Source organism: Toxorhynchites rutilus, chromosome 2 (assembly GCF_029784135.1).
Source record: "Toxorhynchites rutilus septentrionalis strain SRP chromosome 2, ASM2978413v1, whole genome shotgun sequence".
Classification (NCBI taxonomy): domain Eukaryota; kingdom Metazoa; phylum Arthropoda; class Insecta; order Diptera; family Culicidae; genus Toxorhynchites; species Toxorhynchites rutilus.
In genome coordinates, this window is record NC_073745.1 from 167,393,117 (window position 1) to 167,465,205 (window position 72,089).

The 72,089-nt window shown below is 42.8% G+C and overlaps 2 protein-coding genes across 2 annotated transcripts; one reads left to right on the top strand and one right to left on the bottom strand.

Annotated features, from left to right (window-relative positions):
- Window positions 1-15,371: 15,371 nt before the first annotated feature.
- LOC129768689 (uncharacterized protein K02A2.6-like) lies at window positions 15,372-28,991 on the top strand. The gene is made up of 4 exons (XM_055770479.1): window positions 15,372-15,527; window positions 15,618-15,777; window positions 15,854-16,046; window positions 16,169-28,991. Exon 4 carries the CDS (start codon window positions 23,299-23,301, stop codon window positions 27,259-27,261), a length of 3,963 nt encoding a protein of 1,320 aa, XP_055626454.1. The 5' UTR covers window positions 15,372-15,527; window positions 15,618-15,777; window positions 15,854-16,046; window positions 16,169-23,298; the 3' UTR covers window positions 27,262-28,991.
- Window positions 28,992-49,498: 20,507 nt separating this feature from the next.
- On the bottom strand, window positions 49,499-53,252 carry LOC129770225 (V-type proton ATPase subunit D 1). The gene is made up of 5 exons (XM_055772922.1): window positions 53,093-53,252; window positions 52,917-53,034; window positions 52,501-52,864; window positions 49,854-49,948; window positions 49,499-49,775 (listed from the first exon to the last, which is right to left on the bottom strand). Exons 1-5 carry the CDS (start codon window positions 53,131-53,133, stop codon window positions 49,653-49,655), a joined length of 741 nt encoding a protein of 246 aa, XP_055628897.1. The 5' UTR covers window positions 53,134-53,252; the 3' UTR covers window positions 49,499-49,652.
- Between the last annotated feature and the right edge of the window lie 18,837 nt (window positions 53,253-72,089).

Sequence of the window (72,089 nt, forward strand, 5' to 3'; positions counted from 1 at the left end):
AAGAATCCGGCGAAAAATGAAGCGAACAAACAAATATGTTTCGCGTATCGCACGAGCTTTTGTATTCGAAAAAGTTTAACCATTTCCGTCTCAACAATTTGTTGGTCGGAAAATGGTGGAAAGTTGTCCGATTTTCTTCAAAATTTTTCAGCTCCGGCATCGCGGGACGTTGCACTTCGACATATTGCTGGAGTAAACAAACACTGTTCAGTATGGAATCGATAAAAAATCACATCAAACCTTACCTGCAGTGCAAATGCGGTACACTATCGTGATTATCGTCGGCTCGACCAACGATTTGGTCACTTTTTACGATTTTTTGAACTTTTCAAAACAAGAAATATTGCAAAAACTTCCGAACATCGAACAAATTGAGGATTGTTTATTACTATCTTCTTTGTGTGCGCGCTCCGTGTGTATACACAGGTAATATCACTTACCTTCTATTCTACGTACTTTGGCAGTAGTAGCCAGGAAGATAAGAAGTTCACATATCAGGCATAACAGTCAGTTACTCAAATGGTACAAAATTGAATGTGTCAACGAATAACGTTGAAAGAGGATATACAGATAATAATTACATATTTCCAAAAAATATTTTTCGCGTTACATTCATCATTTGAAAAATAAACAGAACATGTCACGAACCAAAATGTTTCATTTTTGTTATTTCTTCTTATATCAGAATTAGTATTCTAATTTTTACTATGTTTGGATTTTAGAGCATCTTCATGGTAGTTTATCTCTTGTTAGCAATTGTAATTCCTTTTTCCACAATTAGGGTGCTGAACACTTCATTCGTCTAAAACTAGGACGGAAGCAGAAAACTTTTTGTCTCAATTTAGGTCATATGGATTCTATTCAATTTATTTTTCAAGTGCATTTTACGCGGAAAAAAAACTTGCTAATTTTTTCTCATGCGCTGTAAAATGTTTTCCGCCAAAGGAAAAAACGATTTTGTAACTCTGACTTTGTTCATTTACGTTTTTGGTCGATGTAACGAGAAGTAAAATAAGATTGAAATAAAGTTTAGAACACCTCAACAATACTGAAATTTCAGTTTCTGCTAAAATTTCAGTTGGGCCCCTATGATTTTGAACGCTAGCATTGATTTAAGAAAAAATACTAATTTGTTCATTTCATCTGCTTATTTTTACTTTTAATAACAACACTGTGTCACTTAAAAATGACAAACGAGTTCTCAATCGGACAAACTCTTTTCGTGTGACATTTGAGGGTTCCGCTCTTCCAAACTACGTTGCAATAGGTGCACTTCGTTTACCTGTTCGGTTGTTTGTACCCCGGGTAATGAAATGCAACAAATGTATGCAACTCGGTCACACGGCCGCCTATTGTTGCAATAAACAACGTTGCGCAGATTGTGGAGAGAGTCATGATGGGACTTCTTGCGCAAAAGAGCGCAAGTGTCTTCATTGCGACGAGGCTCCACATGATCTTTCTCAATGCCCGGTGTACATACAACGAGGGGAAAAACTCAAGCGTTCCTTAAAGGAACGTTCCAAGCGGACTTATGCAGAAATGCTTAAGAGTTCCGCTTCAACGACTCAGGACAATTATGAGAACACTTGTAATACTAACCTCGAGCCAACCGCGAGTAATCGGTTACATATTACTAACATAGTTGTAAGACAAAAATTGTCAAAATATTGGACTCCCGGCCCCGTCAGGCTAACGCCACATGTGCCTTAATAAAAAATATATTTTGGGAAAAAAAAAATCCCTACTCCATTCTGCAGAACGACGAGCCTGTTGCTGACGCTCCCAATGCAGGAAGTTCCGGTACATCGCAGGATGGGTAGGAAAAGAAAAATTACTTCTTTTCCATCACTCCCCAGAAAGAATACCGAAACTTCCCAAGTTGGAATGAAACCTCGTATCGAACGTGCTGAGAATAGACCGAAGCAAGTACCTCCTGGTTTAAGCGGTTCTTCTACGCACCAGGGGTCCTCAGCACTTCCCGGAGCAGAGCTCAACACGTCTGTTCCTTTTTCGCGGTCGAGGCAACAGCCACAATCTGGCTTGCTTGCGCTTTCTGACGTGGTGGACAATATTTTAAATGCTTTAAATATAAATGACCCTCTTAAAAGCATAGTATTATGTTTGCTCCCGATTGTGAGAACATTTTTGAAAGAAAAATGTGTTTTTTTAGCAGCGTTCATTTCCCTCGATGCCTGATTCAGTGCAAGAGGTCAAGGATTTGACCACTGTAATACAGTGGAATTGCAGAAGCATCATCCCTAAACTAGATCAATTTAAATTTTTAATTCATAGTTCTAACTGTGATGTATTTTCCCTCTGTGAAACATGGCTTTCTTCAGCCGACGAGCTGAATTTCCACGATTTCAACATTATTCGCCTCGATCGAAATGACTCGTTTGGTGGCGTACTATTGGGATCAAAAAATGTCACTCCTTCTATAGAGTCACTCTCCCATCGATGACAGGCATTGAAGTTGTCGCTTGCCAGACACAAATCAATGGCAAAGACCTCTGCATTGCCTCGATATATATTCCTCCAAGAACTATGGTTGGCCGCCATCAGTTTTTTGATATCATCGAGGCACTGCCGGAGCCGCGGCTAATCTTAGGTGACCTCAACTCCCATGGAACAGCATGGGGTTCACTCTACGATGACAACCGTGCCACTTTGATTTATGATCTGTGCGACAACTTCAAATTGACAGTTTTGAATACTGGGGAAGCAACTAGAATAGCCAACCCTCCTGCACGGGCAAGTATGCTAGACATATCACTTTGCTCTTCTTCGTTATCCCTGGATTGCACGTGGAAGGTAATCCAAGATCCCCACGGTAGTGACCAACTGCCAATAATTTTATCGATCGCCAATGAATCAGGTTCTCGTGAGTCAGTCGATATTGCTTATGACCTCACGAAAAATATTGACTGGGGAAAATTTGCAGAAATAATATATGAAGCACTTGTTTCAAAGCATGAACTTCCTCCACTCGAAGAGTATAACTTTATATCGAGTTTGATTTACGAAAGCGCACTTCAAGCTCAAAAGAAACGTGTTCCTGCTACCACTTTCCGACGTCGTCCTCCATGGAGTGACGACGTCGGAAAGGAGTGTTCAAAGGTCTACCTTGAAAAATCATCCGCTTTCAAAAAATTCAGGAAAACTGGATCAGTGGAATGGTTTCGAAAGTACCAAGCTCTAGAAGCCAAACTAAAAGGTCTGATTAAAGCAAGAAGCGTGGATATTGGGGAAAGTTCGTTAATGGTTTGTCAAGGAGACCGCTATGAGCACTCTTTGGAATACGGCTAGGAGAATGCGTGGATGGAACCATACAAATGAAAGTGAGGAATACTCTGACCGTTGGATTTTCAAATTTGCAAGGTTTGTCCCGATTCCGTTCCTGCACAAAGAGTCGTACGCGACATTCCGCTCCAATGCGACTTTGAGAATTTTTCGATGGTAGAATTCTCAATTGCCCTCCTCTCATGTAACAATTCAGCTCCGGGGTCGGACAAGATTAAATTCAACTTGTTGAAGAATCTTCCCGACTTAGCGAAACAGCGTTTGCTGAACTTGTTCAACAAGTTTCTGGAGCTGAATATTGTCCCACATAACTGGAGACAAGTGAGAGTGATAGCCATACGAAAACCCAACAAGCCGGCTTGCGATCACAACTCGTATAGGCCGATTGCAATGTAATCCTGTATTCGTAAATTGTTAGAGAAAATGATTCTACTTCGTTTGGACAAGTGGGTTGAAGCGAACAATTTTCTGTCCAATAGGCAGTTTGGCTTCCGCCGAGGTAAAGGGACAAATGATTGTCTCGCGCTGCTCTCTTCTGAAATCCAAATCGCATTTGCTCGCAAAGAACAAATGGCTTCCATTTTCCTCGATATCAAAGGGGCATTTGATTCAGTCTCCATGGAAATTCTCTCAGAGAAACTTCATAATCGTGGACTTTCACCAATTCTGAATAATTTCCTGTACAATTTACTGTCAGAAAAGCACATGTTTTTCAATCATGGCAGCTTGAAATCTTCTCGATACAGTTTTATGGGCCTACCACAAGGCTCCTGCCTAAGCCCCCTCTTGTACAGTTTTTACGTCAATGATATAGATGATTGTCTAACTAGAGACTGCACGCTGAGCCAACTTGCAGACGATGGAGTTATTTCCATCACGGGTACTAATCCCGTCGTTCTGCAAAAGTCGTTGCAAGATACCCTGAACAATCTGTTCACGTGGCCTTGAGGGCCACGGAGATATCGAATTCTAATGGGTATCGAATTCTCTACGGAGAAAACTGAAATGATCGTTTTTTCTAGGAAGCACGAACCCGCCGAATTCCAGCTTCACCTATCCGGCAAAACGATCAAGCACTCGATGTTTTTCAAATACCTTGGAGTATATTTTGACACTAAATGTACCTGGGGAATACACATTGCGTATTTGAAACAGAAATGCCAGCAAAGAATCAATTTTCTCCAAACAATAACCGGAACATGGTGGGGTGCCCATCCAGGAGACCTCATTCAGTTATACAAAACAACGATATTATCAGTGTTAGAATATGGCAGTTTTTGCTTCCGATCAGCTGCCAGGATTCATATTCTCAAGCTGGAGAGAATACAATATCGTTGCCTGCGTATAGCAATGGGGTGTTTGCATTCGACACATACGATGAGTCTCGAAGTTTTGGCAGGAGTACCCCCGCTTACTCTTCGGTTCACAGAATTATCCTACAGATTTCTCATCCGTTGCAAGATCATGAATCCATTGGTGGTTGATAACTTCGAAAATCTACTCCAACTGATTCCTCTGTCAAGTTTTATGTCTTTATACCATGAGTACCTTACCCACGACGTGCACCCTTCACCAGGCATCTCCAACCAAGTTTGCTTCCCATATTTTTGCAATTCCTCTGTCATTTTTGATCTGTCCATGCGAAAAAAAATCCATGGAATTCCAAATCATCTACGCTCATATTCTATTCCGCCGATATTTTCGGCAGAATATGGGGGCATAGTTAGATCTGATAAAATGTTCTTTACTGACGGTTCATTCATAAACGGGTCCACTGGCTTCGGCATCTTCAATGAAAATTCCAGTGCCTCTTTCAAACTCAAAGATCCTTGTTCCGTGTATGTCGCTGAACTGGGTGCGATATACTACGCACTGGGGATCATTGAAACATTGCCCATCGACCATTATTTAATTTTTTCAGACAGTCTCAGCTCAATAGAGGCAATCCGCTCAATGAAGGTTGATAAACGCTCATCTTATTTCCTAACAAGAATAAGACAACTATTGAGTGTTTTGGTCGAAAAATATTCAAGATTACCTTAGCATGGGTTCCCTCTCATTGTTCGATTCCGGGGAATGAGAAAGCGGACTCGCTAGCTAAGGTGGGCGCTTTAGAAGGCACTCTTTTTAAAAGGCAAATTGCTTATAATGAATTTTTCCACATTCCTCGTCAGTACACGCTCGTAAGTTGGCAGCGCATGTGGAGTGGAGATGAGTTCGGTCGTTGGTTACACACGATTATCCCTAAGGTCTCGACGAGTGCATCCTCAGCACTTCCCGGAGCAGAGCTCAACACGTCTGTTCCTTTTTCGCGGTCGAGGCAACAGCCACAATCTGGCTTGCTTGCGCTTTCTGACCTGGTGGACAATATTTTAAATGCTTTAAATATAAATGACCCTCTTAAAAGCATAGTATTATGTTTGCTCCCGATTGTGAGAACATTTTTGAAAGAAAAATGTGTTTTTTTAGCAGCGTTCATTTCCCTCGATGCCTGATTCAGTGCAAGAGGTCAAGGATTTGACCACTGTAATACAGTGGAATTGCAGAAGCATCATCCCTAAACTAGATCAATTTAAATTTTTAATTCATAGTTCTAACTGTGATGTATTTTCCCTCTGTGAAACATGGCTTTCTTCAGCCGACGAGCTGAATTTCCACGATTTCAACATTATTCGCCTCGATCGAAATGACTCGTTTGGTGGCGTACTATTGGGATCAAAAAATGTCACTCCTTCTATAGAGTCACTCTCCCATCGATGACAGGCATTGAAGTTGTCGCTTGCCAGACACAAATCAATGGCAAAGACCTCTGCATTGCCTCGATATATATTCCTCCAAGAACTATGGTTGGCCGCCATCAGTTTTTTGATATCATCGAGGCACTGCCGGAGCCGCGGCTAATCTTAGGTGACCTCAACTCCCATGGAACAGCATGGGGTTCACTCTACGATGACAACCGTGCCACTTTGATTTATGATCTGTGCGACAACTTCAAATTGACAGTTTTGAATACTGGGGAAGCAACTAGAATAGCCAACCCTCCTGCACGGGCAAGTATGCTAGACATATCACTTTGCTCTTCTTCGTTATCCCTGGATTGCACGTGGAAGTTTATCAATGAAGGTTGATAAACGCTCATCTTATTTCCTAACAAGAATAAGACAACTATTGAGTGTTTTGGTCGAAAAATTATTCAAGATTACCTTAGCATGGGTTCCCTCTCATTGTTCGATTCCGGGGAATGAGAAAGCGGACTCGCTAGCTAAGGTGGGCGCTTTAGAAGGCACTCTTTTTAAAAGGCAAATTGCTTATAATGAATTTTTCCACATTCCTCGTCAGTACACGCTCGTAAGTTGGCAGCGCATGTGGAGTGGAGATGAGTTCGGTCGTTGGTTACACACGATTATCCCTAAGGTCTCGACGAGTGCATGGTTCAAGGGATTGAATGTAGGTCGTGATTTCATCCGCGTGATATCTCGGCTTATGTCCAATCACTACAACCTAAACGCGCATCTCTATCGCATTGGGCTCGCAGCAAACAATCTTTGTGATTGTGGCGATGGCTACCACGACATCGAGCATGTTGTCTGGTCGTGTATCCGGTTCCATACTGCTCGCTCTCAGCTCTCTAGAGCACTGAGAGCACAAGGCAGACAATCGGAGATCCCCGTCCGGGATATCTTAGGTAGCCGTGATTCTGATCTTCTGCTTCATCTATACCTGTTCCTCAGAAACGCCGATGTCAACGTTTAAAGATGTTTCCTTCGTTGTGTCCCCGTTTTATATCCCTCCTATCCGATCGATAAACGAACACACTCTTTACAGATACACGGACCAAAGATTGTGCAGTCCACTGATCATTCAACAAGAGCCAAAGGTTGTACCGCTCATGACAACTCTACATGAACTGATGATTGCGCCGGTTAGTGACCATTCTATCCTGGATTCCTCGAGTCGAGAAAGACGCACCACGCTAGATATGAGGTACAGACTAGGGGGGCGTTGCTGATTAAGGGTCAGCTGCATCCCAATAGGAAGTATCCCGTGTCGGGCACACGTACAGAGCGTTGGAGACAGCAACATCCGAATTACTTGTAATACTAACCTCGAGCCAACCGCGAGTAATCGGTTACATATTACTAACATAGATAATAAGAAAAATTGTCAAAGTATTGAACTCCCGGCCCCGTGAGGCTAACGCCATATGAGCCTTGATAAAAATATATATTTTGGAAAAAAAACAACACTTTTCCTATGTAGTGGACTATTATAAGAAAAGTAACATACATAAACAAAATATGTGACGTCACAGATTTAAAAATCTTCCCACCTTTCATTTTCCATCTCGATATAGCTGTACTTGCGCTGTAAGAGTACAGCGTTGTACAGCGAAATGAAAAATAGAAGGTGGGAAGATTCACGGGCTTTGGTTGTGTTGAACTTTGATTGTGTTAGTAGCCAGGAAGATGGGAAGTTCACATACCAGGCATACCAGTCAGTTACTCTAATGGTATAAAATCGAATGTGTCAACGAATAACGTTGAAAGAGGATATACAGAAGCTAATTACAGATTTCCAAATCATATTTTTCGCATTATGAAAAAAAAACAGAACATATCACGTACTAAAATGTTTAATTTTTTTTTATTTCAGAAATAGTATTCTAATGTCTACTATGTTTAGATTCTAGAGCAACTTCATGGAAGTTTGACTTTTGTCAGCAATTATTATTACAGGTCGGACTAGATTATATATAGTCGACAATTTTTTTTCAACAATTATTTTCAAATCCTATACATAATCGAATCTCAAGAAAACAATTTTTTCATTAATGTATGAATGTCAAACATTAATAGAAAAATAGCTTTTTTGTGATTCGATTGTGTATTGGATTCGAAAATTAACGTTGAATATGAAATTGCGACTATATATAATCGAGTCCGACCTGTACTGTATTGTCACAATTAGGGTGCTGAGAACTTCAGTCGTCTAAAACTAAGACGCAAGCGACTAAGACTTTTCGTCTCAATCTAAGTCATACGGAGTCAATTAAATTTATTTTTCAAGTTCATTTTACATGAAAAAAACTTGCAACCTTTTTTCCATGCACTGTCAAATGTTTATCCGTCAAAGGAACAAAAGATTATGTGACTCTGACTTTGTTCGTTTACGTTTTTGGTCGACGTAACGAGAAGTAAAATTGAATTGAAATTATGTTTAGAACACTTATATATGTCTGAAATTTCAGTTCCTGTTAAAATGTCGGGCCCTTATGATTGTGAACGCTAGTATTGATTTAGGAAAAAAAACTAGTTCGTTCATTTCATTTGCTTATTTTTACTTTTAATAACAACACTTTTCCTATGTAGTGGACTATTATAAGAAAAGTAACATACATAAACAAAATCTGTGACGTCACAGATTTAAAAAATCTTCCCACCTTTCATTTTCCATCTCGGTTGTACAGGTACTATCGTACCATGACAGACATACTTTGGTTGTACATTGTACCGTATGTTAAACTGACAATCACAATTTTTTTTCAATTTCCAACACATATTTAAATGAATTTTTTTTTTATTTAACGTCTAAACTATCATACACAACGAGCAAATTTGCAGTCTGAGTTATTTACTCAAGAAAAAGTCAGTGAAAAGAATGTTTGCCAAGTGTATCGACCTATTTTACTGCTGTACATGGCTAAAGTTGTACTGTGCGCAGCGCTATAGACGGTTAGTGGTGGGTAGCTTGAACAACCCGAATCAAAGCACTTGGTAAACGTTCTTTTCATTGACTTTCTCTTGAGTTAATAACTCGAATTTTATAATTTGTAACACAGGGCTTGCTACGCCCAGCTGCCCGCATGTACTCCTTTTTTTCCCTCCCAGGGTCGGCTCAATTCTAGCCAAATTAGGTTTCTCGGAAAAGGGAAAACACCACGTTATAGATTCCTAAAGAGACGGTCTTTTTATTCGGTTTATTGCTGCCCTAATTCCCTAGCTCCTACTACTGTTACAGGTACTCACTGGTGTAGTGTGTCGTGTCAGGGCCCGCCGCTGGTTCTGCCGCGCTCCTGCGTTGCCTCGGCTTTCGGCGTAGATTCTGACCGCCGCTGATACTCCCTCGTTCCTACGTTGGTTCTCCTGTTTGGCGGAGATTCGGATCGTCGCCGCCTTGTCCTCTCGTTCGTCGTTCAGGGTGCCGGTACGGATCCTCGGCCACGCCACACCGCGCTCTGGGGTTTTCACAATAATGCCAACCCTCACGACATAACCTCTTCGACACCACGGTGCGCCACTGTACGCGACCGCCACAAACCGCTAGTTTAGTTTTATTTATTTATTTATTTATTTATTTCATATAGCTCATAAACTTAAGGCTGCTGCCTTTTATGTTCTAGGTTTCAATTGGTAAAACAAAGTGCGTCGTATAATATTTGTTTCTTGGTATTGATTGTTTAAAATACGATTCTTTCTAATTATCTAAAGTGCTCATTGCAGTTTCTCTTGAATTTAATGGCAGAAGTGACGGTCTGTATATTGTGAGGTAATTGATTCCAGTAGGCAATTCCCCTGATAAAAAACGAATTTGAATAATGAGATGTCCTACATCTGTAGATGGAAAACTTCCTACCTCGCTGTGTTCTTAATGGTTTCATGATTTCGAGTAGATATGACGGACTCTGTTTTTTGAGTAGATTAAATATCAAATTAACAGCTCTCAATTTTCCAAAATTTATTAATGGGCATCCCAATAATGTATGTTGTAAATGTGAAACGTGGGAATAACGATTGATGTTATAAATATAACGAACGCAACAGTTCAATGCCACCTTCAGCCTACCTAAGGCATATGCAGAGGCCTGTGGAATAACGAAATCACATGAGATAAAGTGAGGGTATATTAGGCTTTTGAACAGTAGCAATTTAGTAGCAGGTCTGAGAAAAAAGGTCTTCATTTTCAACGATCGTAAAGAAGCATAGATCTTACCACACTGCTTCAATATATAGGTGTCCCATTCTAAATCCTGTTGAATTATGACTCCAAGGCTAGTGACTGTATCGTGATATGGCAAGAGATTTCCATTCAAGTAAACCGGGGGTTTACTGGAAATTTGATTTTGGGGTCGTGAAATGTATATAGCCTGTGATTTATCTGCATTCAACAGAAGTTTATTAGTTTCTGCCCACTTTGCGATCAGTGATAAGTTCCTATTTATTAATAACGAAGCATCTTGGTTCGATAAGCCGGAACAATCAAAATAAATTTGAACATCATCTGCGAAAAGATGAACTCTGCAATTATTTAGATTGTTCGGAAGATCATTGATGTAGAGTGAGAAAAGCAAGGGTCCTAGCACAGACCCCTGTGGCACTCCGGATGTTACTGGTAATAGCTGTGAAAAAATGCTGTTACTTAGAACGGTTTGGAAACGATTCGACAAGTATGAGTTAATTAGCTGAACAGCATTACGATCGAAGCCAAATTGCAAACTCAGTTTTTGAAGCAAATTCTTATGCGACACTCTATCAAATGCTTTCGAAAAATCCAGCATAATGAGCACAACAGTACCAGAACCATCCAAAATTAAGCCTATGTCGTCACAGATTTTCATCATGGCCGTTTTAGTACTGTGCCCACTGCGGTAACCGGATTGAAATTTATAGATAAGATCGTTCTCAGTCACAAATGAATTAATTTGCGCTTTGACAATTGATTCAAAAGCCTTCGATATTGAACTTAAAATGCTTATTGGCCTTAAATTATTGAGACTAGCTCCTTGAGGTTTCTTTTTGAATGGAATAACCTTCGAGGTTTTCCAAATATCCGGATAGGTCTTTGTTTTTATAATTTGGTTGTACAAAAAAGTAATGGGTTTGAGGATTAGAGGAAGAATTGATTTAATAAACTTGATGGGTATTTCATCTAGACCTACTGCATTAGAATCAATGGAATGAATTGCATTCACCACACTGTACTCTTCGATTAAGCGAAAGCCGAATGAATTTTCTATGACAGTTGATCTGTTGCAAGTAAAGCTGTCAGAAATCATTGAAAAATTGTCAATGAAAAAGTCGTTTATTTCATCTGGAGAGAATGTATTCACTGTGTCGGTGGTGGCTTTGCAAACCCCCAGAGACTTTAGGCGCATCCACATTTCCTTGGGCGCTTGATGTTGTGAAAAAATATCGTTATGATAATCCCTCTTTGCTGAGTTTATCATACTAGTGACTCTATTTCGTAATACTTTAAAAGTATTATGATGATTTTCAGATCTAGTTACTCTCCATTCACGGTAGGCAAGCTCCCTATCGATGATAGCTTTTGAGATGGCAGAAGTAAACCACGGGTTTATTCTCTTTTTCATTTTCATTGTTCTCATCGGCACACAATTTTCCAGCATGTTTTTCAAATATGAATTAAGGGTTCTGACTATATCGTTAGGATTATCATAGTTGTATAATAAATCCCAGTCAATCTGGTTAAACAGTGCAATAATTGAACCAGGATCAATGCGATTGTAATCACGGAAATAAATTTGTTGTTCCCTCACAACTGTGTTTACATCAACAGAGGCAAATAGTAGATCATGGTTTGACATGAAAGGTACACTAACCTGGTTAAACTTAATGAAATCTTCTGGAGTATTGGTCAAAAACAAATCAATTTGTGAAGATCCAGTGTTGAAGAAATGAGTTGGTTCAATACCTACCGATTCTAGCGCAAAATTAGCCATGGCATTTTCAAAACGTTTAGTTTTATTAGATAATCTGTTCAAAAGGTTGGTATTGAAATCACCCATTAATATTATTCTGGAGTACTGATATCTTAAATCGCTCAGAATATCGGTCATCTGTTGTGAACAATCGCAGTCCGGTGGATTGTAGAAAAAACCGAAAAGAATCTTTTCCTCGTTTATGTCGATTTCGATCAGTATGAACTCAGTGTTGTGCTCCCCTGTATCATTTTGAGATACCTTAAGAATTTTATACTTGATCGATTCCTTTACGTATACTAGTACTCCACCACCTAGTCTAAATACGCGATCGTTCCTAATAATTGTATAGCCAGTAATCTTCAAAATATCATCGGGAATCCTATCGTTCAACCACGATTCACTAACACCCATTATATCGACGTTTGAAACTTGAGCTATTTTTCGCAATTCGTCTATTTTTGTCAATCTGTTCGCGCAAATGCTCTGACTGTTCATGCAACACATGGAAAGTTTCCCATCAACCAGGGCGGACTTCATTACTATACCTGGGATACACCATTCGTTAGATGTGCCTCTACTCTGGAATCCATTAGCCATTATTACAGCCATATAGTTTCTAAAAGCTAAATTCAAGAGAAAAATAACGTGTGCACTGAGGAACCAACTAAGGAAAATGAATTTAATAATTACACACCTATTGGTATAACAAATAACTATTAACAATGATAAAAACAATAAAAAAAAAAAATACAATTTACGCAGACAAAAACCAAAATTAACAATTCGAAAAAATTACTTATACTATAATACTTTTAGGATCTGAGACACAGGATGAAAGGAAGGGAGTGGAAAGGAAAGTAAAAGCTTATTGAGGAAAGGTTGTGTTCTGTTGAACTAATTGTTCAAGCTCTTCGTTTCTCCTTACAGCAAAGTCTTGATCAGCATCAGCGATCCCAACGTAGACAATTCCTCCTCGGGTGTAGACACGCTTCAGTTTACCTTCTTTCTTCAGAACTAGTGCGTTGGATTTGATTTTGCGAGCAGTTGGGACCAGGTTCTCGTTGATGTAGATTCGTTTATCTGACTTGAAGCCGATTTGAGAAAGAGCGAGCGATCTACGTTGTAAGTATCTCCCAAAGAAATCATTTCGTTGATTCGTAATAGCGAATTGAACCAGTATGAAACGGTTGCTGCCCTCACGAATACCTGATTTTGCCATTCTACGAATATCCACGAGCGGAATGGAAGCTTCAGTATAGCCCAGCACAGTACACCAGCTTTGAAAGTAGGACAGTAAATTTTCGTCTTTCAGATACGGAACCCCACTAACGATCAGGTCGTTACGTAGTACAGATCTACTAATTGCATCTGTGTTTGCATCTACTTCGCTTTCAATCCGGGACACGTTGGTGTGAACGTTCATCAAATCCACCTTGATGCCTTCTAGTCTTCTACTCAGTTCATCACGCAGCTCATTTCCCAGTTGACATATCTGTTCCTGCGTCGATTTTCCCTGTTGTGCAATCATCCTGGCTAGATCGCTGTTGGAAACATTCGAGTTGGAATTTGGAGAATCAAACACTTGTTTGCGCTGTTTGTTGTTCGAGTCTTGTTTTGACATTATAGATGTTTTACTTCTCAGACACAGTTGACTCATTGACTCTTTCGGGGACAGTGGAAAAGGAACGAACGGCGACAATCTATTGAAGTAGCTTCAATGCGCTTGCAAACTACCGGAGCGATCGATTGTATAAGATCAATTTGTTGTCGATAACAATGATGTAGTAACTGGATTACGATGTCACACTTTCGTCGATTCGTTCTTTCTTAGAAAAAAGTAAACTTGGAGTTGTTACGATGAATTACCACGGTAATTTTGGTTTTTATCTATGCGCCGATATTACTCCCACTTCATGTTTACCACAGTTGACAGTTAGTTTAGGCTTGTGCGGAATGATACTTCCTTCTTTATGAAAGGACTTCGTAGAAACTACCGTTCCACCGAATCGTCGCGGATTTACTTCCCGTTGGTAATTGAGGACACGTCTAGTCTCTATCGCGTGGATCAGACAAGTCCCGACTCGCTCCAACCGGAACCTCTACGACCCGCCAAATCTGGGTTGGTTTTCATCGCCTTCAGCAATACCAACCGCAGCGATGTTTTAATGTGTCGTGTAATGTTGTGTGTGCTGTATATAATCCTTAATTCGTGTTGTGTATGACTATGTGCCGTCTTTCTTTTAACCCTTAAATAGCTATTTATATACTTATTTCCTAAACTATATTTCGATAAATAAAACCTAAAAAAATTGAAATGAAAGATTAAATTCATTTCAATTTTTTTAGGTTTTATTTATCGAAATATAGTTTAGGAAATAAGTATATGTTTTTAAATTTTATGCGAAGGACCCTATTTAGCTATTTTTTCTATAAATGTGTGTTTTCTCCTTTTTTTGTTCTTAATCAATACCAAGGGCGGGGCAAGCTTCAACAGGCAGCAAGACCCAACAAGTGACTTGTCACACTACCGCACCGCTCGAGTGAAATTTTTTTTTATTGAAATTAATAATTTTTTTTTAAAGGAAAACCTCTAATAATCATTACAGTGCCGCACCTGTACCAGTAATCATCAATTACTAAACAAGTAAAACAATCTTCAGTACTAATAGCAAAAAAAAAAAACGAACAATCAGCTGACAAATAAACAAATAAGACAAAAATTAAGACAAGTATAACAATAGTAGCAAACTCCTTTTAACTTAACTAAGAGACATGAGAATAATAAATAAATTATATGCAGAACAGAATTATATAACTATTACGTTGATACATAACAAAATAAATAAGTATAACAAATATTTAATATGAATTGTCTTTCATTGTACCGGTACAAAATATGATAATCATTAAGTCATGTAGATCATGAACTTTTAATCGGTGCAATATAGTTTATTATCACACGCGGAGTCCGTTCTCAGAGTTTAATTACTGGAGAGCAATAGACAATCTATTACACAACCGCGACGTACTAGAGCAATACGGATACGGTTAGCTATGGATTCATGCGATTCGGTTCGGTTTACAAATCAATTATACGCGCGTCTGTGAGAACGTATGCTATCCAGATTTATGAAATTATTGGCCAAAGATCATTTCGTAATGGTTCATCTCAAAATTTTATTCGAGTAATTCGTAAACAGAAGCAAATCAACTTCTGTATTTATGAGTTGTTGAAAATTTATCAGGTTAGTGTGCTGATCGTAAGTTGATCACAATACTTCACTTCATTTTAAATCACCCATATCCCAGACGACCTTGAAGGCTACGTCCTTGGATATTGTAAAAGTGTGTGTGATGGCGTTAGTTCTATTGTATCGAGGCAGTGCTATCGAAGATTTGTCTATCGCGTCGTCTAATTAACTATGGCTGGTACGCGTTCATTCCTAGCATTACTGCTCTACTATTGGTACCACAACGATTAGATTTTTTTGATAATCATATATGGACGGTAAGGTTACATATTACATTATTTAGCAAAGTAAAATTATTCTATTGAAATTAATTATATAATAGGTTTAATATTTTCTTAATTTTTCAGATTCCGGATTTATGCGCACCTTACGCTTGAATGGAGGACACCAATATGCCTATAAAAATGTTCTATATTATTCCTATTTCCATTATTTCCCGGTTTGCTGGGCAATATTTGTTTAACTGAGTCGAATCAGCAAATATCCACGAGAGATAAATTACCACGGGTATAGTTTTGAGATTCGGCTCATAATTCTACACACGCTACATGGCGGAAAAATAAATTATTCATTTCATTTTCAGGCTTTTAAATCACTTGCTGAGAAAACACCGAGGTTTCTCCCTTTAAGATCTGCAACTTCATAGGAACTGGATCCTTTTCGAGAAAGAATAACGCAGGGTTCATACACTTCCCCTAATTTGGCGTTGAAATTATCCCTAGCTGAGGATTGACGGAAAGTCCTTTTATAGACACGTTGACCTATATCGAAAATCGGTGAGTAGCGCTTATTTTTTTTTTTTTTCCAAAACATATATTTTTATCAAGGCTCATATGGCGTTAGCCTCACGGGGCCGGGAGTTCAATACTTTGACAATTTTTCTTATTATCTATTTTAGTAATATGTAACCGATTACTCGCGGTTGGCTCGAGGTTAGTATTACAAGTGTTTTCGTAATTCGGATGTTGCTGTCTCCAATGCTCTGTACGTGTGCCCGACACGGGATACTTCCTATTGGGATGCAGCTAACCCTTAATCAGCAACGCCCCCCCTAGTCTGTACCTTATATCTAGCGTGGTGCGTCTTTCTCGACTCGAGGAATCCAGGATAGAATGGTCACTAACCGGCGCAATCATCAGTTCATGTAGAGTTGTCATGAGCGGTACAACCTTTGGCTCTTGTTGAATGATCAGTGGACTGCACAACCTTTGGCCCGTGTATCTGTAAAAAGTGTGTGTATGTATTGCCGCGGCTAAGTAAAAGTTTATCGATCGGATAGGAGGGATATAAAACGGGGACACAACGAAGGAAACATCATTAAACGTTGACATCTGCGTTTCTGAGGAACAGGTATAGATGAAGCAGAAGATCAGGATCACGGCTACCTAAGATATCCCGGACGGGGATCTCCGATTGTCTGCCTTATGCTCTCAGTGCTCTAGAGAGCTGAGAGCGAGCAGTATGGAACCGGATACACGACCAGACAACATGCTCGATGTCGTGGCTTATGTCTTAAATCATATTTCTTTCTAGTAGTCTCGTTAGCTCGCTTTAAATGAATAATCACATTTTCGTAAACAGTTTTACTGATTGTTTTCAATCGCTTTAATCTCTCCTCTGGAGAGTAATCATCTTCATCTTGTAGTAGATGTTCGGTTCCTTTCGTCACGATTTCGTGTCCGAAGATCACTCGATAAGGTGTATATTTTGTAGTAGAGTGGATTGTGTTATTCAACACAAATTCCACTTCAGATATTTTCGTATCCCATACTCTTTGATTTTCCCGTACGTAGCTCCTAATCATCGCATTGATCGTGCGGTTTAGTCGTTCTGTGGGGTTTGCTTGGCTATGATGCCTCGCACTGGCCCAATGTTGAATTTCATATTTATTGAGCATTTCTTGAAATTCTTTGGATAGAAATGTTGCATTATCGGTTATTATAAATTGGGGAACAGACAACCGTCTGAACCACAACTGTTCAACGTTTTCACAAACGCTGCTTGAAGAAATTTTCCGAACAGGAATCAGAAGACAGTATTTTGAAAATACGTCCATGAGAACAAGCAAATGGGTATTGCCTCGAGCACTTCTCGGGAGAGATTGGATGTAATCCATTGTTAGGATCTGAAAAGGTCTGGTCGTAACACGCTGGTTGCTCATTTCGGGAACAACAGACGTTGTCGAATGCTTGATCCGTTTGCAAATATCGCAATTGAGTACATATTTCTTTATGTCCGCGGCCATACGTGGCCAATAATAACGCTTTTTGATTTTCTCAACCGTTTTTTCATATCCAATATGGAATGAATTATCATGTTCTTTCATCAGAATGTCCTTGCGTGACGATTCTGGAACACACAATTTCCAATCAAAGGTGTAATCTAAAACATCAGATTGCGAGGAAACAAGCTTATAAAGCTTTCCCTTTTCAAGTTTAAAGTCCATGTACTTCTCGGGTTCACGCTGAATTGAAATGAACAGTCGAGAGTACCAATCATCTCTGGTTTCTATCTCTGAGATCTCCATTGACCTTGACAAAGCGTCTGGTGCTCAAACACCGTTCTCTTTCCCTTTACGGTGTTTGAGCACCATATCGTACTGCTGAAGTTCGATGCTCCACCGCGACAATCTAGAGGACGTCCTCCACTTCGAACGCATTATGAAGGTCAAGGCTGACGAGTCAGTCACCGAAATTTATCTATACATCTGAGAGCTGCCAACCCTTCCTTTTCTGCGGCATGGTAATTGAGTTCAGCTCCTTTCAATTTTTCAGAGTGGTATGGCTCGGAATGACTTATCGGCTTCATTCGTCCACGTCACTGTCTTTGGTCGGTTTTTGATCAAATCAGTGAGCGGAACGGTAAGTGCACTAAATTGGTCAATGAACCGTCGGTAATAATTGACCATACCGAGGAACCCAGCAAACATTAAATCGCATAACAAGCGTATATATAACATCATATGCCCTAAAATTTGGTTGGCATATAATGCGCCTAACTGGCATATGCATGCAAAAGTGGAGGCCATATACATACATGGCAAATGCTTACCGAATTTGTTTGGATGAATATGCAACTTTGACCGGCTATAATAGCGATTATGTTGGAATTGAATTGCGATCTAATATGAATATATTCATGAATTGTCAAAGCACCAAATACGACTTTTGCCATACTCATATACGATTTATTACAGACATAGAAAAAAACAAATGGCGCAAAATATTTTCGTGAAATGTTTATTATAACCTCTCGAATCGCCATTTTTATATATGAGTATTTATGTTCGTAGAAATAATAGTTGATTGATTGACTTATGTTGGGAGTGGAATATGAATGTTTAAAATGACACAGATCAAACATCAGGTGGAAACTGCTCCGATGTGGGTTCGAACTCCGGTCGTCTGGATTATCATCCACCAGCTATCTCGCGCGGCTATCTGAAATTTAATTCAACAGCGGTTAAAACTTTCGAGAGCATCAGCATTTCATTGACATTTCAATATGATGTAATATGTTCTTTATTAGGATCTAATATGATTACTGTTTCATGATTTTATTCAGCATGCATGCGATTTAAAATATACACGATACATACTTTGATTGATATTATATGCGATTATGATTTATTCGGATTTCTTGTAAGACTTGGTACGTGCAAAATTATACGATTTAATGTTTGCTGGGAATCTGCGTAGTGCACGAACGGATTTGGGCACCTCATACGCAACAATCGCGTGTACGCGATCGGGATTGGGTCTTATACCGTCTTTGGATAGGATGTGTCCCAAACAAGGCAATTCCGGCCAATCAAAATTTGGACTTCTCTAATTTTATTCGTAAGTCTGCAATTCGCAAACGTTTAGCTAGCTCTTTTAAATTTTTGATGTGTTCTTGGAAGGTTCTACTAGCGACAACAATGTCATCCAAGTATACAAAAATATTGGGTTCGAGTTCTCCAAATCCCAATACTCTGTCCATTAATTTGCTCAATGTCGCAGGACTATTCATTAGTCCGAATGGCAATCTTTTGAACTGGAAAAGTCCTCGTCCAGGGATCGAAAAGGCTGTATATGGACGAGATTCTACGCTAAGGGGAATTTGAAGAAATGCTTGACTAAGGTCAATGGTTGTTAAATACTTGAATGATCCCAATCGACATAAAATGCGATTTTGATGAGGAAGTGGATAAGCATCACGTTTCGTACGCTCGTTTAATTTCCTTGCATCGAGACATAGCCTCACATCATCGCTACCTCGCTTCGCAACTGGGACCACAGGTTGTGCCCATTCTGATCGTGATGATTCAACAATATCGTCTCTGATCATGTTATCTAATGCTCGATGGATTTTACGTTGTGTTTCAGGGCTCCATGGGTATGGGTTTTTCCGTATTGGAGGTTGGTTTTGAAATTCATCTTTGATTTCAATAGAGTATGCGAGTAATTTAGTACAACCTATATCTCCAGGAGTGGGTACTAAAAATAACTTTTGACGTAGGACTATGTCTAACCGGAAGATATAGGGGGTGAAATGGAAATCTAGACACTGAACATATAGGAAAAAATGCAAGATTTGGAACGCTTATAACTCGAGCATTTCTCAATAGATGATAGGAAATATATCTACGCATCTATCATAACGAATAACATTTCATTTTTCTTGAGATAAATAATTGAATAATTGTAAAATATCAAGCATTGTCAAAATGCACTATGTGCCTATTTTTGATTGGTCCATTTTGTGCTCCTCAAATCGTACCGACCAAAACGGGCAACCAGAGCAGCAGCGAAATAGAATGAAGCACGATTGGAAAGTGTTGGGGTTAACTGGCCACCCTAACCAAACATAACCACTAGGCTCTCCGCTGACAGCCTCGACTGTCTGTTCGGTTGACGTCAAGAGGTAGAAAGCCATTATGTGTTATTGTATTGTGATGTAGAATTATATAGTCACGTTTTATCGTTCTAAATACAGTTTAGTTTTAACCCGCGATTTTATTGCCCTAATGGGCCACCTGAGTAACATCACAAAAGTGGCGACGAGTGTAAACGTTTTTTTTTTTTTGTTGGGTTCTCCGGTTTCGAGTAGCGAAAACGCGTCCGAAAATTCACCACCACCACGACGCCTCCAAGGAAGAGGAGAAAGCGCACATATAGCGTAATGGAGGAGCAGCAGCAAGCGGGATTGGGTCTTATACCGTCTTTGGATAGGATGTGTCCCAAACAAGGCAATTCCGGCCAATCAAAATTTGGACTTCTCTAATTTTATTCGTAAGTCTGCAATTCGCAAACGTTTAGCTAGCTCTTTTAAATTTTTGATGTGTTCTTGGAAGGTTCTACTAGCGACAACAATGTCATCCAAGTATACAAAAATATTGGGTTCGAGTTCTCCAAATCCCAATACTCTGTCCATTAATTTGCTCAATGTCGCAGGACTATTCATTAGTCCGAATGGCAATCTTTTGAACTGGAAAAGTCCTCGTCCAGGGATCGAAAAGGCTGTATATGGACGAGATTCTACGCTAAGGGGAATTTGAAGAAATGCTTGACTAAGGTCAATGGTTGTTAAATACTTGAATGATCCCAATCGACATAAAATGCGATTTTGATGAGGAAGTGGATAAGCATAACGTTTCGTACGCTCGTTTAATTTCCTTGCATCGAGACATAGCCTCACATCATCGCTACCTCGCTTCGCAACTGGGACCACAGGTTGTGCCCATTCTGATCGTGATGATTCAACAATATCGTCTCTGATCATGTTATCTAATGCTCGATGGATTTTACGTTGTGTTTCAGGGCTCCATGGGTATGGGTTTTTCCGTATTGGAGGTTGGTTTCGAAATTCATCTTTGATTTCAATAGAGTATGCGAGTAATTTAGTACAACCTATATCTCCAGGAGTGGGTACTAAAAATAACTTTTGACGTAGGACTACGTCTAACCGGAAGATATAGGGGGTGAAATGGAAATCTAGACACTGAACAAGTAGGAAAAAATGCAAGATTTGGAACGCTTATAACTCGAGCATTTCTCAATAGATGATAGGAAATATATCTACGCATCTATCATAACGAATAACATTTCATTTTTCTTGAGATAAATAATTGAATAATTGTAAAATATCAAGCATTGTCAAAATGCACTATGTGCCTATTTTTGATTGGTCCATTTTGTGCTCCTCAAATCGTACCGACCAAAACGGGCAACCAGAGCAGCAGCGAAATGGAATGAAGCACGATTGGAAAGTGTTGGGGTTAACTGGCCACCCTAACCAAACATAACCACTAGGCTCTCCGCTGACAGCCTCGACTGTCTGTTCGGTTGACGTCAAGAGGTAGAAAGCCATTATGTGTTATTGTATTGTGATGTAGAATTATATAGTCACGTTTTATCGTTCTAAATACAGTTTAGTTTTAACCCGCGATTTTATTGCCCTAATGGGCCACCTGAGTAACATCACAAAAGTGGCGACGAGTGTAAACGTTTTTTTTTTTGTCGGGTTCTCCGGTTTCGAGTAGCGAAAACGCGTCCGAAAATTCACCACCACCACGACGCCTCCAAGGAAGAGGAGAAAGCGCACATATAGCGTAATGGAGGAGCAGCAGCAAGCGGGATTGGGTCTTATACCGTCTTTGGATAGGATGTGTCCCAAACAAGGCAATTCCGGCCAATCAAAATTTGGACTTCTCTAATTTTATTCGTAAGTCTGCAATTCGCAAACGTTTAGCTAGCTCTTTTAAATTTTTGATGTGTTCTTGGAAGGTTCTACTAGCGACAACAATGTCATCCAAGTATACAAAAATATTGGGTTCGAGTTCTCCAAATCCCAATACTCTGTCCATTAATTTGCTCAATGTCGCAGGACTATTCATTAGTCCGAATGGCAATCTTTTGAACTGGAAAAGTCCTCGTCCAGGGATCGAAAAGGCTGTATATGGACGAGATTCTACGCTAAGGGGAATTTGAAGAAATGCTTGACTAAGGTCAATGGTTGTTAAATACTTGAATGATCCCAATCGACATAAAATGCGATTTTGATGAGGAAGTGGATAAGCATCACGTTTCGTACGCTCGTTTAATTTCCTTGCATCGAGACATAGCCTCACATCATCGCTACCTCGCTTCGCAACTGGGACCACAGGTTGTGCCCATTCTGATCGTGATGATTCAACAATATCGTCTCTGATCATGTTATCTAATGCTCGATGGATTTTACGTTGTGTTTCAGGGCTCCATGGGTATGGGTTTTTCCGTATTGGAGGTTGGTTTCGAAATTCATCTTTGATTTCAATAGAGTATGCGAGTAATTTAGTACAACCTATATCTCCAGGAGTGGGTACTAAAAATAACTTTTGACGTAGGACTACGTCTAACCGGAAGATATAGGAGGTGAAATGGAAATCTAGACACTGAACAAGTAGGAAAAAATGCAAGATTTGGAACGCTTATAACTCGAGCATTTCTCAAGAGATGATAGGAAATATATCTACGCATCTATCATAACGAATAACATTTCATTTTTCTTGAGATAAATAATTAAATAATTGTAAAATATCAAGCATTGTCAAAATGCACTATGTGCCTATTTTTGATTGGTCCATTTTGTGCTCCTCAAATCGTACCGACCAAAACGGGCAACCAGAGCAGCAGCGAAATAGAATGAAGCACGATTGGAAAGTGTTGGGGTTAACTGGCCACCCTAACCAAACATAACCACTAGGCTCTCCGCTGACAGCCTCGACTGTCTGTTCGGTTGACGTCAAGAGGTAGAAAGCCATTATGTGTTATTGTATTGTGATGTAGAATTATATAGTCACGTTTTATCGTTCTAAATACAGTTTAGTTTTAACCCGCGATTTTATTGCCCTAATGGGCCACCTGAGTAACATCACAAAAGTGGCGACGAGTGTAAACGTTTTTTTTTTTTGTCGGTTTCTGCGTTTTCGAGTAGCGAAAACGCGTCCGAAAATTCACCACCACCACGACGCCTCCAAGGAAGAGGAGAAAGCGCACATATAGCGTAATGGAGGAGCAGCAGCAAGCTTCGGGAGTCAATTCACTCGGACAGGGCCAGAATGGGCATCACCAGCAGCAGCATCCTCCACCGCAGCAACAGCTTCCTCCGCATCAACAGCAGCATCCTTTACCGCCTCAGCAACATCCAGCACCTCTCCACAATCAACCGCAGCTTGGCCTTCCACACGATGCCCTCATTCTGCAAATATTGCAGCAACTGCAGCATCAGCAAGCCATAACCAACCAGCTCCTTCAGCAGCAGCGAGAGTCGCAACAGCAACAACAACAGGGAGCTTTCCAGCAGCAGCAGGAAATCTTTCGGAGCGCGATGCAATCCATCCAAGTGAACGTTCCTCCCAATCCGGAAATCATCCTGGACTCGTTGGCTGCAAACATTAAAGAGTTTCTGTACGACCCAGAAACTCATTCCACATTTGGTTCGTGGTTTGCGAGATATGAAGACCTGTTCGCGAAAGATGCGGAACGAATAGACGACAGTGCAAAGGTACGATTGCTTCTCCGTCGGTTGGGAACTCAGGAACATTATCGATATGTCAGCTACATCCTGCCAAACACACCGAAAAATTTCTCGTTTTTGGAAACAGTGGAGAAGTTACGAGGTCTATTCGGTACAAAGGAGTCAGCAGTGAAAAAGCGGTACTCCACACTCACCATCACGAAATCACCCACGGAGGATTATGTGTCGTACGCCTGCCGGGTGAACAAGATGTGTGTGGAATTTGAACTGTCCAAGATGTCAGAAGCACAGTTCAAATGCCTAATGTTTGTTTGTGGCCTTAAATCCGAGCGCGATTCGGAAGTGCGAATGAGACTGCTTTCCAAGATCGAGGATAGCAATAATGCCACCCTGGACACGCTCATCGATGAATGTCAACGGTTGATGAACCTCAAAAGTGATACAGCCATGATTGAGAATCCGGTTCCCTCTACAGTTCAAGCCATCAAGGGAAACCAGCAACACCGGAAGACATTCAAGAAGCCGTTCGACAATCAGCGTAGTTACCAACAGCAACAGCATCAGCAGCGGAAGAGTGGTCCGGCATCACCTTGCTGGAATTGTGGTGCGATGCACTACGCAAAAGAATGTAGCTTCATCAACCACAAGTGCTCGTCCTGCAATCAGTCGGGGCACAAAGAAGGATATTGCTCCAGTGCCAAGAGATCAGCGAAGAGAAGAAAACCCTACAATAAGCAGTTTTCCACCAAAACCGTGGTGTCCGTCAACAGTGTGCAAGGCAAGCGGCGTTTCGTTTGGGTGAAGCTGAACGATATTCCGGTTCGTCTTCAATTAGACACAGCATCAGACATCACGATTGTGTCGAAGCAGATATGGGAGAGAATCGGTAGGCCAGCGGCAGTGCCGACAGTTCAAAGTGCCAAAACTGCATCAGGAGAGGACCTTCGTCTCGAATTTGAGTTCTCTTGCACAGTTTCTCTAAACGAGTCCGTGAGTACTGGTCATATTTACGTTTCTAATAACTCCTTGAATCTTCTGGGAATCGATTTTATCGACAAGCTGAACCTCTGGTCTTTACCGATGAACAAATTCTGCAATCTCGTTAGCGGTGAGGGACCAATCGATGCAGCTTCATTGCAGAGGGACTATCCCAGACTATTCAGTTCAACTCTGGGACTCTGCACCAAGACAAAAGTTAGTTTGGCACTCAAGGAGGCATGCAAACCAGTTTTTCGACCTAAACGACCAGTCTCCTATGCGATGCTACCCATCGTCGATGCAGAGCTAAATCGTCTAGAAGGCCTGAACATAATCTCTCCTGTAGATTTCTCGGAGTGGGCGGCTCCAATTGTCGTGGTGAGAAAATCAAATGGTAGTATCCGTATATGTGGCGATTATTCTACCGGTCTAAACGATCGCCTACTACCGCATCAGTACCCGCTACCCTTGCCACAGGACATTTTCTCGAAGTTGACTGGCTGTACAGTTTTCAGCCAGATCGACTTATCAGACGCTTTTCTGCAAATGGAGGTCGACGAAAGCAGTCGGAAACTACTCACCGTTAATACTCATCGGGGCTTGTACCAATATAACAGGCTCCCTCCCGGAGTGAAGGCAGCTCCTGGCGCATTCCAGCAAATGATAGACATCATGTTGACAGGACTTAGCTTCACGTCGGGCTATCTGGATGATGTTGTCGTCGGTGGTAGGACCCCTGAAGAACATCAGCAAAACTTGCACGCAGTACTTCAGCGCATTCAAGAATTCGGGTTTACGATTCGACCAGAAAAGTGCTCTTTTGGACGGGAACAACTCGGATATTTGGGCCTTTTGCTCGATAAAGACGGACTTCGCCCGGATCCGAATAAAATCAAGGCAATCCAGGACATGCCTCCTCCTCGCGGTCTGACCGGTGTCCGTTCATTCCTGGGAGCCGTGAATTATTACGGCAAGTTTGTCCCGAATATGCGCTCACTGAGATACCCGTTAGACGAACTCCTCAAGACATCGTCACCCTTCAAGTGGACAAAAGAGTGTCAAAAGGCTTTCGACGACTTTAAAGCGATTCTGTCTTCTGATCTTCTGTTGGCACACTATGATCCACAACGAGAAATTGTTGTAGCAGCTGATGCATCATCAATCGGCATCGGAGCTACTATCAGCCACAAGTACCCGGATGGCAAAATGAAGGTGATACAGCATGCTTCGCGAGCACTAACATCCACCGAACAAAAGTACTCGCAACCAGACCGTGAAGGATTAGCAATTGTATTTGCGGTAACTAAGTTTCACAAATTCATCTTCGGCAGACGGTTTCGTCTACAAACGGATCATGCTCCACTATTGCGGATCTTCGGATCAAAGAAGGGTATACCGGTGTATACAGCTAATCGCCTCCAACGCTGGGCCCTTACACTGTTGTCCTATGACTTCTCAATGGAATATGTCGCAACGGATAAATTCGGGAATGCGGATGTATTGTCGCGTTTAATTGATCAGCACATCAAACCCGATGAAGATTTTGTAGTAGCCTGCACAAACCTCGAAGAAGACCTAAAATCTGTAGCCAACAGCACAATCAGTCAGCTTCCACTCAGTTTTCGGATGGTGGAGCAAGCCACAAATTCCGATCCAGTTCTTCGGAAAGTCTACCGTTTCATCAAACACGGATGGCCGAAAAATCGTGCCGAAATCAAGGACCAAGAGTTATTGCGCTACTACGACCGCCAGGAAGCGCTGTCCATCGTCGAAGGTAGTATTATGTTCAGCGACAGGTTGGTTATACCAGCACTCTACAGAAAGCGATGCCTGAATCAACTGCATAAGGGACATCCAGGAGTCCAACGGATGAAGGCCATCGCGCGCAGCTTTGTCTACTGGCCTTGTATGGACGACGAAATCACTAGCTACGTTCGAGCTTGTAACAGTTGCGCCTCCGTAGCAAGATCTCCGCCAAAAGCAACACCAGTGCCATGGCCAAAGCCCACGGTTCCATGGCAGAGAATTCACGTCGATTATGCTGGCCCACTGGAGGGCGAGTACTATCTCATCGTAGTGGATGCATATAGTAAATGGCCGGAAATTCTTCCGACTAAGTCCATCACAGCGAAGGCTACAATTAACCTGCTACGAAGTGTGTTCACCAACAAGGGGATGCCAGAAGTCTTAGTGTCCGATAATGGCACGCAGTTCACAAGCGCCGAATTCAAGGAGTTCTGCGTTGAAAATGGAGTGGAACACATGACAACAGCACCATTCCACCCACAATCCAACGGCCAAGCCGAAAGATTTGTGGACACCTTTAAGCGGGCGGTCAGGAAAATTCAGGAGGGAGAAGTTTCCATCAGAATGGCATTGGATACATTCCTACTTACCTACAGAACCACGCCAAATCTGAATACGCCAAATGGAAGATCACCTGCGGAGCTGATGTACAATCGTCGACTCAGAACATCTTTGGAACTTCTACGTGTACCGCACAACCAAGCATAACCAATGCAGACTGATGCTAATCCTCAATCCAGGTCGTTCGTTCCGAAGGATACCGTTTACGCCAAAGTGTACATCAACAATAAGTGGACTTGGGCGCCAGGCACGGTAGTGGAAAGGATCGGCTGTGTAATGTATAACGTATGGGTCGATAATAGGAAGTTGATCCGTTCTCACATAAACCAGTTGAAGAGCCGAGGTGCAATGACCCATCAAGGAAGCAAGAAGCAAAGTATACCGCTAGACATCCTGCTGAGTGAGTGCGACGTGAACACGCCTGCAGCAATGCGTACTCCGATTCAGGACACACCCTCGCTGGAACACCGATTGGAACCTAGGTAGTGCGGACTGAATCAAAACGGCTGTCAAAAAAGATCCAATTGAAATGTCAAAAGAGATCCAACGATCAGGAGTGTTATTTTTCTTATGATAATCAACACTATAAAAAAGGTATTGTTATCAAATGCAAAAATAATTAAACTTATAAAATGAACGAACTTCATTTTTCCGTCAATTGTTTAATTGGCCATTGCATCTCTGAAAGAGAATCTCATATTGCAAGGTATCAGAACTTGACCGAATATCAACAAACTACAAATAACGCTTAGTTCACTCCAACATGCTCCGCCAACGGATTGGATGATAGTTTTTGCTGTACAAGGACAGCACACCAGTTCGATTAAAGACAGAGTGTACGCAACAGCAGCAAATTTGAAGCAGAATTTAAGAAGAAATTTAAGTGCTTGTATAATTTCATGTATATTTCTATAGTATTAAGTAAAATACAATGTACATAGTTATAGTAGTTTAAGTGTGTGTTGTATTTTGTCTCCGATGAAACGAGTCCCTCAATCTGCTACAGTGATGTGAATTTCCATGCGAATGGAAAATCCCCGCTGCATCACTGCAATGAAGGCAGTCTGCATCGCGCCCACGGGGGGATTTTGGGTTCTCACGTTGGGCAATCCGCATAAAGGCTGCTTTGGTATCTCGCAGCGGGATTAAGTAGCAGTTTTCACAGTCCACTGCATTAAGACGCTATCAAAATAATCTTGAAAATGTGTATGAAAGGTTTGCTACACTTTTGGTTTCCAATAATTCAAACATCGTACTTACTCCACTGATACGCGAATCCTTATTCGGAACTAGTTTGTCGTCTCCGCAAAAATCAACCCAGTGCGTCTGTAAATACGTTTCCGAAGCTATAAGAGCTAACGCGAACATTTTCACTCGTATTCGGGCAGCCTTTCACTGAGCAACGCATTTTTAATGTCCACTTTCCCTGATATAATTTTTCTCCGAACGAAATAAAAACAAACGAAGTCACAGTCACGTAAATGTTTACTCCTGTGATTTGAAAACATTCGATGAAAAGTGGAAAGAAGAGTTGCCAGATGATTTTTAAAAAAATGCTGTAAACATATGAGAAAGTCTGTTAAAAATGTGGAAATGTCTGTAAAAGCGTGCGAATCTGTAGAAATCTCTTTTAATGTTAATTTTTCCAGATTCATTGATACTTTGTACATCGCGATGCACGTTAGATTGTCTTTTGTATATTATTGTATATTTTGTATATGTACATCTTTTATATATACAGCCATTCCATGCCAAACCGATATAGTGGTTCTCAGATTTCAATGAAAAGTGGTAGTTTTGTTCTTTATCGCAAAACATTAAACCCTTTTTTTTCGTTAGGGTGACCATTTCCATTTTAGGGTGGTCCGAAAAATCATTTTTCCCCAGTTTTACCCAAAACTGACTTTTTTCAAAAAATCATAACTTTTGAATCATTGAAGCGATTTAGATTATCGACATATCTAATTATTGAAGCCAATGAGCTAGCTTTTCATTAAAATATAATATATTGAAATTGTAAGGAAAAAAAAGGATTTTGTTTCTGTACTTATCGATTGTATTTTTTTATTATTTTAAACTAGAGGGCGCTATATTTTTTTATACTTTTCTTGAAAGTTTGTTATACATAACATATCTCGATTTCAGAGATGCTTTTTTTTCGTTATTGAGATATGATTTTTTAAAGTTAACCGGTGGTCCGAAAAATCATTTTTCCTCTTGAGAACCACTTTATTGGCATGAAATGGCTGACAGACCTGTAATGCGACACGTTTAATTGGGCATTTTTACCTTTAATTGGACGTTTTTGAAAACATCAAGTTCGGGGCCTAAATTATGGTCCCAAATTGAAAGTCCCAACCAGGCGTCGACACTGTATCATTCTCATCGCCAATGTCTAATTACAAGTCAAAATAGCCTCCAATGCGACACTGAGTGGTGCCTCGGCATGTCGCATTAAATGTGAATAACTGTATATACACATACTAGCTCACCCGGCGAACTTCGTCCCGGGTCAGCTAGTAAATGTAGTATATGTCATATCATTATTGTTTTGATATGAATTCTATAGAACGAATTTCGAAACTTTTCCTCATCATAACATTGTTCTGTGGGCAGAATACCACAAATACAATAAAATGAAGACAGCTCAAAAAGGACCTTTCCTTCATCGGATTTGCGGATAAGCAACACATTTAGCCTTCCATTTTTATGCATATAGATAGATAAAAGATATAGGAATGCGTTGTATTGCCTGAAAATCCAGTTCCACTTTCGAACAAAGATCAACTTCGCTAGCGCAAATATTGAATGGACTAAACGCGCTTATCATGATGTAATTTTCGGTCATATGAGAATTCATTTTTCCGAATTTTCCTACATTCCTTCTGAGTTTTCCGGAAACTTTCCGATTTTGCTCTCCACTATATTGATCTACGGGAAGAGACGAATACAACAAAATAAAGAAGTCTAAAATCGGATCATCCCTTCTTCGAGGCTTGCTTACGAACAGATTTGGCCTTTCATTTTCATTTATATAGATAGATATAGGCTAACAGTGCGAGGTTGAAGGGATGCTCAAGGACTGGGATAAAACTCCGTGGGTTTCCATTTTCGCTCGGCTGTAGTCAATCTTAATATTACTCAAAAATGTGTGCTCCGCCGCAGTGCTACCCCTGTACGGAGTACTGCGCCGAAAAGTATGCACATCGCGCTGGTGTGATCGAAGAGCAGTATGAATTTCATGTCGTCTAAAGACGACGCTCGTACACACAGCTCGTCACGTGGTTGTCGTCAATAGACGACGCCCGTAACGAAAGGGTTAAGGCTTTGAGAATCAACTCACTGTCGTTTGCTCAAAGGATACCCCTCTAGGAGAGTCATTTTTTAGGAAATTAGCGACGCACATGTTGCACCGTACGTTTGCTAAAAAATTATTCGCTTAGCGGCGGCAGCGCTAATTCGGTTTACTTGGTTTGTCTTCGGCTGTTCTTGATATTCTCGGTAAATTACAATCTGTTAAGTTTTACCAATCTCATCGATAGTTCTCATAAGTTCTCGACTCTGTTCCCTCACTGTCATGAAATTTTAAAGTATAGTATAGATACATTTAATGCAATTTTTCTTTCATCGTGAAGAATCGTAGTGTCTGTTTCGCCTGCAATGATTTCAGGGCAAATGAAATAATGAAAAACACTGACGTATACAATTTATTGTTACCAAACAAAACACCAACAGAATGCAAAAGATACTGAAGTACTGTCATCGGCCACTAAGCGATACTATGCTCACGACATCACTGCAATGCGACCTATTTTGCGCACGTAATCACTGTGGTGATACCGGCAGTTAGGCTCTAGTTTGCGCACATAACGACTGTGGTTACGCCGGGCGACAAAGTGTTTATGAATTACTCAAAAAATAGGTCTAACGTCATGTGTATTCATATAAACTAAATATAAAAACTTTTTATGTATTAAAACTATGGGTAAATGTAATACGATGAGTCAAATATCTTTGATGTGATAAATAGAGTCTCTCATTTTTCAAAAACCTGTGAAATATTGTTGTATCCAAAAAGTCTGCAACAAAAATAAAAAGTATTTTACAGATATGTCTGTAAATTTACTAACATATCTATTAATCTGGCATCTCTGGTGGTCTGAGAATTTATTGCAAGAAATCGCTTGAAAAAATCCATAAATTTGCTTGAAAATGAAGTGGATTGAGTCCGCACCACTTAGATTGGAACCATCGGATCGGGTATCGTCCAGTTTGAAGTCATTTCCGTTACCAAACGAAACAAATTCGTCCTGTTCAACAGCGACGTCATCGACGACAGCAGCTGAATCTTTGCCAGTGGTCCAGGCCCCTCGACGATCTTCTCGTGTCAGAAGAGCGCCGCAGTGGTTCAACGCTTACCAGCGAATTTAAGGAGGGAGATGTTGGGGTTAACTGGCCACCCTAACCAAACATAACCACTAGGCTCTCCGCTGACAGCCTCGACTGTCTGTTCGGTTGACGTCAAGAGGTAGAAAGCCATTATGTGTTATTGTATTGTGATGTAGAATTATATAGTCACGTTTTATCGTTCTAAATACAGTTTAGTTTTAACCCGCGATTTTATTGCCCTAATGGGCCACCTGAGTAACATCACAAAAGAAAGGAAAAAGAAAAAAATGAACGAAACATTGGTCGCTGTCTCACACATGCGTAATTCTCGAGCCAGCCAGTCAGCTTAAAAATCCCCGCTCCGCTGCCGTAACGATCATTCTCATTCAAACCGTACACCACATCGGTTCCCATCACAACACATCAACAAACCAACCCAAGCAGCCATGTCTGGTAAAGGAGGAAAAGTGAAGGGAAAGGCAAAATCCCGCTCGAACCGTGTTGATCTGGAGTTCTCCGCAAGGGTAGCTAGGACGAGCGCGTTAGTACCAGTGCAGCAGTCCACCTAGCCGGCGTTATATAGTTTCGGCCGCCGAAGTGATCGAGTTAGCTGGCAAAGCTGCTCGCGACGATAAGAAAACCCGCATTTGGAACAGAACACATTCGGTTCGGTGGACATCAAGACAACAGGCAGTTGCAGCGAGTGGCGAATAGCAAACGCATTCGCAAAACGGCATCAGGTAGCAGAAGAAAAAAGTTTGTTCTTTATACAAACTGCTTTGGTGGCAAATCCAGAACAAGGCGGCATCGAGGGCGTTCGAAATGGGTTTTTTCAAAACCACGAGTACTAAGTTTTCTAAATTGGAACCATTCCATAAAAAAGACGGGTGGGTAATGTCGGGGACATAACCGGAGTGACGTAGGACTATACAAAGGGGACAGCTTTTGTTAAATATATATTTTAAATATATTGTTTTATTTTGAATTCGTGAATACCTACCTGTCTACCTGAAAAATGGATTAGTTTACTGTTTACTCTTTATGAATATGTTGATGGTTCTGAAAAGAACCTTTGGTGTTGTGTTTTTGTTATCACTCGATATTCCCATCTTGTTCGGTTAAACCTTCCTGTTTAGCTATTGCGTTTACCACTCGCCACAGCTTTCCCAGTTGGAAAATTTCTTCCCATCCAGCTTGTGACATGTTGTTCAGTAAATTACATTTAATGCGACGTGCCGGAGAAACACTTTGCCACTAACTGAAACTAATTGTTGCCTTGATGAGCGCCGAACCGCTCTGCTCTGTTCTTGATGCGGGTTTTCTGATTGTCGTGAGCAGCTTTGCAAGCCAACTCGAGCACTCCGACGGTCGAAACTCTATAATCGCTGTTAGGTATACTGGTGCTCCAGCACCAATCCGTTCGGCCTAGTTACCCTTGCGGAGCAATCAGTGAATGCGACCACCAGGGAACTGGAGACCTGCACGGTTCGAGTGAGACTTTGCCTTTCCCTTAACTTGTCCTCCTTTGTTACGTCCACGATGCCGATGCCGTACAACCACACGGGTTTACGGTTTGAAAGAAAATAAGATATTTTTTTGGGGTCCGCGTGTTTTATACTCTAGCGGTACACACTCACAGGATAGAGACAAATCGGCAGACTCAGCCAGAGGGGCGAGTCCAACGAGACGAACGAATGAGCGTTAAAAGGGAGCGATGGCAAAAAATACATTCATTACGATTTGTTCGCTCGTTGGATTCACATGCAGGCTAAAAAGGGTCCTTTTCAGGATCACAAAATTATTTCAATCTAAAGAGTTTATTGTTTTGTTATCACTCGATATCCCCATCTTGTTCGGCTAAACCTTTCTGTTTAGCGATTGCATTTGCCACTCGCCACAGCTTTCACAGTTGGAAAATTTCTTCCCATCCAGCTTGTGACATATTTTACAGTAAATTACATTCAATGCGACGTGCCGAAGCGCCACTCAGTGTCGCATTGGAGGCGATTTCAACCTGTAATTGAACATTTACGATGACAGTGGTACAGTGTCGACTTTCAATGTGGGGTCATAATTTGGATCTCTATGTTTACAAAAATGTCCAACTAAATAAGTCCGTCCAATTAGTAAATGTCGAACTAATTGTAAATTACTGTACTTTCAATCTGGAAACAATTTAAGAATTGGTGAAAATTGAATAATCAGGAAAGTCCCCAACTATCAATAAGCTCAGAACAACTGCCAAATTCACATACTCATCAGATCCTGGGAAACAAATTATGAAAAAATCAATTTGTGTTTTATTATTATTTTGGATAATGTTTTAGAAAGCATTGAACTGTATCTCCTAAACTCTTTTTTGGAAGGTTTAATGGCCCTGAAAAGCGCCTTGTTTTATGGAATGGCTCCAATTTAGAAAACTTAGTACTCGTGGTTTTGAAAAAAAAACCATTTCGAACGCCCTCGATGCCGCCTTGTTCTGGATTTGCCACCAAAGCAGTTTGTATAAAGAACAAACTTTTTTCTTCTGCTACCTGATGCCGTTTTGCGATTGCGTTTGCCACTCGCCACTCGCTGCAACTGCCTGTTGTTGTCTTGATGTGTTCTGTTCTGAATGCGGTTTTTCTTATCGTCGCGAGCAGCTCTACCAGCCAACTCGATCACTTCGGCGGCCGAAACTATATAACGCCGGCTAGGTGGACTTCATTTTTATCTTTTTCCTTTCCAATCGTGCTTCATTCTATTTCGCTGCTGCTCTGGTTGCCCGTTTTGGTCGGTACGATTTGAGGAGCACAAAATGGACCAATCAAAAATGGGCACATAGTGCATTTTGACAAGGCTTGATATTTCACAATTATTCAATTATTTATCTCAAGAAAAATGAAATGTTATTCGTTATGATAGATGCGTAGATATATTTCCTATCAATTGATGCAAAAACCTTTGCGATCTATTGAGAAATGCTCTAGTTATAAGCGTTCCAAATCTTGCATTTTTTCCTACTTGTTCAGTGCCTGGATTTCCATTTCACCCCCTATATCTTCCGGTTAGACGTAGTCCTACGTCAACAAGGCGCTTTTAGGGCCATTAAACCTTCCAAAAAAGAGTTTAGGAAATACAGTTCAATGCTTTCTAAAACATTATCCAAAATAATTATAAAACACAAATTGATTTTTTCATAATTTGTTTGCCAGGATCTGATGAGTATGTGAATTTGGCAGTTGTTCTGAGCTTATTGATAGTTGGGGACTTTCCTGATTATTCAATTTTCACCAATTCTTAAATTGTTTCCAGATTGAAAGTACAGTAATTTACAATTAGTTCGACATTTAGCTAATTGGACGGACATGTAATGCGACTTATTTAGTTGGACATTTTTGTAAACATAGAGATCCAAAATATAACCCCACATTGAAAGTCGACACTGTACCACTGTCATCGCAAATGTTCAATTACAGGTTAAAATCGCCTCCAATGCGACACTGAGTGGCGCTTCGGCACGTCGCATTGAATGTAATTTACTGTACAACATGTCACAAAGCTGGATGGGAAGAAATTTTCCAACTGTGAAAGCTGTGGCGAGTGGCAACAAATCGCTAAACAGGAATGTTTAGCCGAACAAGATGGGGATATCGAGTGATAACAAAACAATAAACTCTTTAGATTGAAGATAATTTTGTGATCCTGAAAAGGACCTTTTTTAGCCTGCATGTGAATCCAACGAGCGAACAAATCGTAATGAATGTATTTTTTTGCCATCGCTCCCTTTTAACGCTCATTCGTTCGTCTCGTTGGACTCGCCCCTTTGGCTGAGTCTGCCGATTTGTCTCTATCCTGTGAGTGTGTACCGCTAGAGTATAAAACACGCGGACCCCAAAAAAAAATCTTCAGCACTACAGGATTCTTAGTCCAGCAACCCCTACTCGAATTTCTCGTTCTGGAGTACATTCCATCATTGATTTCTTCATTACCAACATGGATCGCCACATCGGTGATCCTATTGCCCTTAACGAGTTGAGTTCGGATCACTTCCCAGTGATGGTTGAATTGGGAGTGAATGTCGTAGTCAGGAGGCCACAATGTAGACGAGACTATCATCGTGCGAATTGGGTGGAATTCCAGCAGCTTATCGACAACAATATTGATCTCGATCAGCCTCTTGAATCTCCCGAAGATATCGAAACAACAGTCAGCTATATTCAAACTGCAGTTATTGAGGCTTGCCAAAACCACATCCCAGAAACGATTCAGGTGAGTGACTCTGTTCAGATTGATCCAATTACTAAACATTTGATTAGACTTCGGAACCTCTATCGAAGACAGTACCAACGTACTGGTATTCGAGAGAGGAAACGACAGTATAATCAGTTAACCAAGGTTATCCAGACCAGAATGATTGATCTCCGTAACAAAAAATTCGCAAAAGATATAAGTAAACTTCCGAATAACTCCAAGCCATTTTGGAGGCTCGCTAAAATTCTCAAGACCAAGTCTAATCCTATTCCTCCTCTTCTACAACCTGACAATTCAGAACGATTGATAACACCTGCCGAAAAGGCTAATGCAATTGGCAACCATTTCGCTAGTTCACACAATCTTGGCCAGAACATTACAAGTCCATTTGAAGCTTCGGCGAATGATACTGTAAGGGCTATTGACAATATTCATTCTGTACCTCAAGAGAATGAAATCATCTCGACTGCAGAGGTTATCTCGGTTATACGCTCGTTGAAGAATATGAAGGCCCCCGGCTTCGATAGTATATTTAACATTGAGTTGAAACATCTTAGTAACAACTTATATGAAATTATAACTTCTGTCTTCAACAGATGTCTATCACTTGGCTACTTCCCCTCGAGTTGGAAGTTGGCAAAAGTGATCCCGATACTAAAACCCGGAAAAGATCCTTCTTCAAAGAGCTATCGACCAATTAGCCTTCTCGCAGCATTTTCGAAAGTATTCGAAAAAATTATATTAACGCGCATTCTTGCTTTTGCAGATGAGCACAATATATTTTTGGATGAGCAGTTTGGATTCCGAAAAGGCCACTCTACCATTCACCAGCTTCGTAGAGTATACAACATACTCAAACGAAACAAGTCAGTTTCAAAATCATCTGCCATGGCACTTCTTGATGTTGAAAAAGCATTTGATAATGTTTGGCATAATGGTCTCATTTACAAGCTTCAGAACTTTGGTTTTCCTACATACTTGATAAAAATTATCAAAAATTATCTTTCTGATAGAGCGTTCAATGTTTCTATAAACAATATTTCATCGGAGAAATTCATTGTGAATGCAGGTGTTCCTCAAGGATCCATCTTGGGACCAATTATTTTCAATATCTACACTTCAGATATTCCCGCGCTCCCATCTGATGGGAAACTGTCACTATTTGCAGATGACACTGCCATCATTTACAAGGGCAGAAGTATCACAGAACTAAGATCTAAACTTCAAAGAGGGCTAGATTAAAACTTCAACGCATACAAAACAAAATTCTTCGTATGATTCTAAACTCTCCACCCAGAACGCGAAATTCGGAGATACATCAGCTAGCCGGGATTAAAACCTTGGATGAAATTATCAATAACAATTGTATGAAATTTGAACAAAGTTGCGCTCTCTCAACACACGGAATAATACAAAATCTGTATGAGTATGCTACCTGACTTCATAGTCGTTACCATTCAATGTAACGGCTTTGGGTTTGGGTAGATATATTTATTTCCAGTTAGATAAGTAGTGTAAGTTGGGATAATGTAAATAATTTGGGGAGGGTATCTTATAAGTTAGATTTAGGTAAAAAAAAAGTCACAGAAGGTTGTGTCCGAGGCACGACCGCATAGTTGACGTAGGATTACGTTAGGCTATCTGTCGCATGCTGATTTTGGATGTTTGAAAAAATATATTGTTAAACTCTTTGATAATGATCTGATGGCCCTGAAAAGGGCCGTTTGGTTTGGTTGTTGGGTATTTTTTGTTCATTTCACCAGTGTTACAATCGAGCTTTCGGTATCAGTGATAGAAAGTTTTTTCAGCTCCAAGGCACGTTTACGAGATTGGCGCTCATATTGCGTGAACATATATTCCGACATATTTACTCGCGTAAAAATTTATGAAGCAACAAAAACAACAATTCACTTCTGTTGTTTTTTTGGCAGCGGTAGCTTTTTCGGAGCCGCTGCTGCTTATTTGTGGTTTTATTTTAGTGGTTTTCGTTGACACCATCACGTCGAGCTAAACGGCGAATAGCGAATTTGATACACTGGATATTGTCATGTTGAACCTTGCGATACGCTTCGATCCTCCTTTGCCTTCCTTGCCGCATGAAGTCATGTTGGTTGATGTTGATCTGATGTGACCACACTTAAAACACTAAAAACATATATGTTTACCGATCTGAGCGTCGATCAAAATGAGAAATCTGACTGAGCAGCAGCATCAGCAGAAAGAGAGAACATGCCTGAAACTTTCTGCTCATGATGTTTGCTGTTGCCATCAGTACTGGACCGATGCGGGACACAGCCCGATTGTTGATGTTAGGCCTCGATGTTTACCGCCGCTGCTGCTGCTACTGCCACTTAAGTTCGATATGAGACACAGCTCAATTGTTGGCCGCTCAGATTCGATGCTCGTCTTGAAGTTCACTGCTGCACTATCACGATTCCAAGAAGCGTGTGCTCGCACTTCTGATGGAGAGAGCGTGCCCGAAATGCTCCGATCGCGATGCTTGCTGCTGCCACTAGTAGAGTAGTAGTAGTTTGCCGCTGCTTATACTGCCATAGAAGCTTGATGTGAGGCACAGCTAGCCTATTGACCACAAGCTTCGATGCTGCTGCTCTCCACTGTTGTCCGTTCCACGTCCGTTGTAAAAATGAATAAAATCCACGAACGCTCCTTCCTTTTATATCATTTAGTATGTGTGAAGTAGGCGCCTCCTACTTGATTGTCATGCAGCTTGCCGGTGAACGAACAAATCAGGCGCGAAAAAGAAATGACGTCAATTTCGATCAATCAGGCCTAGGTATCTTCTGTTTGGATAGTGGTTGAGATTTTTTAATTGTTCGATTGTTAGTTACATGATATATATTATTTTATTCAACGTGAAAAATTATTATGGAGTGCCGACAACGTATGATGCAAACATCTCATCAATTCATCATGAAATGAATGAGCAATAAGCGTTTGAAATTGGACGGGTCGCTCATTTATTTTCTAACCGGGAAGCAGTTGACATACTACGCTGCGCTTTTACGTACATGAAAAACCACTTTTAACATGCGGGGGGAAAATCTTATATGAAAATTGCCAGATGTCAATGTTGCCAAGCGTAGTTATGGATGGTTAACCCTTCCGTTACGAGCGTTGTCTATAGACGACATTCGCGCGACGAGCTGTGTGTACGAGCGTCGTCTTTAGACGACATGAAAGTCATACTGCTCTTCGATCACACCAGCGCGATGTGCATACTTTTCGGCGCAGTGCTCCGTACAGGGGTAGCACTTCGGCGGAGCACACTGCTCCCATATCACGTAAACAGTATTTTTGATCGTAGTTTTATATCATTTTTATGATAAGTGGAAAACAATAAATTAAACTCTTTCGTTTCAAAGCAATATCGAAAGTCCTGAAAAGGACTGGAATGGTTAAATGGGTTGTACGGAATCTGCTGCGTGCTAATGTGAGGTTTCAGTCGGATGTAGCAGTTGTTAACTTTTTGGCAGCGGTAGTTTTTTCGGAGTCGCTGCTGCTTTCCTTGGCTTTGGCATCTTCGGCTTCTGTGCGTCGGTTTGCAAGGGTTTCGTTGACACCATCACGGTGAGCTAAACAACGGATAGCGGGTTTGATACACTGGATGTTGTCATGTGGAACCTTGCGATACACTCTTCCTCAACCGGATCCTTTGTCTCCTTTACCTCCATAACCGCATCCAATTGTATTGGTTGATGTGAACAGGAGTACCAGCAATGCACACTAGAAACACATATGTTTATCGATCTGAGCGTCCAACAAGAATGAGAAATCTGACTGAGTAGCAGCAGCAGCAGCAGCAGTAGAGAAAGAGAGCATGCCTGAAACTCTCTACTCATGATGTTTGTTGTTGCCAACAGTAGTGGACCGATGCGAGACACAGCTCGATTGTTGAGGTTCAGCCTCGATGTTTACCGCCGCTGCTACTGCTACTGCCACTTATGTGAGACACAGCTCAATTGTTGGCCGCTCAGATTCGATACTGCACTTTCACGATGCCAAGAAACGTTCTCGCACTTCTGACGGAGAGAGCGTGCCTGAAACGATCCGCTCTTGATGCTTGCTGCTGCCACTAGTAGTAGACCGGTTTCAACAACCGTTGCTACTGTTTACCGCTGCTTATGCTGCCATAGAAGCTCGATGTGAGACACAGCTCGCATTTTGACCGCTCAACTTCAATGCTCGCCTATATATTAGCCGCTTTCACTGCTGCTGCTCTCCACTTGTTGTTGTCCGTTCCACGTCCGTTGTAAGAATGAATGAGATCCACGAATGCTCCTTCCTTTTATATCATTTGGTATGTGTAAAGTAGGCGCATCCTACTCGATTGCCAGCAGCTTGCCGGTGAGAGAACGAATCAGGCGCGAAAAAGAAATGACGTCAATTTCGACCAATCAGGACTGGGTATCTCTGTTTGGATAGGGGTTGAATTTATCCAATTGTTCGATAGTTAGTTATATGATATATACTATTTTATTCAATGTGAAAAATTGTTATGGAGTGCCGTAATCGTTTGATGCAAAAATCTCATCAATCCATCATGAAATGAATGAGTAACAAGCGTTTGAAATTGGGCATTTTTCACGATGCGATCGATTTTCATTTTTCAATTTGTACCCCAATATGTTCCCGAAAGACGTAATCCTACGTCAAAACTATTCAAAAGCCTCACACACTGACCTGCTGTTTCTGAAATTGAGTTTTTATCAGGCTCTTCTGTAGCATGAACTTTTGCCCTCAGCATACGAAAGAGTAAATGAAGTAAACGAGACTTGAACTTTTGATCAGGAGCTTTTTTATACCGCCTACTTTCTAGAGCATTTCTAATCTCTTGCACTTTCCCTACACACGTTTCGAGTTCATCAATCAATGATTCCCATGCTTTATCATAATCGATTTCTAACTTATTTTCTTCTTTTTCTCGTTTCAGCTCAGCTCTACACTTTCATTCCAGCGATGCTCTTGAACATGAGTTGGCATCAATGCGACGGATAATCAACTCGTGATATAATTCGTCGTCCAACAAATGCGCGACATTCAACCCAAAGTATTGTGTGATGAAATGTTCCATGGCGAAATGATAATGGCGGAAATTGAATACAAAAGAAATTCTTTTTCACTAAATATTCGAACTGATTTTTTAAAATAAATTAAGTTTATTCTCTTGTCTTTTTATTCGCGAAAGAAACTAACAAAAAACTGCTCTACGATTGAAAATTAGCACTGTTGAAATACGTCCATCTTAGATCATGCAGTCTCTATATAGAGTTTTGACAGCTTTTCGCAAGCAATTTACGCAATTCGTATCGAAGTGTTTTTTCTTTTTTTTTTTGCTTAGCAAAGGTGAACTTGGGCTCAATCACCAGAATCACCGACAAAAGCAAAAATTTTTTCGTTGGTCGCCAATATGTAACACAGGGCTTGCTACGCCCAGCTGCCCGCATGTACTCCTTCTTTTCCCTCCCAGGGTCGGCTCAATTCCAGCCAAATTAGGTTTCTCGGAAAAGGGAAAACACCACGTTATAGATTCCTAAAGAGACGGTCTTTTTATTCGGTTTATTGCTGCCCTAATTCCCTAGCTCCTACTACTGTTACAGGTACTCACTGGTGTAGTGTGTCGTGTCAGGGCCCGCCGCTGGTTCTGCCGCGCTCCTGCGTTGCCTCGGCTTTCGGCGTAGATTCTGACCGCCGCTGATACTCCCTCGTTCCTACGTTGGTTCTCCTGTTTGGCGGAGATTCGGATCGTCGCCGCCTTGTCCTCTCGTTCGTCGTTCAGGGTGCCGGTACGGATCCTCGGCCACGCCACACCGCGCTCTGGGGTTTTGACAATAATGCCAACCCTCACGACATAACCTCTTCGACACCACGGTGCGCCACTGTACGCGACCGCCACAAACCGCTAGTTTGGTTTAGGCTTGTGCGGAATGATACTTCCTTCTTTATGAAACGACTTCGTAGAAACTACCGTTCCACCGAATCGTCGCGGATTTACTTTCCGTTGGTAGTTGAGGACACGTCTAGTCTCTATCGCGTGGATCAGACAAGTCCCGACTCGCTCCAACCGGAACCTCTACGACCCGCCAAACCCGGGTTGATTTTCATCGCCTTCAGCAATACCAACCGCAGCGATGTTTTAATGTGTCGTGTAATGTTGTTTGTGCTGTATATAATCCTTAATTCGTGTTGTGTATGACTATGTGCCGTCTTTCTTTTAACCCTTAAATAGCTATTTTTTAATCTGTCATTTCAATTTTATTTTAGGTTTTATTTATCGAAATATAGTTTAGGAAATAAGTATATGTTTTTTAGTTTTATGCGAAGGACCCTATTTAGCTATTTTTTTTATAAATGTGTGTTTTCTCCTTTTTTTGTTCTTAATCAATACCAAGGGCGGGGCAAGCTTCAACAGGCAGCAAGACCCAACAAGTGACTTGTCACAAATTGTTTGTTATGTTAAACTGACCAGACGTCCCGCGTTACGCAGGACAGTCCCGCATTTCAACAAAATGTCCTGCGTAAGATTCCGTCCCGCGAAACGTCCTGCATTTGGCAAAAGAAAAGAAAATGTCCCGCGATATCAATATATTTACAACACACACTCTTTACAGATGCACGGGCCGAAGGTTGTGCAGTCCACTGATCATTCAACAAGAGCCAAAGGTTGTACCGCTCATGACAACTCTACACGAGCTGATGATTGCGCCGGCTAGTGACCATTCTATCCTGGATTCCTCGAGTCGAGAAAGACGCACCACGCTAGATATGGGGTACAGACTAGGGGGGCGTTGCTGATTAATAGTCAGCTGCATCCCAATAGGAAGTATCCCGTGTCGGGCACACGTACAGAGCATCGAAGACTGCAACATACCAATTATGAGAACACTTGTAATACTAACCTCGAGCCAACCGCGAGTAATCGGTTACATATTACTAACATAGTTGTAAGACAAAAATTGTCAAAATATTGGACTCCCGGCCCCGTCAGGCTAACGCCACATGTGCCTTAATAAAATATATATTTTGGAAAAAAAAAAACAATATATTTCAATATCACAATTTGATCATGTTGATTTTCTTAAATGGATGTACCTCAAAAAAAAATTTTATTTGGCAGACTGTTCAAGAGTGCTTCTAATGTATCCAAAGATTAATACGTTGAGCTGGTTTCATCGCACCGACATTGGGCTTTTTGTTTAGAGTGTCAACAGGAAGCGACAGCAACAAAATTGGAACATGATTTTTATAAGTCCCCTATTGATCCACAGGGACCAACGTGAGTCAGACGAAAAGTTCATCTTTGGTCCCCTAGCTCGGTCAGGACTTAACGTTTTAAATAAGCCGGTAGAACTAGTGTATACTCGACAGGAAGAGGCAGAGTTGTTTGATGGGATATCGTAAATGAAGCACTGAGCGGTCTTACGGAAGTTGGCCGGAACCTGAACCTTGGCCGATGAAAAGATGTATATCGGCGTGTTATTTTACGTTTTCGTGGCTTTGGGGGTCGCCTGTCTCTTTATTTTGGCCATTCGCCCAAAAGTTTTCTATCGGGCGCAGCTGTGGAATGTTGGGAAGGTTGGTGGTCTTCGCGACAACGTTTATCTCCAGCCGATCCATCCTCCAGTGATCTTTTGGCATAATGGGCTGATCCCAGGTTCGGCATAAAGACCACATCACCTTCCCACGCACTTCGTACTATATATCTCCCCGTTCACCATATGACTCGAAAGAAGAGCGGCTTGGACATTCCCTTCACGTCTGTCAGAGAAGGACCTTCTTCGAGAACTTGATGTGAATGATATATTCGACGTCATCGCTTACCTGGGGAACGTAAAGTACCCGGTCCCCTGTCATTCGTTGAATTCTAGCATCAAGTACGTCTCGTCTTTCATTATGAGTACCAAAAGAAGTTTTTCACTTCTTTCGCCGGAAATAAGTTTTTCACCAGCACCTCAAGCTACTCCTTCTGGGTGATTGCCTGCTGCTCAGATACGGCCGATCTCGTCTTACGCTTCCGCATAAAAATGTTCATTTTGGCCAGATTCTTCTCCACCGTTTGGCCGGTTGCTTCGATCTCCCGGCTTAAGGAGCGACAAAGAGATGATATTGTAAATACCAGATCGGCTATATATATGGTGGACACAAAATGCCTCATGATGTCAGACTCTTTCGCTGTGGGGTGGAACTTGCAGTATGAAAAAATCATCAAGTTGCTTGACAGTGCTCAGGTCAAATTTTCCATCCCATTTCGTCGATGGGGTGATCGTGCTGGTGAAGAAACGAGATTCGGGGGACAGCGCACATTCCTACCGCCCAATTAGTCTAGTCAACTATTACTACAAAATTTTGTCGCGTGTTTTGAAGCAGCGACTTGAAAATGTGCTTCGAGCTCATAGTGTTTTGACTCGCTCACAAAAATGCTCGAACGGCGAGCACAACATTTTCCAAGCAACGTTAGCATTGAAGGACAGAATTGCACAGCTGAAGGCGGGCAGACAAAAAGGCAAGCTGATCTCGTTTGATCTCGATCATGCTTTCGATCGTGTGGATCATCGCTTTTTATTTACTACGATGCGAGATTTGGGTTTCAACCCAGAACTGGTGAATTTGCTTTCCCGTGTAGCAGCAGCCTCTTCCTCTCGCTTGCTCATCAACGGGCACCTCTCCGCTCCAATCCAAATCCAACGTTCTGTCCGACAAGGGGACCCTCTCTCGATGCATCTCTTCGTGCTCTATCTTCACCCACTTCTTCTGCGATTAGAGCAAGTGTGTGGGGCAGATTTAATTATCGCTTACGCAGATGACATCAGTGCCATTGTATCGAGTGCCGAAAAGCTTGATGCGATGCGAGGCTTGTTCCAGCGTTTTGAGAGAATAGCAGGGGCACGCTTGAATGAAGATAAAACCACCGCAATTGACGTCGGATTTGTGAATGATCCAATCACTGCACCGTGGCTTCGCACGGGAGGTTCCATCAAAATTCTTGGGATAATCTTCACCAACTCGGTCCGAGGTATGGTGAAAACAAATTGGGACATACTCGGGACCAATTTTTCGCGTCTAGTATGGTTGCACTCTTCAAGAAGCTTATCACTACACCAGAAGGTAACACTGTTGAACGTTTTTATCTCATCACGGACATGGTACATGGCAGCAAATCTGTCTCCAATGGCAGCACACGTGGCAAAACTGACAACCATTATGCGACGCTTTCTTTTCCGTGGTGCGTGTGCAACCATCCCAATGGAGCAGCTAGCGCGAAGACAGGAGGATGGCGGTCTCAACCTTCAATTGCCAGCGATGAAGTGTAAAGCGCTGTTAATCAATCGGCACCTACACGAAATGAGCTCCCTTCCCTATTACAATTCCTTCCTTTCCCAAACAACCGTCCCCCCCTCAGACCTTCCTTGCCTAAAGCTTATCCTAAATTATCATCCAAATTTCCCCTTCCAAATCCGAGAGCAGCCTTCCGCCAATCTCATCCATCGTTTCTTCATAGAACGTACAGCAAAACCGAAAGTGGAAATAGCAAATCCTGCAATTAACTGGCCCCGTGTGTGGAAGAATACTGCTGTTCGGAAGTTATTGCCTTCACAACGTAGTCTTCTTTACATGTGGGTAAACGAAAAATTCTCGCACCGGCGTCTGATGTTCGTTATGAGGAGAACGGACGATGAAAATTGCTTACACTGTTGTTACACTTCGAGTGTGGAAACAATACAGCACAAATTTTTTGGCTGTCGGAGAGTACGAGATGCTTTCAATGTGCTACAACAAAAGCTGCTAGTGGTATCTGGTAGACAACGCGCACTCCATTTAGAGGATCTCCTTCGACCGTCGTTGGAGGGGTTTGAAACAAATGAACGAATTTTGATAATGAAACTGTTATTGACATATATCACCTTCATTGATAGTAGTAATTGTAGGATTGATATAGATGAGTTGAAATTTAGTTTTGAAGTCGAGAATGAATCAACCATGTAAATAAATTTTTACCAAACAAAAAAGACAAATAAACGTATTTATAAAAAAAAAAAAATTAATATGTAAAAAATGAATTTTCAAATAAAACCTCAGCTTTTTGTAGCAACCCAATTGATTTGAAAATAAAGAAATTTTGAGCATCCATGTTGGCTATTACTTATAAAAGAATGACAACACGCAGCTCCCATCAGATTTCGCTTTAATGGTATTCATCTTGAAAGTGATTAAAAACATTTGTATTCTCGACAACTTTGTGTTGGTGCTGAGTGTGTGTATTTTTTCTAATAGTTCTAATATAAGGTAATTTGGTAGAAGCTGAACGGCTGATACTGATGCCAAAATGCCAGAAAAACATCGCGAATGTAAAAGCCGTCTAATTTTGCGCTGTTCACCCTTCGGAAGGACTAAGTTCACCTACAGGCAAACTGAGAAACCTACAGAGAGTCAAACTAGTCAAATACACCTTTTTTGGTATCATTAACTTTCTAATTACTGCAATAATCAAAATTATAATTGATGGAATTTAATTTTTTCCAGATTGGTGACGAACTTCTCTAATATTCCCTGACTTTCCCTGACATTGTTTGAATTCCCTGATTTTTAAGGATTTTCAAGGTAGTCGACACCCTGGCTAAGGTCCCAGAAGGTGATAGATATACAACGCACATCGGCTCACCCCTCGACCCACTAGCGCCTCCGAACTCACCCGAGCAGTAGAGAGCCGAGACACCTCCTTATAACGAACACCATAGAGAAGAAGCTTTTCTCATTCGTACATAAACTTTAAAACGACACGGTCACAATAAAAGTATTTCTTTAGTTTTCGCAGAAAACTGTTTTATTTCGTTGTAATATATTGTTGTGGCCAACAGGTTATGGGCCCAGAACGATATCCGCGGCGCGATAATTGATTGAAGCAATTGATACATCGGTAGCAGCGTTTTTTCCAACGGAAAGAAATATCAACGTGAGACGAAAGGCGAACATTCAAAATGGCAGACGCAAAATTCGTGGTGGAAAAGTTAGGCGATGCCAACTATGCTACGTGGCGTTTTCGCATGGAGTTGATATTGATCAAGGAGGAGTTGTACGAAATGGTCTCTTGTCAGAAGCCGGCTCAAGCGGATGCCGCATGGTTTGCGAAGAATGGAAAGGCTCGTGCAATCATCGGTCTTGCATTGGAAAATAGTCAGCTTATGCACGTAATGAAAGCTGAAACCGCCAAAGAAATGTGGGAGGCTTTGGAAAGCTTTCACCACCGTTCTTCACTGGTGAATAAAATTCATGTGTTACGACAACTGATTCGATTGCAACTTGAAGAAGGTGGAAACATGGCAGATCATATAGCAAACGTGATGGAGTTATCGCAGCGTTTGGAAGCTATGGGAGATGCGTTGAATGGATTCTGGCTGGTGGCAATATTGTTGTCCAGTTTGCCACAGTCTTATGATGTCTTGATCATCGCACTGGAAAGCAGGAAGGATGATGAACTTGATTTATAGTACGTCAATGAAAAGCGACAAAAATGTGATGTCAAAGCTGTACGAATGACTTTTGTTGGGTACGACGAGCATCGAAAGGGATATCGATTCTTAGACCGAAGCAAGGATGCGATTCAAGTGAGTCGAGATGCTACGTTTTGTGATACCGACACTGCAAACGAGTTGGATCGTGATTCGGTGACCGAACCATCTGGAATGGAAGTGGATTCAGATGTAGCCAAGAAGAGTAAGGAGTTTAACGTTTCTTTTGAAGATCAATCCATGTTGGACATGGTAAAGAACAACGTCGAAGAGGAAGTAGAATCGTATGATAGTGCGTCAAGTCAGGAGGAGATGTTCATCGGATTTCCTCGGCGGTCATCTCGGAACAACAAAGGGGTATCATCGAACCGTTTTGGATATGGAACCAGATTAGCAAAAATGGATGAAGCGGAACCAAGTAGTTTTGAAGATGCAATGACGAGATCAGACAAGAACCTTTGGATGGAATCTATGGAAAACGAAATCAGATCGCACCATGCAAACCAAACTTGGGAGTTATTCGAGCCGCCAGTGAAAAAGAAGATAGTTGGTTGCAGATGGGTCTTTAAGCTCAAACGAAACGCCTTTGGAAAAATTATAAAGTATAATGCAAGATTGGTGGCGCAAGGATTTAGCCAGCGTTACGGGCTAGATTATGACGAGGTGTTGGCACCTGTCGTTAAACAAGCAACACTTCATACACTTCTGGCCGTGGCCACTAATCGTGGTATGTCGCTCAAACATCTGGATGTGAAGACGGCCTATTTATATGGCAATTTAGAGGAAGAGATCTGGTTTCGTTCCTGCAGGAAAGGAAAAATTAGTATGCCGTTTGCGGAAAAGCGTGCATGGTTTGAAACAGTCAGCGCGCTGCTGGAACAAACGCATTCACGAGGTGTTGTTGCAAGCAGGATTCCAGCAAGGAAGAGCAGATCCATGTCTGTACAGCAAAAATGTTGACGGAGAACGCATATATGTCCTTATTTACGTCGATGACATCCTCGTCGCTTGTGAAAATGAAAAGCATATTGAAGGTGTTCACAGTGCACTGAGAAACATTTCGAAATTACCGAGCTGGGTGATCTTCGCTGTTTCCTGGGTATGGAGATAGCAGCTGAAGATGGAAAGTTCTCAATTAGTCTCAAAGGGTACATCGAGAATCCTGCAGGAAAGTATGGCCTTTTGGACTCCAAACCTACGAAAACACCGATGGATCCAGGATATGCAAAGGATGCTGGAATCAGCAAGCCACTTGAGAACGGCAACGATTACCGAAGCTTGGTGGGTGCACTCCTTTACGTTTCTGTGAACAGTGGGCCGGACATCGCTGCAAGTATGTCGATCCTCGGACAGAAAGTAAGTTCTACCACACAAGTGGAGTGGTTGGCAGCCAAAAGAGTTCTGAAGTTCCTGCACTCAACGAGCGATTTGAAATTGACATTCGACGGAAATAATCAGCGCTTACTTGGTTTTGCTGATGCTGACTGGGCGTGCGATTCAGCAACAAGGAAGTCTACGAGGGGCTACGTTTTCATGTATGAAAATAGTGCAATTTCTTGGTGTAGTCGCAAGCAATCATGCGTTTCGCTGTCATCAATGGAAGCAGAGTATATTGCACTCAGCGAAGCTCGCCAGGAAGCAGTGTGGCTTCGCCAACTTCTGCGGGATTTTGGTGAAGAGCAAGAAACTGCAACCATAATCAATGAAGATAACCAGGGTTGTATTTCCTTCGTGAATGCGGGTCGAACGTCGAAAAGATCGAAACACATAGAAACACGTCAATTCTTTGTAAAAGATGTTTGCGACCGTGGAGATGTGAAACTACAATATTGTCCATCGGAGCATAATACAGCAGATTTATTTACAAAACCACTCGGACAATCAAAATTGCTGCAGCATAGTGAAGCTCTAGGATTGTCTTCAGCATTAGAATAGCCGATACACGTTGAGGAGGAGTGATAGATATACAACGCACATCGGCTCACCCCTCGACCCACTAGCGCCTCCGAACTCACCCGAGCAGCAAAGAGCCGAGACACCTCCTTATAACGAACGCAAGAGAGAAGAAGCTTTTCTCATTCGTATGTAAACTTTAAAACGACACGGTCACAATAAAAGTATTTCTTTAGTTTTCACAGAAAACTGTTTTATTTCGTTGTAATATATTGTTGTGGCCAACAGAAGGTGTCGACCATTTTTGTCTCCGAATAGTAAATCCCCAATAAAACCAGAAAATGTATATTGTACTACATATATATCGCCATTTATTTAGTATTATTTAATCATTTGAACAATAATTGCTCACTACTCAAACCATTACAAACTTGTTATTTTCTCGGAATTATATAATTCGCTGCAAGTAATATGAAACATTTATACATGGAAGCTAATCTAGAATAGAATGTCATCGTCGCCTTCATCGAGAAGATTCGCTTGATCTCGAACGTCGATGCCTTTCTCCAACAATGCTGCTCTGCGCTCTTCCTCCTTTTTCTTAGCAATTCGTTTTTTATCCTTCAGATGAGGATATATGAAATTTTGAATAATTATCAACTTAGTTTATATTTGTCAAAAGTATGATGAGTACTATACCTGAATTTTTTTCAAGCGATAGAATTCTTCTCTCTCCAATTCATCTAATTCAGAAATAATGTAAGCCAAAGTACGATCGATACGAGGAATTATTACTGTAAAGAATTATGAAATGAAGGTTATGTAAAATTTTCCAATTTCTCTATCAAATTTGATAGATGATAGTTAAAAACATACATTGCTTATGCTATTCTAGTTCACCCGTAAAACGATTTCTGGAGATAAACGCGGAACAAAGGGATACCTATGCCTCTAAATCAACAGGGTAAATAAACACATCAAAACAAACTAAATTATTCACTAGCGATCGCAGCCGAATGTTCGAATCGGACCTACTCGCCTGTGTTATGTCGAGCCCGATTTCTGGAATACGAGCGTAAGTGGTTCAACTCGTCTTATGGAACAAGGCCAACTCGACAGTGGTTGTTGCCGAACGAATCGTTCGTCTTCTTCTTTTTTGGCTTTTTTATTTTATAGCAGCGGTCGTAGTAGGCGTGCCTGAATTATTTGACAACAATTCGTTTGGAAACCCTTTGTCATTCGACGGTTGAAACAACTGTTCCAAAACAAAAGTTGATCCGTTTTGTTTTGAAGAAGTTGTGCAGGATGAAAGCCGAGTAAAGAGATTTGCTTTTGATGTCCACATTGAAATTCCGGCGTGGTCAGATACTAAAATCGCGAAATAGCTGAATGTGGCTAATCGACCGTGTATGATGTACTGAAACGTGTTTGTGAACGTACAACTGTTGTTCGGATGGATCATAGGACGCGTCGTAGTGGAACTTACGATCGGAAATCGATCGGTCGAAATATTGAGAACAATTAAGGCAAACTCGGGCCTCTCAGACTACGACATCGTCGAAAAACACAACTCTAACTAAAGTAGCATCCGAATAATCTGTATTAGGATTGGGCGATCTTTAGAAAAAGATCAATCTTGATGGATTTATTTTCTAAAAGGGAGCTCAGGGGTCGATTCACTGATTAAATCTTTGCTGAATCGATCTTTGAGAAATCGAATGCCTTTTTTCCCATTTTTTTTACTTGTTCTATATAAGTATGGTCTTTTTATTAAACATGAAAAAACATTTCACATTTCTATTCAAACATCAAAGGCATTTCAATTTGATTCACAAAAAGCCAACTTTAAAGCCTAGAAAAAATGCATTTCCAGAGCATTTATCTTGAACCGTCATGGAATTATTCAATTAAAAAAATTAATTGAAAATTATTATTAGAAATTCAACAAACTGTTGAATCCAATCGTATCATACCACTGGCATTTAGTCGAAATCTTGCTAGTAGTCCCAGTTCTAGTAAAGAACGCTCAGCTGGACCTGATGTCACCATCCCATCTCGTCACAATGTTCACTGTCAGCCTAGTGAATGTGATGGTGTAAATATAACTTGTGACCACAAATATAACGATAACGATAATGACCAAACTTACAAAACTGCTTCTCCCAAATTTACGACTACTAATTTGACAAACTTGAAAGGGGTCCAATGTTTATGAAATTTGCCAAGTGATTTTTTGTGAGAATCAATGTTCACTGGAAAACAAATTTATTTTCTACAGTCAAAAAGATTTGAGATAGCAAAGAAAAGATCGATTTTCGTAAGAAAAAAGATCGATTACTCGATCCTATTTACTATTACTAATATGACATTCTCGAAAGTTATCCAAATGTTTACATTATGTTCATAAAACTTGGCAGGTGATGAGATTAAACTCGATGTACCTTAAAAAAGGATCGAAAAAATCGAAGACAAAAGATCAATCTTTACGATTTTTTCGGGTACAAATCCAAAAAAACCAAAAAAAAATCGAAAATCGAAATGGAAGAGATCGATCTTCTGAAAATCGATCCAAGATCGCCCAATCCTAATCCGTGTGTGAGAAGGTTATCGTAGCAAAAAGGCGCGTTCGAAAGTTGTACAACAAGGTTTTGACGAAGTACGAAGGATGCATGCTGTTGGATGACGAAACGTACGTGAAGAAGATTTTTGAACAGCTCCCAGGCTGATACAGGCCACTGCTAGAGGAGATGTCCTCAGAAAAATTTAGTTTTAGTTAGTCGCTGATAAATTTACCCGGATGGTCTTGATTAGACAAGGCAACATATATATATATTCCACTACTAATGTCCAAACATATACAACGTAGTTTCACTTTGCTATATGTTATGGGCTAAGATACACTCCATTCCGAGTTTTTGAGAAAGAATCTAAATCTGTCCATATTTTGGAAGTTTGCTGGTTAGAAAATGATTCTCAGGACCAACAGGATAACTCATCACTATCAAAGTCGAAGATTTCATATTTTGGTTGAAATCATGCCGTATAGTTTGTTTGCACTGATTGAGCCTGAATGAGGACCTACTCTTTATTAACCTGCAGTAATTCATCCCAGATTGATATTATTCTGTAAAAAGACATCCTTATTTTCGTTTTTTCAATGTTTCACGCCTGACCAAAACAATAAAGATTATAAAGCCAGACTTTGAAAAGCACCGAGCTGTTATATATTTCTGGAAACTCAAAAGTTGTTCTACGGTACAAATTCAATGCGATACCCTGTCATTCGAACACTAAGGGATGAATAGCTACGAAATTTGAACACAATTTTCCTAGAACATATACTTACCATGCTCAATAGCGTTCACTCTTCTGTTTGTAATCTTGATGACTTCATCTAATGTTACAAATGATGTTTGTAATGAAGCAAGTTCAACCAGTAATTTGACCGCACTTTGATAATTTTTCTTTAATTTTTGCATTTGTTGACCACCTTTGGCCAGTCCTGTTAGTTCATAGGTATCGCTACCGTCTTGATACGATTCGAAGACCGGCAGTGTCACACCAGCTACATTGTCTTTCTTGGTTCGTATCTTGATTTGAGCTTTCGTGACATTTTGTAGAACTACCTGGTTGAAATCTCCCGAGAGAAATTTGGCCTCAGCAAGTGAAAAAGCTGCCTCTTTCATCACTTCACCCATCAATGTTTTAGTCTGTAAACATGGAACGTGTACCAAAAAGTTCGATAACATTTATCCCATTTACCTCTATTATTTTACTAAGAATCATACGGAATCTCATCTGGAGCGCATCAGCTTTTTTCTTCAACAATCCATGACCTTTGTGAGCTCCAGCCAAACGAGCCTTCATCTGCATTTGGGCTCTAAACGGGATGATTTCCCAATTAGTTTTGGCTTGAGTTTATACGCAAATATAATTACCCTCGAGATGGGAAGATTGGAATACGGTCCTTCGTTGACATTCTCAATAAATTTGTAACAAATCTTCCAATGAAAGAACCAATGCAGAACAGGTCACAAGATCAAGTGACTGTTTTGCTACACTCATGTGATCCGCGTTGACGGCATTGAGCTTTGTATTACAGAATGGGGGAGTAGGCATGACAATATGGGTTTGCAGAAGAAATGAACACCCTTTTGGAATAAAAATTATGAATGAAAATTATTTTTCCCAAATCAAATTAGTACTTTATCTAAATGAAAATCACTTTTGCTTACAAGTAGTGTAAAAATATCATACAAAAATTGTGTCTAATGATAATTTTATATTATAATGGTAAGTTTTGGTGAAAATATATGAAAATTCATAGAAAGTAGTTTAAATTAGGGTCAGAAAAATGTATTTCTAGTAGAAAAATAACGCCAAGGAAGAATTTTCATACAAATTTTAGCTTTAAAATTGCCTTAGGGCCGACTAATCTGACAGGGAATAGTTGGCCTCATACAAACTAATGTCGTATCCAGATGGCGACACCATTCCACCGTCAACGCGAATAGCTAATGTACATTTGAACAATGACGTCATTTACACCCCTAATGTCATACACACGGTAGCTTAAGTATGGTGGGTCAATACGCAAAAATCCCTCTGTGACATCTTGAAAGTATATTTTTTGTTGTAAACAAAACAACACGCGTGTGCATTGCGCGTTTGCGAAATTGATTCAAAACGACTTTTTACTGACGTTTTGCGTTAGCGTTACGCGATTTGTGCACTACGCCAACGATTACGATCGATTTGATATTTCACCTACGTTATTTTTGTTTTTTTGTAATTACTGGTGATAATGAATCAATAATATTTTCAAGATTTATTTTTCCTAATTTAATTTGTACATATATTCTGAGATTATTCACAATTTTCTTAAAGTTTTACTGTTGCTCAAGATGTATTCAAAGTGTTACGCACAGTGGGTTTGCCCAACCGTCGATGGAAGTGTGAATAAATCATGGGGGTGAGATTGGGTCAAAAACAGAGTAAGTTACTATTAGTAATATCTTGACAAATATTGCGAATACTCTTGAAAGCTGTGAGCCGTTTAGTAGGAGACATATTTTCGCTACTTCCAATGCATAATACCTAACTGTAGCACAAATAGTTATTGTTTCAAAATTCATCAAAGTTTGATGTATTTACACATTTTTTACACATCACACTTTGAATTATTAAACAATGACTGTTTGTACTACAGTTAAGTATCATGCATAAAAAAATGAAAATATGTCTCCTAAACGGTTCGCAGTATTCAAAACTATTCGCAATATTTACCAAATTTTTTTTAATAGTATCTTTCTCCTTTTTTATCCATTCTCACTCCCATCGACGGTATTTTGTAGGGGTTTCTGCACCTCTAAACCAGTTGATGCCACTGCTCCTACACCATGGCTCCATTTAAATTCTAACGATTCAAAATTCAGTGACCTCGAGTGGAGCTCTCACACCGAGTGCGGAAGTATCTAGTTGCACCTCTCCCCCTTCAGTTTTTTTTCCAAAACCAAAAATAACCCTCATGGTCAACAATCAAAAAATCAATTTTATCTGAAACAGTTCGGTTGAAAAGTTCATAAGGTTTACGTCTATATAGCGCCTTTTGCAAAAATCTACTTGACTATCTCAAAACACCATCTTTCAATGGATATGTGTCATTATTTGACAGCAATCGGTCGATTGGTGAGTTACAGCATTGAGAGTGAAGCAACTTTTGTTATTGTGCTGTTTTATCAAGACAATGCACTGTGTCACAAATCAATGAAAACTATGGCAAAATTGCATGAATTGGGCTTCGAATTGCTTCCGCATCCACCGGATTCCTCTAGATCTGGCCTAAGGCGACTATTTTCTGTTGGCAGACCTGAAGAGAATGCTCGCTGGCAAGAAATTTAAGACCGATGATGAAGTTAGTACCGAAACTGAGGCCTATTTTGAGAAAAGAGTACTATAAAAATGGTACTGAAACATTCCTGTGTTTTCTCCTTGAACCATTGAGAAGCCACTTCTTGGATCTGGCTCGTTTTTTGGTGGATATATCCAAGGCCAGAGCTTGAGGTTTCAACAATGCCATCAAAGCAATCTCTGTATGGTGTATGTCGAATCGCGAGGCATTTGTTAATATACCATACATTTTGAAATCTTTATTGAATTTTTCTGATCATTCTGGATTCCCAATATCGTGTACCCAGATGCGTTGCGCACCTCCCACCCGACGTCAATGTCAAAACTCAAGACTACTAATCCGTTTAAGGGTGAATTGCTTCACATACATACATGTCGTCACCAGATATCGACACTGTGTCTTCGTTGACACGTCGATCGCACAATCAAGGAGAAGAATAAGAAGAAGTAGCTCAATCGCAACTAATATATATATATATATATATATATATATATATATATATATATATATATATATATATATATATATATATATATATATATATATATATATATATATATATATATATATATATATATATATATATATATATATATATATATATATATATATATATATATATATATATATATATATATATATATATATATATATATATATATATATATAAGTTAATATCTTAAAATTAATAAATAGCAGTTGATAATAAAATAGTAAAAATCCAGGGAGCTCAAACTTGAATGTCTGTAATAATTATACAAGTACCAGGCACTCACAAATTCTCAGAAGAGAGAGGAATAATTTCGGCAGCTGCAGCAGGAGTACGAGTGCAGAGCCGAAGAAGTTCAGGGATCCGAAGAGTTCAGAATCTCAGTCTTTGTCGTACCAGTGTCGAGTTTAGAAGCATACTCAATAAACGCGCAATATCAAAACGTATTCCACCATATCATAAAATTTAAATTGAACCGAAAAGTAGTTATATCTGATAATTGGCGCAGTCGGTATTCGACTTTACTCCCGGGAGTAACAGAAAATAACGTGATTCTGTTAAGATTATTCGAATTAAGTGAAAGCTCTCATATTTTTGAGAAAAAAAAGTGTTACAATTTTCAGCGTTCAAAATGGACGCCGTTAGCGTCATTACATAATTCATAGTGAACCACGTGTCAAGTGCGTTCTGATCGGAATAAAACCTTATTACAGAGCAAATGCTTGAGGATTTTCCCCTCAGAAAAAGAAAAAAAAACGTTACGTCTAAAATCATTCTAAGTGATTCTAAGACAAAAAAAAGTAGTGACATGAACAAAAAAAAAAGGAGTGACATGGAGTATTTTCCAACGTGTGCTTCAGAAGTGTGCACGTGTGCCAATTCAGAATAGTTTTAAAAAAAAGGGTTCTCAAATGGGGATCAACATAGGGTAGGAGCCTGCCTGTTGGTCTCAAATGTTCCTATCTCACGCCTCCACGAAGATCATATGACGACATTTTTAGATCGGGCGTGAACTGGAAACACACACCTGGTCTTGGCTCCGAGAACGGGTGTCGAAAGTGGCTAAGTGAGGGGGTGCGAGCGAGTCAGAGCGCTATATCTCTCCCGGGGAAGGCCTCCCGGGTCATGGAAGCCTTGCCAACCCGCTGTCTCTCGGGCAAAGGAGATACACCCAATAAAATGGAGCTACGATCACGAAGAGTTATAAGAATGCGATCACCCGAGGAGGGTCCCCGAACTGGAGCTGGTCCTGGAACGGGCGCAAGAGCGAGCGGCCAGCGGCTGGAGGACGAGGTGCAAGAGCGGGCCACCAGCTGGGTTCAACCCGAAGAGCTACCGCCACACGGAAACAGCAGCCATCGACATCACCCAAGAAACGCTGCGCCTACGAGACGTGTTGCGACTGCCAGACGACAGTCGTCCACACTTGTGGGTACCACTAGGCGCCGGATCATGTGGACACACGAAATGAATGAATTCGTGATCCGCGCCTATTACATCTGCACTGCTTTGGAGACGGACATGAGCGGTCGCCCTCGAATACTAACAATGTTCGAGGAAGCGTATCCAGAGTTCGTCGGGAGGCTTGATCAGAACGCGATGAACGCGAGGCGTAGAGCGATAGTACGCAACAACATGCTCTCCCAAACGAAAATCGACGAGATCAAGCAGCAGGTGCAGAGAGAAATAAGCTCCAGGAACAACAGAGCAAGCGATGTGTCGAGACGAAGTTCAGTACGGCTGAGCAATTCATTCGCGAGTGGGGCACGCGAATCAGCACCAGTGGAGGCCACAGTACAACAACCCCCTGAGCCGGAAGATCCACAGCCAGATCAACAACTACTACGCGATCTGGTCTTCCATTACGACGAGGCGATCTCACAGTTCCGCGACACGGACCCTTTGTCGTGCCCCAGGATCCCGAAGTTGCAGCATTCCCGCAGGCTGACAAGTGCAGTAAAGCTCATGAACGAGCACGTTCTTCCGCTGCACTTGGTTGATGCTGAGAACATTGAGGAGCTGCAACTGAAAGTTTACTGTGCTGCTGTGGCGACCGCCAAAAGTTTAGGATACCGTATTAGGCCAAGAGGCGGACTGCTCCAACATCTCCGTGAAAGGCGTAAGCCTCCATGGCGAAGGAGATTGGAGCAACGGATCCTAAACAAGCGCGCCGCAATTGGAAGACTGATGGCGTACAAAAGAGGCAGCAGATCGGCAAAATTATGTCGCCAAGTTGCTGTGATCGTGCGGCCTACTGAACTTCGCCAGCTGGGAGCTCACCAGTTGACGGAAAAACTCGACACACTGGTACAGCAATTGAGCGTCCTAACTAAACGGCTGAAACGTTACTCTGACTCTGCAAAGCGCCAGGAACAAAATCGGATGTTCAGAGATAACGAAAAGGCGTTCTACGACCACATTAGCGACGAGAAGCCCGACTACCGCGAAGGTTTGCCAGATATTAGCGATGTGACGAACTTCTGGGCTGGTATTTGGGAGACCCCAGTACAACATCGCGACGGGAAAATGTGGTTAAGACGGGAGGAGGAGAGTTGTGGTGAAATTGGAGAGATGCCAGCTATCATCGTCGAAGAGAACGATGTCCGCGAAGCCTCGCGGTACCTGAGGAACTGGGCAGCACCGGGCCCCGATGGTGTTCAGAACTTCTGGCACAAGAAGCTGACCGTCGCACATCAAAAGATAGCTGAATGCTTCAACAAGGTGCTACGTGACCCACACAACCTCCCTGAATTCGCCACCCGTGGCGTCACATTCCTCCTCCCGAAAGACAGCAACACATTGAACCCATCAAAGTACAGGCCGATAACGTGCCTATCGAGTCTGTACAAGATATTAAGCAGCATCATAACCGCCAAAGTTTCTGCCCACTGCGAACAACACCATATCATCGCAGAAGAGCAGAAAGGATGCAGAAAAAATACGCATGGCTGCAAAGACCAGGCCATCATCGACGCAACCATAGTCGGCCAGGCGGTTTATAACCAGCGGAACCTAAGCATGGCCTACATCGATTACAGGAAGGCTTATGACTCCATACCTCACTCGTTTCTCGTCCGGGTATTGGAGCTCTACAAAATTGATCCCGTCGTCGTTAGGTTCCTGCAGCATGCGATGAGGCAGTGGAGCACGTCTCTGCACCTTAGTGATGGGGAAAATGTGTTGCAGTCTAGAACGCTGCAGATAAAGAGGGGGATATTCCAAGGCGACTCTTTCAGCCCGCTTTGGTTTTATCTGGCACTAAACCCCCTCAGTAGGACGCTCAATAGGAACGGTCATGGCTATAAGTTAAGGTATGGGGACGGCGCCAACGAAGAAGTGACCCATACCTTTTACATGGACGATCTCAAGGTCTACGCTGATTCACGTCAGCGTCAAGGTGTAGCTATCCGGGTTGTCGAAGATATAAGCAGGGACATCTGCATGGAGTTTGGCCTCGACAAGTGCCGCTGTGTCCACCTGCTGAAAGGACAACTTACCGAATCCGGAGGCTACGAGGTCTATGACGGCGAGTTTATACAAGACATGGTTCGTGGCGAATCCTATAAATATCTCCGACAGCTCACCGGGATTCGCCACTCCGACATCAAGACGGAGCTGCGAGACAAGTTCTTGAGTCGAGTGAACTGTGTCCTGAGGACTTTCCTCAATGCGGGGAACAAGGTACGCGCGATCAACACATTCGCGGTTCCCCTGCTGACCTTCAGTTTTGGTGTAGTCAAATGGAGCAAAACTGACCTAGAGGACCTTGAGAGGAGGATGAGGAAAACATTCAAAGAGGCCGGAATGCACCATCCTCAATCGGCACTGGAGAGAGTTTCACTGCCACGCAAAGAAGGGGGACTTGGAATAGTCGACATATCTGCACTGTGTGTTGCCCAGGTACGACAACTGCGCGAGTACTTCGCAGAACGCGCCAACCAAAACGCGCTATACCGGGCTGTCTGCGCCGCTGACAGAGGATACAGCGCTCTGCACTTGGCGCAAGCGGAGTACCAACTAAACTGCAATCTGCAGACAGTGGAGGAGAAGATTGCAGCTTGGAAGCAGAAGGCAGTGCATGGTGCCCACCCCCATCAACTGGACCGGCCACACGTCGACAAGGCCGCATCTAATCTGTGGCTAACGCGTGGTGAACTCTCTTCAGTAGTAGAAGCCGACATGATAGCCATCCAGGACAGGATAATGCCGACGAGAAACTGCAGGCGGTACGTCTGGTATCAAGACGTTGATGACATTTGCCGGATGTGTCATCAGCCAGGTGAAAACATAGAGCACATTATGGGAGGCTGTCCCGTTTTGGCCAACGCAGCCTACACCGAGCGCCACAACAACGTGGCCCGTATTGTTCATCGACAACTGGCGCTCCAATGTGCTCTACTGGAAGACAACGTACCAAACTACCGGTACCTGCCTGTACCTGTCCTGGAAAATGACCGTTTCAAGCTGTACTGGGATCGCACTGTTCTGACCGATCTCTCGATCCACCACAACCGCCCAGATATAATGGTTTACGACAAGAGCGACCGCAAAGTCACCATCATCGATGTCGCTATTCCACTGAACCAGAATCTGGAGGAGACCCACGGTCGCAAAATCTGCAAGTACCGACCATTGGCCGTGGAGCTCAAGGAACTGTGGGGGCTAAGGGAGGTCCCAAGAATAATTCCAGTCGTTCTCTCTGAAACTGTAATCGTACCGAAGACACTTCTGGAAGCGCTAAAGGTGTTGAACATGGAGAAGGAATTGGCCGGCATCCAAAAGTCGGTCATCCTTAGCACCTGCGCGATTGTCCGACAATTTCTCGGCCAGAACTGAAACAGCACGAGCATGCAGATACGTGCATTCCGCAGAGCCTAGTCCCCCTTTGGCATTCAGAAGCCCGGGGGCAGGTGAAAATTCTGGCTAGGTTCGCCTAGTTAAGAAGTGAGATAAGTCTGCCAAAAAAAAAAAATTGGTTCTCAAATGGGGATCAACATAGGGTAGGAGCCTGCTTGTTGGTCTCAAATGTTCCTATCTCACGCCTCCACGAAGATCATATGACGACATTTTTAGATCGGGCGTGAACTGGAAACACACACCTGGTCTTGGCTCCGAGAACGGGTGTCGAAAGTGACTAAGTGAGGGGGTGCGAGCGAGTCAGAGCGCTATATCTCTCCCGGGGAAGGCCTCCCGGGTCATGGAGGCCTTGCCAACCCGCTGTCTCCCGGGCAAAGGAGATACACCCAATAAAATGGAGCTACGATCACGAAGAGTGCCGAGCACATCAGGATCGACGCCAGTAAGATCCTGATTACGACACACTGGTATGACATGGAAACGGATATGACATGGAAACGGACAACATGCGACCCTAAAGGCTGACAGTCGTGCTATTCTGCTCCCTGAGTAAGGGAGGGTGACACCTTCTTGAAACGGCGGGTGGGGTAATAGTGCGATTGCCCCCGTCCCGGTAACAGCTTGGCTAGTCTTCGGGTACGTTCGATGCTCGTCTAGGCTCAGGCACTAGGTACTAGGCATCAGATGTCACATTCCTGACTTGCGCTGATCCGGCTCTGAACACGGTCCCCATGAAGGACCGTGTCAACCCCTGCATGGCCTCACTGCTTGCATAGATAACCATGGGATCACAAAAAGGCGACTATGTACAACGAGCGGAGATAGCGGCCCGGAGTTGGGACCCAACCAAAATGGAGACAACTAACAAAACCAACGAAGAACGAAGAAACAGTATGATGGATACAGGAGACCAAGCCAACGCGTTCGCTGGTAGTAAAAAGCTGCTGCGATCGCCAATACTGAAACAAGTGGTAACACCAGGTCCTAGTGGCAGTAATGGAGGAATACCCGAGACCCAGCAAAGTCGAGGGATCAATACGCTTCCTGCCAAAGTCCAGCGGTAGTTTAACCCAGGAAGGAGGGTTGACTGGAGAAAGCATTCTGAACACGATCATGATAAGGGTCAATGAACTAGACACATTCGTGCAGGACAAACCCAACGTGCATAAAGAGATCAAGACCAGGGTGTCGGGTATAAGATCCCTCTTGGGACGAGCTATGAAGGAGCACGATGGACTCGTCGAAAGGACGAAAACTGCCGAGAAAACACTCGCAGAAGCGTTGCAAAAAGCTGCAGCTGGACAGGTGACGCCAAAGATTCCTCGAAACCGTTCGGAAAAAAGAAAAAAGGATTCACCAGCAGAAGAAGAAATGCTCAAAAAACGCAAGGACGACCACGACAACGACGATCAAGGCGATAGTGCCGCCCAGGGCGACAACGAAGAGCTGGGTGACAGCGAACCAGAACGGCACCGATAGCAAAAGAAACGACTGGAGCACGGTCACGAGAAGAAACAAGAAAAAATTAGTGAACGAGCAAAAAGAGAGGGAGAGAAAAGGGAAAACGGTGAAAAAAAAGAAGAAAGAGGATGAAAAGAAACAGGGGCCAAATGACAAGAAGCCTAATCCTCGGCGGGCGAGAGGCAAAGGCGATGCACTCATCGTCGAAGCCAAGGGCGACGTATCATATGCTGACCTCTTCAAAAAAATGCGAGAGGACCCTGGCCTCAAGAAACTGGAGGAGAGCGTGGTGAAGTCTAGGCGCACCCAGAATGGCGAAATGCTGTTCGAGCTGAAGAGAGACCCAGAAATCAGGAGCTCTGCATTTAAGGATCTTGTCGAAAGGGCTCTCGGTGACGGAGCGAACGTAAGGGCCTTATCCTCCGAGTCATCGATTGAATGCAGGAACCTCAGTCTGTTCACTACCGAGATGGACCTGCGTCAGAAGTTGGAGGAGGAAAACATCTTGGGGAAAGTTCCGATGAAAATCCGATTAAGAAATGCGTATCGCGGGACGCAGACCGCAACGATTCGTCTCCCAACGGACGCAGCGAACAAGTTGCTGAAGCTAGAGAGTATAAACGTCTGCTGGGCTGTGGGTCGTTTTAGAATCGTTCCGCCTGTTCCAAAGCAATTGGAGCGATGTTTCAAGTGTTTAAACTTCGGCCATCTGGCGAAAGGCTGCTTGGGGCCAGATAGATCCAAACTGTGCAGGAAATGCGGAATAGAGGGACACTTTGCCAGCGACTGCAAGGGAAAGCCAAGGTGTATGCTCTGCGAGGACAGTAATGACCATACGACGGGAGGCTTTAATTGCCCTGTGTACAAACAGGCGAGGGCAAGCGAACAGTGATGGAGATAATCCAAATAAATCTCAACCATTGTGACACCGCACAGCAACTGTTGTGGCAGTCAACGACAGAAACAAAATGTGATGTCGCAATTATCGCGGAGCCGTATCGCATTCCCCCCGGTAACGGTAATTGGGTGACGGATAAAGTAGGAATGGCCGCCATCCAGGTCATGGGCCGATATCCCATTCAGGAGGTAGTCTCGAGGGCTCGCGAGGGTTTCGTGATCACAAAGATCAACGGAATTTTCATCTGCAGTTGCTACGCACCTCCCAGATGGACGATGGACCAGTTCCACTATATGCTGGATGTCCTCACCGAGGAGCTCGCCGAACGAAAACCAGTCGTTATAGGAGGGGATCTCAATGCTTGGGCAGTAGATTGGGGAAGCAGATGCACCAACGCGAGAGGGACTTGCTTACTAGAAGCTCTGGCCAAGCTGTATGTTACCCTGTGCAACGAGGGTACCACTAGTACCTTCCGTCGAGATGGCCGAGAGACCATCATCGATTTGACTTTCTGCAGTCCGTCGTTAATGACAAAAATGAGATGGAGGGTATGCGAAGGATACACCCACAGTGATCATCAAGCCATTCGTTATACCATTGGCCAACGACACTCCGTGGCAGTACGGATAACTAGGACATGCCCGCGCAGGTGGAAGACAAAAATCTTTGACAAGGATCTTTTCATCGAAGCACTACGCGTGGAGAGTGGCATCTTGAACATGAACGCGGATGAACTGACGGAAACGCTAGCCAAAGCATGCGATATAACAATGCCAAGAAAAAGGGAACCCAGGTATAAGCGACCTCCAGCCTACTGGTGGAGTGAGACACTTGGCGTGCTCCGGGCCAACTGCCTCAGCGCCAGAAGACGCTTCCAACGGTCAAGCATAGACACCAGAGAAGAGCGGAGAGTGGAATTTAGAGAGGCTAGATCCACTCTTAAACGGGCGATTAAGCGGAGCAAATCTAATTGCTTCAGGGAGTTATGTCGGGACGTGGACGTCAATCCATGGGGCAATGCTTACCGAGTGGTGATGGCGAAGCTCAGGGGCCCAACGACACCTTCCGAAATGTGTCCCGAAAAATTAAAAACTATCGTGGAAGGGTTATTTCCGCAGCACGACCCAACGACCTGGCCACCCATGCCATATGGAGAGGATGAGGATAACATCGAACGCAGAGAGGTGACGAACGACGAGCTAGTTGCAGCTATGAAACGCCTCAAAACGAAGAAAGCGCCTGGCCCAGATGGAATCCCCAACGTAGCTTTAAAAGCGGCAGTCCAAGCATTCCCTGATATGTTCAGGACAGCAATGCAGAAGTGTCTAGACGAATACTACTTTCCGGATCGATGGAAGGTACAAAAGCTAGTACTACTGCCCAAACCAGGAAAGACGCCGGGTGATCCAGCATCATATAGACCCATATGCCTGTTGGACACTCTGGGGAAACTTTTGGAGAGAATCATCCTCAATAGGCTGACGGAATGCACGGAGGGAGTTCGTGGACTGTCCGATAGTCAATTCGGATTTCGGAAAGGGAGATCCACGGTAGATGCCATTCGCATAGTGGTCGAAAGAGCAAACAGAGCATCCAAACAGAAGCTCAGAGGAAATCGATACTGCGCAGTGATAACGATCGACGTTAAGAACGCGTTCAATAGTGCCAGCTGGGAGGCCATCGCGACTGCGCTCCACACGATGAGAGTCCCTGAATACCTGTGTAGAATACTGAGAAGCTACTTCGAGAACCGTGTGCTGGTGTACGAGACAAACACGGGCCTGGCGCAGATTAAAACTACGGCTGGAGTTCCGCAGGGCTCTATCCTGGGTCCATCGCTCTGGAACAGCATGTACGATGGCGTACTAAAACTGAATCTGCCCAGAGGTGTGAAGATCATTGGCTTCGCGAATGACATTGTTATTCTCGTGACCGGAGAATCCTTGGAACGGGTCGAAATGCTCGCGACCGAATCGATAGACATGATCGGAAGGTGGATGCAAAGTGTGAAACTGCAGATAGCCCACCACAAGACGGAAATGTTGATTGTCAGCAACCGCAGGGCGGTGCAACGTGCAGAAATCACCATCAGAGAGCAATTGATAACTTCGAATCGAGATTTAAAATACCTGGGGGTGCAGATCGATGATCGACTGAACTTCAACAGTCACGTCGACTACGCTTGTAAAAAAGCAACGAAGACAATCAATGCACTGACACGAATCATGCCCAACAACTTTGGCCCAAGCAGCAGCAAGAGGCACCTTTTGGCTAGTGTCTCCTCATCGACATTACGATACGGGGGTCCAGCCTGGATCGCGGCGTTAGAAACTCAGCGGAACATGAGGAGGCTGAATAGTACGTACCGGCTCATGGCGATGCGAGTCGCGAGTGCGTACAGAACCATATCAACAGAAGCGGTCTGCGTCATAGCCAGGTTGGTCCCTATCAACATCATCTTAGCGGAAGACAGCGAGTGCTATATGAGGAGGGGAACCAGAGGAATCCGGAAGCTAATGAAGGCAGAGTCGATGGCTAGGTGGCAGCAAGAGTGGAGTGCGGCTCAAAACGGTAGATGGACGTACAAGCTCATAACGACACTAATGGGCTGGGTAAACAGGAAACGTGGAGAGGTGAATTTTCACCTAACGCAGTTTTTGTCTGGGCATGGCTGCTTCAGGCAGTATCTGCACCGGTTTGGACATGCAAGATCGCCTCTTTGTCCAGAGTGTGGAGATGTGGAGGAAACACCGGAACACGTCGTATTTGTATGTCCAAGATTCACCACAAGGCTCGAGGGGCTGCCTACCCTTCATGCTGGGAACATCGTAGAGGAAATGTGTCGTGACGAGGGCACCTGGAATGCAGTGAACAGTTTAATCGTCCACATCATGTCCGAGCTACAGCGGAAGTGGAGGGCCGACCAGCGTGCGGATAACGCCTGACTATAAAAGATGAACCACAGTGAGATCGGAAGCACCGGAGCACCCCACGAGAGCGGCCGTGACGGAGTGCGCGTTATGTTGGAGGGTACTACCTAATCGGCGCTCCGCTGGGAAGAGAAATCCTGCGAGGGTGACTGTGACGGGGCGCGCGTTACGTTGAAGGGCGCTTCCTAATCGGTTCACGTCTCGACAGGTGAGAAATCCCGCGAGGGTGGCTGTGACGGGTTGCACGTCAAGTTGGAGGGCAATTCCTAATCGGTACACGTCTCGACGGGTAAGCGGAATCTGGCAAGAAGGATTGACAAATTGCTGGCAATGCCTCATGGTGGATTGTAAAGAAGAATACTGCGAGGACTTCGACGAAGCGAGCGCCTAGGAAGGCGTCACCAAATCGGTGTGTGCCTCACGAGAGTTGCTGTGACGGAGTGAGCGTTATGTTGGAGGGCACTACCTAATCGGCGCTCCGTTGGGAAGCGAAATCCTGCGAGGGTGGCTGTGACGGGGCGCGCGTCAAGTTGGAGGGCGCTTCCTAATCGGTGCACGTCTCGACAGGTAAACGGATACTGTCGCGAAGAACAGAAAAATGCCTGCCTGTCAACGCCTTATCGTGGCCTGGATGGAGGAACACTGCGAACATTTCGAAGGAGCGAGCATCATGGAGGAAGCCTGGTGCGTACCCCACGAGAGTAGCTGTGACGGAGTGCGCGTCATGTTGGAGGGCACTACCTAATCGGCGCTCCGTTGGGAAGAGAAATCCTGCGAGGGTGACTGTGACGGGGCGCGCGTTAAGTTGGAGGGCGCTTCCTAATCGGTGCACGTCTCGACGGGTAAATGGATGCCTGCAAAATGGTCATAAGCGCAGTGGAGAGCAATGAATGGTGAATAAGACAATAGAGAAAAAGGGAAGGATCAACGCTAGCTTGCGTTGAAAACTCGTGAAGTGCATGAGCACAGTCGCCCCCTGAAGTAGTCGCCTAGATGTGGTCCCGGGGGGAATGAGGCTACGAGTAGAGGGCTTGGTTTTTGTGGGTGCGATCCCCACTCGACGTCTGGGTTATCCCTTCCCAGATAAGGCTGGAAGAGCGTTCCTCACCTCCTTAAAAAAAAAAAAAAAAAAATTGTTCTCAAATGGGGATCAACACTAGGGAGCCTGCCCGTTGGTCTCAAATGTTCCTATCTCACGCCTCCACGAAGATCATATGACGACATTTTTAGATCAGGCGTGAACTGGAAACACACACCTGGTCTTGGCTCCGAGAACGGGTGTCGAAAGTGGCTAAGTGAGGGGGTGCGAGCGAGTCAGAGCGCTATATCTCTCCCGGGGAAGGCCTCCCGGGTCATGGAAGCCTTGCCAACCCGCTGTCTCCCGGGCAAAGGAGATAAACCCAGAAAATGGAGCTACGTTCACGAAGAATACTTAGAATGCGATCGCCCGAGGAGGGTCCCCGAACTGGAGCTGGTCCTGGAACGGGAGTAAGAGCGAGCGGCCAGCGGCTGGAGGGCGAGGTGCAAGAGCGGGCCACCAGCCGGGTTCAACCCGAAGAGCTACCGCCACACGGAAACAGCAGCCATCGACATCACCCAAGAAACGCTGCGCCTACGAGGCGTGTTGTGACTGCAAGACGGCAGTCGTCCACACTCGTGGGTACCACTAGGCGCCGGATCATGTGGACACACGAAATGAACGAATTCGTGATCCGCGCCTATTACATCTGCACTGCTTTGGAGACGGACAGCCCTCGAATACTAACAATGTTTGAGGAAGCGTATCCAGAATTCGTCGGGAGGCTTGATCAGAACCCCCTGAGCCGGAAGACCCACAGCCAGATCAACAACTACTTCGCGATCTGGTCTTCCACTACGACGAGGCGATCTCACAGTTCCGCGACACAGACCCATTGTCGCGCCCCAGGATCCCGAAGTTGCAGCATTCCCGCAGGCTGACAAGTGCAGTAAAGCTCATGAACGAGCACGTTCTTCCGCTGCACTTGGTTGATGCTGAGAACATGGAGGAGCTGCAACTGAAAGTTTACTGTGCTGCTGTGGCGACCGCCAAAAGTTTAGGATACCGTATTAGGCCAAGAGGCGGACTGCTCCAACATCTCCGTGAAAGGCGTGAGCCTCCATGGCGAAGGGAGATTGGAGCAACGGATCATAAACAAGCGCGCCGCAATTGGAAGACTGATGGCGTACAAAAGAGGCAGCAGATCGGCGAAATTATGTCGCCAAGTTGCTGTGATCGTGCGGCCTACTGAACTACGCCAGCTGGGAGCTCACCAGTTGACGGAAAAACTCGACACACTGGTACAGCAATTGAGCGTCCTAACTAAACGGCTGAAACGTTACTCTGACTCTGCAAAGCGCCAGGAACAAAATCGGATGTTCAGAGATAACGAAAAGGCGTTCTACGACCACATTAGCGACGAGAAGCCCGACTACCGCGAAGGTTTGCCAGATATTAGCGATGTGACGAACTTCTGGGCTGGTATTTGGGAAACCCCAGTACAACATCGCGAAGGGCAAATGTGGTTAAGACGGGAGGAGGAGAGTTGTGGTGAAATTGGAGAGATGCCAGCTATCATCGTCGAAGAGAACGATGTCCGCGAAGCCTCGCGGTACCTGAGGAACTGGGCAGCACCGGGCCCCGATGGTGTTCAGAACTTCTGGCACAAGAAGCTGACCGTCGCACATCAAAAGATAGCTGAGTGCTTCAACAAGGTGCTACGTGACCCACACAACCTCCCTGAATTCGCCACCCGTGGCGTCACATTCCTCCTCCCGAAAGACAGCAACACATTGAACCCATCAAAGTACAGGCCGATAACGTGCCTATCGAGTCTGTACAAGATATTAAGCAGCAACCTAACCGCCAAAGTTTCTGCCCACTGCGAACAACACCATATCATCGCAGAAGAGCAGAAAGGATGCAGAAAAAATACGCATGGCTGCAAAGACCAGGCCATCATCGACGCAGCCATAGTCGGCCAGGCGGTTTATAACCAGCGGAACCTAAGCATGGCCTATATCGATTACAGGAAGGCTTATGACTCAATACCTTACTCGTTTCTCGTCCGGGTATTGGAGCTCTACAAAATTGATCCCGTCGTCGTTAGGTTACTGCAATGCGATGAGGCATTGCAGTAACCATTGCAGTTGTGATGGGGAAAATGTGTTGCAGTCTAGAATGCTGCAGATAAAGAGGGGGATATTCCAAGGCGACTCTTTCAGCCCGCTTTGGTTTTGTCTGGCACTGAACCCCCTCAGTAGGACGCTCAATAGAAACGGTCATGGTTATAAAATAAGGTATGGCGACGGCGCCCACGAAGAAGTGACCCATACCTTTTACATGGACGATCTCAAGGTCTACGCTGATTCACGTCAGCGTCTAGGTGTAGCTATCCGGGTTGTCGAAGAAATAAGCAGGGACATCTGTATGGAGTTCGGCCTCGACAAGTGTCGCTGTGTCCACCTGCTGAAAGGACAACTTACCGAATCCGGAGGCTACGAGGTCTATAACGGCGAGTTTATAAGAGACATGGTTCGTGGCGAATCCTATAAATATCTTGGATTCCGACAGCTCACCGGGATTCGCCACTCCGACATCAAGACGGAGCTGCGAGACAAGTTCTTGAGTCGAGTGAACTGTGTCCTGAGGACTTTCCTCAACGCGGGGAACAAGGTACGCGCGATCAACACATTCGCGGTTCCCCTGCTGACCTTCAGTTTTGGTGTAGTCAAATGGAGCAAAACTGACCTAGAGGACCTTGAGAGGAGGATGAGGAAAGCATTCAAAGAGGCCGGAATGCACCATCCTCAATCGGCACTGGAGAGAGTTTCACTACCACGCAAAGAAGGGGGACTTGGAATCGTCGACATTTCTGCACTGTGTGTTGCCCAGGTACGACAACTGCGCGAATACTTCGCAGAACGCGCCAACCAAAACGCGCTATACCGGGCTGTCTGCGCCGCTGACAGAGGATACAGCGCTCTGCACTTGGCGCAAGCGGAGTACCAACTAAACTGCAATCTGCAGACAGTGGAGGAGAAGATTGCAGCTTGGAAGCAGAAGGCAGTGCATGGTGCCCACCCCCATCAACTGGACCGGCCACACGTCGACAAGGCCGCATCTAATCTGTGGCTAACGCGTGGTGAACTCTCTTCAGTAGTAGAAGCCGACATGATAGCCATCCAGGACAGGATAATGCCGACGAGAAACTGCAGGCGGTACGTCTGGCATCAAGACGTTGATGACATTTGCCGGATGTGCCATCAACCAGGTGAAAACATAGAGCACATTATGGGAGGCTGTCCCGTTTTGGCCAACGCAGCCTACACCGAGCGCCACAACAACGTGACCCGTATTGTTCATCGACAACTGGCGCTCCAATGTGCTCTGCTGGAAGACAACGTACCAAACTACCGGTACCTGCCTGCACCTGTCCTGGAAAATGACCGTTTCAAGCTGTACTGGGATCGCACTGTTCTGACCGACCTCTCGATCCACCACAACCGCCCAGATATAATGGTTTACGACAAGAGCGACCGCAAAGTCACCATCATCGATGTCGCTATTCCACTGAACCAGAATCTGGAGGAGACACACGGTCGCAAAATCTGCAAGTACCGACCATTGGCCGTGGAGCTCAAGGAACTGTGGGGGCTAAGGGAGGTCCCAAGAATTGTTCCAGTCGTTCTCTCTGGAACTGGAATTATCCCGAAGACACTTCTGGAAGCGCTAAAGGTGTTGAACATCGAGAAGGAATTGGCCGGCATCCAAAAGTCGGTCATCCTTAGCACCAGCGCGATTGTCCGACAATTCCTCGGTCAGGACTAAAACAGCACGAGCATGCAGATACGTGCATTCCGCAGAGCCTAGTCCCCCTTTGGCATTCAGAAGCCCGGGGGCAGGTGAAAATTCTGGCTAGGTTCGCCTAGTTAAGAAGTGAGATAAGTCTGCCAAAAAAAAAAAATGCCATTTTGCCATTGCCAAAAATGCCATTAAAATTGAAAAATAATCCACGCTGCAGAATGTAGATCTGCCAAAAGCGTGAGTATAGCACAATTTTCACCAGAGAAACGGTGTTGAAAGATTCCAATCGATAAATTATAAAAATGTTCTAGACTTTCAAATCCACGTAGCAGAGACAAAAACTGCAACACACGTAAGAATCACCCACCAGATAATCGGTGTTTAAATTTTTAATCAATAAATTCGAAAATTTCAGCCTTCCAAATCCACGTAGCAGGGATAATACCTGCGACATGCGTGAGAATCACCCACCAAAGGATAGGTGTTTAAAATTTTCATTCGATTAATTCTTATATTTTTTGAACCATCCAAATCCACGTGACAGAGATAATCTCTGCAACATGTGTGAGAAAAACCCACCAGTGATTTGGTGTTTAAATATTCAAACTGATAAAGTTTTCTAATTCTATTTAATTCATTAAGAATAAACCACGCAGCAAAATGAATTTTTGACACATGCGTGAGAACAGCATACGACTACCTGCAAATAATCCACCAAAAATGGTGTGTTCCCTCATAACCATAAGAATTACAGAATATTTGTTACAAAAGAAAATATATAAATAATTTTCATATATGAGTTATCAAAAACTGTGGAAAAACGACGGAATGATAACTAATTGAAAAATATATTTCGTATTATTAATTTTCAATTATAGGATATGATGGAGCAACATAGCCCAGATGATCGAGAGTTCGATTCAAGCGGAATGAGCTCATCGACGAATCAAAAACTTATCCCTCCGTCATCTCCCCAATCCCAAGCCCAATCTCAATCGCAATCTTTTGTTTCACCTAATCAGAAAGAAGAACGTAATGAAGATGAACGAATTGCGGAAACACATAAAATGTTCCAGCAAGCGGATATAATATTAAAATCTCTGCAAACTCCACAATCGGTACGTGAACTACAGCCGTTTGATGGGAACCCCGTTAAACTGCATAGCTTCATAAGAGCAGTTGAAAATATCATGCCATCCATCGAACCATTGAAGAATACACCGTTCGAAAAAATTTTGCTCCAAGCTATTAGAGCTAAAATTATCGACAATGCTGACCAAGTACTAGAAACCTATGGAACCACTCTCGTCTGGGCTACAATTAAAGCGAATCTAATAACATACTACAACGACAAACGTGACCCTGTAACACTTACACGAGAATTATTCCAAATCCAGCAAACGAACTCCATTGAGAATTTTTTTGGACAAGTTCAGAACTTACTATCGCTGCTTATTAATCATACTTATATATCTGTAAATGAAGAAAATGTTAAACAGGACCGCATTCGTACGCACCAAGAAAATGCCTTACAAGTCTTCCTTGCTGGATTAATGGAGCAAA

Coding starts and splice junctions, on each gene's coding strand:
- LOC129768689 (XM_055770479.1), top strand. CDS start 23,299: ATGGAGGAGCAGCAGCAAGCTTCGGGAGTCAATTCACTCGGACAGGGC.
- LOC129770225 (XM_055772922.1), bottom strand. CDS start 53,133: ATGTCAACGAAGGACCGTATTCCAATCTTCCCATCTCGAGG. Junction 49,949..52,500: donor AGTGAACGCTATTGAGCATG/GTAAGTATATGT, acceptor AATTCTTTACAG/TAATAATTCCTCGTATCGAT. Junction 49,776..49,853: donor ATCGCTTGAAAAAAATTCAG/GTATAGTACTCA, acceptor CCTCATCTGAAG/GATAAAAAACGAATTGCTAA.